The following is a 71,744-nucleotide window of genomic DNA, read 5'->3' on the forward strand; positions in this document are numbered from 1 at the left end:
GGCAGAGGGTATTGGTGTAATAAAACATAAATGACTTTAATCAGCTTAATGGTGTCAAACGCCATGCCTTGGGAATTGTATTTCAAAGAGGAGAGAGAGAAGTGAAGCAGGAATTTTTAAAGTTTATTAAGTTCCAAATTACCCAAAATTTCTGAACTCTCCATCAATTGCTTCCTTGTGTATTTAAGTACAGCCAGTGGCTTCCTACATTCAGACAGGAGAAATCTCCTTAGGAGACCTGGTTTGTGTCTAGTCATCAGCTCTGTCCTACGAGGGCTCTGACCTGTGCTGAGTCTCAATAAGCTCAACAAGGTAGACTTTGCCTTCTTCACCTCCCCACTTCAGGACATGTGTGCGAGAAGCAGAAAAGGTAATTGAAGCCAGACTCCTATGTCACACCATCTAAACCTCCACTTCTTCCAGGCCCTAATCGGAAACAAACTTCCTGCTCCAAGCCTTAGCTGTTTTCCTATAACACAGTGGTGACAATGTTTCCTTCAGTGAATTGTTATTTTAAGCTATAGATAATAGAGGAATTGGTACAATTTACCCAATAAATGTTTGTTGTTTTTATAATTGTAAAGGTGAGGAAGTCACCCATATAGCCACACTCTATCTGAGATAATTCTTTCTTAGATGTTTGGGGTTTCAGCTAACACAATAGTAACAGAATGTTTGTCCAAGTTGTTCAGTGTCAAAATTGGTATCCACCCCATTCAAGGTTCTTCATATTGCAACTGGTCAGTGAACAAGAAATTCAGGTTGTATCCCTCCTGGGTTACGGGTGGCAGTGTTCCAGGCTGATCTGGGGGTGTATGTGGTCACAGTGTGGGCAACACAGTACAGGTGGTGGTCCCCCCTCCGTGATGAGAAGCTAGGACTGTACCTCACGATGTGACAGAAGCAGAGACAAGCACGATTCCAAGAGCACTTGTGTGGGGATTTCTGTGCAGATGGAGAAGATGTGGAGGAGACAGATGTCCACTGAGTCTTATTCGTAACAGGGCAACAGGTTAGGAATGACCTGTTCATCCAACTCACATCACTGGGCTTGGGAGCTCTCTAAAGGGCCCAGACAGATCCAGAGTAATATTTCCCCACCTTCTGCACCAATCCCCACTATAGCAGTCACATGAGGATACTAAGAGGCAGGGAGAGGATGGAGCAGCTGACAAGACTGTAGGTAGAAATGATGAGTTTCTGGCCTGAATGATAGCCTTCAGCCTTATCAGGTGGCTGAATGGCCATGTGAGATGATGGGATCAGGGAAATGAAGACTAAGGAGCTCTTGAAGTCTCTTTGATATTTCTTCCCTGGCCCAGGAAGAAATCTCTGCATTCTCCTTTGTACTGGTGATTGGCGCTTTCCTCTTTGCCCATTTCAATATGCCATTTTGATAGTGGTTTGCAATCCCTCTTGTGTATCCCTTGTGGGTCATTTCATAGACATGCAGAAGCATGTGTGTGGAAATCCTGTTCATAACAGACTTCTGGATAATGCACTCTGTGTTCAGTTGCAGGGAATGCGCACCTGATGCAACATATATTGAAAGGATCTTTTGAGTTTACCTTTCTCCCATTGGTTCCAGCTGCTCTCATCACCAGAAGCATATTTTATTGTAGTCATTTTGGTAGGTCTGTGTTGTATCATCTTTGGCAGACTGGCTCTGCCTTAATCTACTGCTACTTAAGCCAGCAATTTCAACTCCACAGTTACTGGCTTGGTTCTCTGGCAGCTGCTCAGCTGCTCAGGTGAAGCCCTGGCGGGAATCCTGTTCCTTCAGGCACGGGTTCTGCTGCTGCTGCTGCTGCTGCTGCTGCTGCTGCTGCTGCTGCTGCTGCTGCTGCTGCTGCTGCTGCTGCTGCTGCTGCTATTCTATTTATAAATAAGACTCGAGATTCAAAGGCTGGGGTGAAAACTTGCTGCATAGAGACATTAAATAATATCGAGCTCACCCTCTCTCCTTGATCTCTGAAAGAAAGCATCTTACCCTTGCCAAACAACAACAACAAAACCTCACCATCCTAAATTCCTCACTACTTCTATGTGTCTCTCTATCTCTTCCAGGTGTTCTTGATACTCTAAGATTACTTTTGCCAACTATTTGCTAACTCAGTCTCATGACCGAGAGTTATTTTTGTTTTAATTAACTCAAATGCACAATTTAGGTTCACAGTGTGACCGAATATTCCCCAACTTCCCCTGCACCCATTGTCTAATTCAAAAGGAAATGTTTTAACTCTAACATAAAACTATCAACTAAGGATTACATTCACAATGTCTAGTCCATTTGTTTTTGGTAAATTCAGAGAAACTACTTTACTACCTAGCCTATCCTGATGAGTCCAAATTTTGTACTTAATTTGTTTTCTTTTTTTAATTTTGAAGTTTGTTTATTTTTAATATAAGCTCATATTTATAAAAGCTTATGGTTCACTTAAAATTTAAAAATTATGAGGTGTCTCTTGTTCAAATCAAATGTTTATCAATTTTGATGGTATTCTTAGCTTTTCTTCTCCCATGGAAACAGAGAAAAGCACCTTGCCAATCATAATACATGTCCTGGTTTCCATTTTGAGTTCAGTACATCTTTAAAGTATAGCAGCTGATTTAATTCCATAGTTTTTCTACTCTCCAATGTTTCTCTGCAGCTGTTGTTCCTTTCTCATTAGCATTTAGAAAATTCAAAAGTAATAAAGCATTCTGAAATCTATTTCTTGGGGGGGTATTTTTATCCCTTTCTGTTTATTTAACATATCCTTTAGAGTTTGATTTGATCTTTATAACTACCTGTCCTATAGGATTTTGTCATATACCTGCAATATAAGTTATATTATAATAAAAAAAAGTTTCATTTTCCTAGAGACATATACTGGAGCATTGTCTGTCTTTATTTGTGCATGTATACCCATGATGGTCATAACTTCTATCAAATGTATAATTACTGAATCAGCCTTTTCTGAACCCAAAAGGTTGCCCATTGAAAACCTGAGTAAGTATTAATGATATTGTGTGCATATTTTAATTTTCCACATTCTATAAAATAGAACACATCCATTTGCCAGATTTTGTTTCTTTGAGTAGTCATTGGGTTACTTCCTGCAGATAGTGGTGTTTGGCAAAGAATAAGTAGCACATCTTACAATTTCATTGGCTTGTTGCCATGTGATAGAAAAGTCCTTTTTTAAATCTTTGCTATTGACATGATATTTTTTATGAAATTCTGAGGCCTTCAGCACATTTTCAATCAATATTTGATCAATTTCTGTATTACCTTGTGCTATTGGACCTGGAAGCTCTATATGGGGTCAGATATGTGCTATAAATATGGGATGATGCCTATTCCTGATTATATCGTGTACCTAAATATATAATAAATTAATTCTGTATCATCTGGTATATATTCAGCAGTTTCAATATGCAAAACAGCTCTTTCTATACAGTGCAAATCAGTAACTTTGTTGAGATCTTCTTTAAAATTCCCTAGTACCATATGAATAGCATATAATTACTACTTTTAGATGGAATCATAAGGCTTTTATTCCACTTTACTTAAATTTTTGGATTCACAACCTGACTTTCCTTATTTATTTACATCAGTATAAAATGTAGGGGGTCCAATTATTGGTGTGTCCCATAAAATGCCAGCAGGAATCCAATTAGCTCTCTTTATAAGTCAAGTTTTTTCACTTTTGGGATAGTTGCTGTTAATCTCTCCCCAAAAATTACTACAAATTCTTTGCCATGGCTCACCCTTTTCCAATAATTTGTCAATTTTGTCATTGTTAAAAGGTATTTTAATTTCTTCTGGGTCTATTCCTACTAAGTGAACAAGCCTAAATTTTCCTCAGAAACATTTTCTACATAAGTTTTAATTTTTTGCTCAGTTCATGCGGTAAAAAGATCCATTCAAAGACAGTATCATACCTCTGCATTGAAAGTTCTCTAGGGGAATGTTTGGTGAGTAATATCACCAGAATGCAGTTAATATTAGGATCCACATAATGCACATGTGTCGTGTAATTTCTCTTTGATCAAAGTAAATTATCTCTCAGATTCTTCTGATAATCCCTGAGACTATTTAACTGCTTGTCATCATCTAAGGTTTTGTTTAAATCAATCAGTTTATCAAGTTTAATTCCAAGAGTGGGCCATAAATGGGGAATGTCTCCTAGGAATCTTTGGAAGTCATCAAGAGTCTGCAGTCAATCCCTTCTCATTTGTACCTTTTGACATCAAATTTTTTTATAAACCTATTTTATAGCCTATGTTGGAAGGAGGCTGCTTTGTTGGTTCCTGGCTGCTCAGAAGCTCAGACCTGAAATAATCACACAGAAACTATATTATTTAAATCACTGTTTGGCCCATTAACAATAGATTTTTATTGGCTAACTCTTACATATAAATTTAATCCATCTCCATTAATCTGTGTATTGCCACATGGCAGTGGCTTACTGGGTCTGGTATCTGTCTCCTGTGGGGTTACATGGCTTCTCTCTGACTCCACCATCTTTTCTCCCAGCATCTTCCTAGTTCTGTTCTGTCCTGCCATAGGCTCAAAGCAGTTCTTTACTAACCACTGTTATTCACAGCATACAGAGGGGGATCCCACATCAAGCCTAAATAATTAATAGAATTAATTTCCTCTTTGTCTTTTTCTCAGGAGCAATTTGTAATCTCCAACAAGGCAAAATTTTCTTTACTTCTTCAAACATTCTTTCTAAAATATCTACTTTGAGTCAGATAACAAAATATCATCCATGCAATGGTCAGCTATAGATTCAGGAAATTGCTTTTGTATCATTTCCAATGGCTGACTTACAAAATATTGCCCCGGTATGAGGCTATTTAACATTCTCTGTGGGATAATTTTCCATTGATATATTTTAGCAGGCTGAGAATTTTTATAAGTAGGCACTGTGAAGGAAACTTTTACTGTCTTTTTTCGTAAAGGTATAGTGAAGAAACAATCTTTTTTTTAACATTTTTTTATTGATAAAAGAAGAATAAAGAAAAAAAAACAAATTTCCACCTCCTCCCAGCCTCCCCTTTCCCTCCCCCTCCTCCCACTCTTCTCCCTCTCCTCCCACTCTTCTCCCCCTCCTCCCACCCCTTTCCCCTTCCCCCCACTCCTCTCCCCCTCTCTCTCCAGTCCAAAGAGCAGTCAGGGTTCCCTGCCCTGTGGTAAGTCCTAGGTCCTCCCCCCTCCGTCCATATCTAGGAAGGTGAACATCCAGACTGGCTAGGCTCCCACCAAGCCAGCAGATTGCGTAGGATCAAAACTGCGTGCCATTGTCCTTGGCGTCTCATCAGCCCTCATTGTTCGTCATGATCAGAGAGTTCAGTTTTATCCCATGCTTTTTTTGGTAATAGTCCAGCTGGCCTTGGTGAGCTCCCAGTAGATCAGCTCCACTGTCTCAGTGGGTGGGTGCACCCCTCGTGGTCCCGACTTCTTTGCTCATGTTCTCCCTCCTTCTGCTCCTCATTGGGACCTTGGGAGCTCAGTCCAGTGCTCCAGTGTGGGTCTCTGTCTCTATCTCCATCCCTCGCCAGATGAAAGTTCTAAGATGATATGCAAGATATTCGTCAGTATTGCGCTAGGATGGGGTCATTTCAGGTTCCCTATCCTCAGCTGCCCAAGGAACTAACTGGGGACCTCAGCTTGGGCTCCTGGGAGCCCCTCTAGGGTCAATTCTCCTGCCCACCCTAAAGTGGGTCCCTTAACTAAGGATTGTGGTTCCGTGCTCCCCTATCCAACCTTCCTTTATCCCGATCCTCCTATTTCCCCAAGTCCCCCCTCCTTCCCTTCTACCTTTTCTGTCCCCATCTCCCCTTACCCCCTTCCCACCCCACCCCCAAGATCCCACTTTTCTCCCCGGCAATTTTGTCTACTTCCCTTATCCAAGAGGATAACGATAAGTTTTTCCTTGTGTTCACCTTCTTACTTAGCTTCTTTAGGTTCGCCAATTGTAGATTCTGTGACCCCTATTTATGGCTAGAAACCAATTATGAGTGAGTACATCCCATGTTCTTCTTTTTGGGTCTGGGATACCTCACTCAGGATAGTGTTTTCTATTTCCATCCATTTGCATGCAAAATTCGAGAAGTCAGAGGCCATCCTTAGTCAATAGAGAAGGCAACGGAGTTCTAAATTGTTTAACAGCTTGAAATCTGTGACCTTTCTTCATTTTCCAGATTTCTGTTTATCAACAAATACAAATGAATTCCAAGGGCTGGTGATTCTTCACTATGCTGAGCATCTACTTGCTTGTATACCAGCTGTTCTATATGGTTTGACTTAAAAAATCTGGTTGTTTTACACTTAGTAGTTATTTCTATGGTACACTTTGAATTGATTTTGTGTGGGTGCAGCAGAAGGTAGGGGTTTAAAGACAGATCTTTATCACATGAATAGCAGTTCATCTGCATTTCTTGGAAAGGCTATCAAGTCCCAGGTGCCTTGTAGTGTGAACTTATGTCGTCAGTCATAAGGCAATGTGTGCGTGGGTCTGTGTCTGCTGTGTTCTGTTACCGTCACCAATTTGTTTACTCTCTCTTTTGCATATATCTGTGTGCACGCATGTCTGTGTGTGTATGGGGGTCAGAGACTAGTATGGGGTTTCCCCTCAGTTTCCCTCCATCATATTCATTGAGGCAGGGTCTCTCAGTTGAACCCAGCCTTCATCATTTCAATTGGTGTCGGTAGCTTCTCACTGTGGGGATCCCTGGTATGAGAGAATAAATGTTCATACAGCATGTAATGTGTTACATGATGTTTCTAGGAGCTTTGTGAGTCACTTTAGATATTCACAATAATGCCAGACATGAGTGTCATCATCCTCATTTTATAGATGAAGAGATTGAGGCATGAGGAGATCACATAACTTGGGAAACTTGGGAAGAGTGCAGAAACTGAGCAGTGTGCTCAGAACCAATACTCCAGCCTTCCTACCTCTGTAGATGCCATCTTGCTGGCCTGCCATCTATCCAGTAACATGTTGTTAAATGTGATTCTCTTACAGGCCCAGTGATTGGGATGATTCCAAGACAGAACCAAAGCTGGGTTTCTGAGTTTATTCTGCTTGGCTTCTCCAGGGACTCTGTGACAAACAACACACTCTTCATTGTGTTCCTTCTCATCTACTTGAGCTCAGTCCTGGGCAATGGGCTCATCATCCTGCTGATCTGCCTGGACACACATCTGCACACTCCCATGTACTTCTTCCTCTGTAATCTTGCCCTGTTGGATATGGGCTATGTCACCACCACTATTCCCCAGATGTTGGTGCATCTTTTTGCTAAATCCAAGACCATCTCCTTTGCTGGATGTTGGCTTCAGATGTATATGTTTGGTGCACTGGCAATCACAGAGTGTATCCTTTTTGTGGTCATGGCTTATGACCGGTATGTGGCAATTTGCCACCCATTGAATTATACTGTCATCCTCACCTGGGACTTATGCATACGGTTGGCAGCTGGAACCTGGGTCTGTGGTTTCTTCTTCTCTCTGATACACACCTTCCTTACCATGAGGCTTCCATACTGTGGCCCTAACATAGTCAACCATTATTTCTGTGAAGGACCCTCAGTACGTAGTTTGGCCTGCATGGACACTCATCTTATTGAAATAGTGGATTTAGTCATGAGTGTCTTCATAAATGTTGTCCCAATCTCCCTCATTGTGGCCTCTTATATTCATATTGCCATGGCTATTCTCAAGATCAAATCCACCCAGGGCCGCTGCAAGGCTTTCTCTACCTGTGCCTCCCACCTGACTGTGGTTACACTCTTCTACGGTCCATGCACTTACATCTACCTAAGGCCCAACTCCAGCTACTCCCCTGAGCATGACAAACAGATCTCACTCTTTTATAATGTCTTTACTGCCTTGCTCAACCCAATGGTCTACAGCCTGAGGAACAAAGACATCAAGAGAGCATTTCTCAAGATGATGGATATGGGAGGTGGAATGTTGAATCTTAGGTGAACATTGGATAATTGTTTAATGTTGAAGACAAAGACAGTGTCTTTGTGGTATGTAAACAACATTGAGCATTTGATCCAACATAACTACTTAATAACTGAGGGCAATATTTTTGAAACAAAGATGACAGTCTTAATGAATAGATTACAATACAGTTTAACTAAAAACATCTCAGTAATCTTTGTGGTTGTGGTTATAAATAGAAAGACTTGATTATTGCTCACATTTGTTAGTTATAGATTGGGAGTGATCTTGTGTGGCTAAATCCATCCTGAAGGAGGATTCCTGGTATCCAGTGCATTCTATAACAGAAAGAAAAGAATCGTAGATAAGTCTCATGATGTGTCAGCTTCCCAGGAATGACCAGTGCCTTTGCATATATTCTTTTGCCAATGAAAGCATCATGGTCCAGCCTGACATCAAGAGGATGGAAATATTTTACTACCACAGAGAAACAACGTAAGTCATTTGACTGTAGACTGGTATCTATAGTTCTAGTACAGAGAAGTGAGTGAGTAACAGGAGGGATGTAACCTGATGTATACTCACAGATGGCAACAGCATGCCTGTAAACCATCAGGAAACAAACTGTTAGAGACATTATAATGGAAACATTAGAAGCTGAGGTGCTATATGCTAAGTAGTACATCAAGGCTGCCATTATTAAAATTAAAAACACATCAACAGTGTGTAGAATAGAATTGGTACAGGCCAGAGACTAAACTTCATATACAAATTCAATGTGGTCTATAGATAAACATGTTGAACTCTGCAGTGTGTGTCACATGATGCAAAATTAGAAATTAAGGACTCTGGATTTCATCATAACAGATCCAAGTCCTGCTGTAAGTGGCGGTAGCATCCGAGGGCCTGTATCACCTTTGCCTGCTTTCTGCTGCCTCATTTCCTACACTTTGGTGGTGGGCATCATTTTCCTATCATCTACCCAGTAGCAAATTAGAAAACCCCTCTGTGATTCAGGGTGTGGGTGTTTACACTTTATATATCATGTGATGTTCTGTTGAGCAGTCTGTTTTCTTGTAGGAGTCGAAAAACAATTCTTTGTAAGAATCTTTTGAGTACTTCTCCATCTTCTCTTCACTCTTCTCCTTCTTTTTGTTTCTTTCTTTTTCTTTTTTGGTTTTTCAAGACAAGGTTTCTCTGTAGCTTTTGGAGCCTGTCCTGGAACTGATGATGTAAAGCAGGCTGCCCTTGAACTCACAGATATAAATCTTGAGGTACAGATTTTCATATAAACTAAATCTAATATATTGGATATTCTGCTTTGCTTTCTTTCCCTTGTCATTTTGCCAGGTGGGTCAACTGACACCAGATATAGCAAAAGCTTTTAAATATGCCTGGGTCTCATGAAGTAAGAGCCATGATTTAACTCTAGAGCTGTAACTTAACATCTGCTCTGCAATCTACGGTATGGTTTGTGAGCCGGGCAAGGTGCTGGAGACAGGAACATACACACACAGAGACAGAGACATGGGTTATCCTTGAATTTCCCAAGAATACCAACTTTATTGTGCTCCAGGGAGGCTTATATAGTGCCTTCCCTGACCAACCACCATGTCCTAGCTTTCGGGATTTCAGCTGCAAACCCACCAGAAACCACTCCCCTGTTTCATGATCAGAGCAGCTGCAAACATAGGAAAAAGCAAGGTATTTACAGGAAATTCAGGGTCTGGGGGTCTATAGTCCCCAACATAGAGCCAGCTTTCTTTAACATTATCTACACCAGAAAGACATCTGACGTCCCGCTAACCAGAATCCAGTGACCAGCAAGCTCAGAGAAAAATTCTGAGCCCTGGTCATAAAGCAGCCTTGTGACTGTTGCACAGATAGAGCAAAAACGTCTTACCTATTTGTGTCTCAGCGCCATGGTTGTAACCAAACTTAAGGGACACACCAGAAAACACAGACAGACAAACTTCCCAATGAAACGGGGGAAACAACCTTTGTAATGAGCAGACGGGCAAAACTTTCCAACATGACAAGCAATGCAGCAAAATATATGGACACACCAGAAAGTACAGGTAAACGTTTCCAATAAAACAAACAAAACTTTTCATGGGAAATAAACCAAATTTTGCAAACAGAACCAGAACCAGATGGGCATCCAACATTTTGCTGTTTGCCTTGCTTGAGAGAATGCTGGTGTCCGACTGAACCCCCTCCACATTCCACATAATGATCCCATAAAATAGAACTGGATTATAACTCCCAAGGATGAAAGATTTATGGCAGCAGAAACCTGGCAGGTCTGCCAGTGGGTGGGAGACTGTGGCGGGTGTGAGACAGACAGATATGCATTGTGGAGTGAGCTTGGGTACAGGATTTATTTAATGGGTATTGAGAAGGCTATAAGGGTAAGGGGATTATGGATGGAAGAGAGAAATATATCTCTATGTCTATATCTATCTATCGAGAGAGAGAGAGTTGAGGGTGGGAGGAAGGGGGATAATCTTCAGAAGAAGGAAGGACAGAAAGAGAGAGAGGAGAGGAAGAGCCATATCAGTGGAAAGGGGGAGATTGGGGGTGGGCAGAACTTACTCTTAAAGGGACAGAGTACCCAGAGGACAGGGAAGGCCAGCAGAATTATAACATTCTCATCTTTCTCTTATAATAAAAAGGCAAGGAGTTAGGCATAACAGGTTAAGGGGGTTAGGGCATCGAGTACTGAAGACTACTTCCTGCTGATCTGTGAATGTCAGAGTCTTGGGAAACCCTGAGAAAGCTGGGTGCTGGTCATGTCCTGGGGTATCTGGTTGCTTCAATCCTGTCCAGGATTTGTGGTGTGAAACTGTTTGGTGACTTTTGGACCTGGCAGGGTATTGGCAGAGCAGAGGACATGGTTAAGTATAGAAAGAAGAAATTTTTCTTTGGGTTTTGGTAACTGAGGAAGAGTGTATCAGGAACAGGAAATTGAGAGAGGGGAGTATCTGACTTCTTTAAGGTGAATCATTCAATTTGACTCCCTGGAACTCATAAGAATTCTTTAAGTTTGTAAAAAATAAGTTTTAGACAACAACATATTTATGCCAAAATGACTGTGATAGATGTTTTTGCATGATGAAAAGTATCTTTAGAAAATGACCAAAGAGGGGCTGGAGAAATGGCTCAGCGGTTAAGAGCACTGACTGCTCTTCCAGAGAACCCTGGTTCAATTCCCAGCACCCACATGGCAGCTCACAACTGTCTGAAGATCCAGTTGCAGGGGATCTGACACCGTCACACCAATGCACATAAAATAAAGTTAAATAAACCATAAAAAAATATTTTAAAAAACAAAGAAAGAAAATGACCAAAGAGAATTTATAGTGTTGACTTTGCAGTATGGTAGTCTTTAAGAGTTAGTTTAATAGCTTATTAGCAATTTATTGAAAATGTCGCAACTGTAAATGGCAGCACCATGAGGGAGAAAAATTGATAACTTGTGTTTGTCCTCAGATCTTTATAACTTGGAGGTACACACATTAATAACTCGCATTTATATGTCTTAAAACATGTTTTATTTAAAACGTGGTAAAAAGTTACACTGAGGAGTGAATAGCTACATGGCAGGACACCCCACTCTCTAGGACCTCCACAGTGCGACAAAACCCCAGGCCCCTCCTACAACCCTCTTGGCTTTTCTAGCAAGGCAGCAGGAGGGTTTCTTGCAGGTAAGCTCCCCCATTAGCCAACCCCATCCTCCCGACCCTCCAACTTACATCCCTACCCCAGCCCCAAACTCACCTATTCTCCTGCAACCTGGGTGGAACTCTGAAACACAGCTTGCTTCAATACTGAGGGAACTTAAGAAGTGAGTGAACAGCAATGTGGTGGTACACCTCACTCCCTAGGACCTCCACAGTGGGACAAAAACCCAGGCCTCTCCTCCAACACCCTTGGCTTTTCTAACTAGCCAGCAGGAAAGTTCCCTGCAGATAGGCTCCCCCAGTTACCCAGCCCTATCCACCACACCCTGCAAATTACTAGCACCATTCCACCTCCAAACTCGCCTATGCTCCTGTGACCTCGGCAGAACTCTGAAACACAGCTTGCTATGATACCGAAAAAAAGTAAGAACTTGCTACAATACTGAGGGAACCAAGAGTTTACTATAATACTCAGAGGACCAAGAGCTGACTACAACACTGTAGGGACCAAGAGAGAGGAACAATAGAGTGAACCAGGAGAGAAGACCAATGGAGCAGGCTTAGAGAGACCTCAGAGGCTTCTTGAGACAGACATTGACAGTACATAGCAGACCAAGAAAAGTTCCCAAACATTCAGACAGCCACTGCAAGGATTGGACCAAAATACAAAGACATTGCCGGCCTCATTTGAAGGAAGAGATGGGTAGGTGTCAATGCAAGAAATCATGCAAAAATCTAAAAAGCAACATGGTAACAGCAGAACCATGAGCTGATCCTGAAACACAGTCAATATTAAAAGTTACTTAAAACTATAATTAAAGCTATTGTGTTGAGATTAAAGACAGTGTGGCTGGGAACGCAGCTCAGATACACAGCACCTGACTAGATAATATGTGTGAGGCATAGAATTTGATTCATAGCATTGAAAATGACCCCCAAAGGAATAACAATGAATGTTCAAGTCTCTTCAAATCCTGACGGTCTACCCACATTTTACTGTAGTCTGGAGCCTAAAAGCTACCACCTACTACACTGGATTCATTTGGGGATAGATGTAGAACAATGTGCAAGCTTGGACCCTTTTGGTGACACATGTCATGACAGATCTTGAAAATGAGGTTCAGAGACATGAAGTGACCTTCCTGAGAACAGGTCACAACAACAGCCACTCACAGAAGAGCTAACCAGATCCTGTCAATCATGATCCTAACTCACTGCTTCATAGATAAATACAGAGTGACCACAGAGAGAGGAGGAATTTGGCAAAGGTCATACAGGTGACAATGGCACAGCCAGCACCAGAACTTCACCATGTCTCTTGGGTGGAGGCTGGCTCTGCCATGTATGTCACATGCTTTTAATCATCTGAGCTCATAGCTGAACCTCACCTCTAACCAAGTTCTCTGCTGATGCTGATAGCTGCTCCTGACCTATAGGTCAAGGGACCTTCCCAGAGGTCAGCCAGATGTATACAGAAAAATCTACAGTTTCCCTTTGACTCAGGTGGGCTCCTAGGACTCAAAGAGAATATGGTGAGGTTTGAATCAGGGGAAGCAGGCAGCTTTCCTAGTCCTAACAAACCAGGGACTCTTTAATTGGCCTTCAGCTGACTATGCCTCATTGAGGTGCCTTGTGGGAATTGACTCATTTACTAAGAAGTGTACTACAGAAAGTTTTCTGGGTTACTGTCTGGAGAAGGAAGCTGAGGGGAAGAGCATAGGATTGTGCTATTACAAAACACTGAGGACTGTGAAATGGTCCCTTGGGATGTCACAACAGTGGGGGATGCAGAGTTAGACCTGAGGAAACAGTGCTTGCTGGGCTTACAGAAGACCCAGTTTGGTTCCCAGCACTAACATAGAAGTTCACAGCCATCTGTATCTTCAGCTCTAGAAGATCTAGTACTCTCTTCTCATCTCCTCAGGAACCAGACATGCATGTGGAAGAGACACCTAAGTGTGGCAAAACACTCATGCACATAAACAAAAGGGCAAACAAAAATAAAAGTCAACCTTGACATTGCAGACAGAATTTTTCTTTGGGACAAGAACTCACAAGAAACAACATGAGGAATTATTAATGACAACAGCTCAGTCTTTGCTCAGGCTTGTCCCACTAGCTCTTACAACTTGAATTAATCTCCACATCTCTGTGGTGTCTCCTGAGTGCCTCAATTATTCCTTTCGTCTATCTGCCCAGAAGACCTACCTATAGCTCTTGCATAGCTATTGGCCCTTCAGGTTTTTCTTATACAGATCACATCAATACCCCTTCACAGTGTACAAACATCCCACAGCCTGACATACCAACATGGAGTCAGCAGTGACATCTCCATGCCTCTGGAGTGAGAAAACATTCACAAGGCTCATATATCTTAGATGCAAATAAGAATTTAAGTCCAAATATGTCAAACTCTGGAGCAGTTTTGAATTGTTGTTTTTCTGCCTTGGTTGCTTCCAATTGTAGCTTCTTTTCTTCTAGGCTGGCTAGAGGAATAAAATGTCATGATGTCTGCACACTGCCACAAGTTCTGGCCAGTGCTCATGAACTTGAATCTCCATCCCTGCCTTCTGCCTGTGTTGTGGTTCCCCAAGGATTCAATAGGAGGAGAACTTCCTGCTGAGAGTGATGATTGATAAGGGGTTAGAATTCGTGCGAGCTGCTCCTTAAACACAGCCAATAGAAAAAGTGAATTATGAAATGATAATTAAATAAGTTGTACTGGAAACAAAGCCAGAGTGCCTAGGAATGCGCCTCAGCTGTATAGCACCTGAGTAAATAGAATGCTTGAGGCTAGAGTGCAGATCATAGCATTTAAAAAAATTGAAGGCCACACAAGCTATGAACTCTACACATCCTGATGACCAACCCCATTTTCCTGTGAACTTTATTCTAGCAGTTGTTTAGTGTAATGCATTTGCTGGTTGAAATACTATATAATAACATGTAATCTCAACTGCTGTTCAATAGCCTGTGTTGCAATCATTGCTTTGGTCACGACTGGTGTATTTACACCTTTCTAATTGGCAATTGGCACTAATCAGAAGCACCTTGGGCCCTGCAGTGCTGTTGCTAAGCCTTGTTCCACAGCTCTGACCCCAGCTCTCCTCGCTCCTCTTGCTGGTCCTCATCAGCTCTGGAGAAGCAGTGGTGTCCAGGCAGAGAGTTTTCTCCACCAGGATTAATAAAGAAATAGAGGTTCACAGAGAAGTAGGCAGTTCTGTGATTGAGCCTCACATATAGAATGATACAGCCTCCCTGACACTGTTGGTTTTGGTCATGGAAATTTTATTATAGATGTATAAAAACGGGTTCAACAGGTAAAGACACACACACACACACCAATTGAGTTAGACATAAGAGAGCCACACCAGAGCACATTACAGATGGTTGTGAGCCACCATGTGAGTAGCTGGGAATTGAACTCAAGACCTTTGGAAGAACAGGCAATGCTCTTAACCTCTGAGCCATCTCTCCAGCCCTTTGCTTTGCTTTTCAAGTCAGGGTTTCTCTGTGTAGCCTTGGAGCCTGTCCTTGAACTTTCTCTTCCTCTGTAGATCAGGCTGGCCTCTAACTCACAGATATCCACCATCCTCTGCTTTCTGAGTGCAGGGATTAAAGGCCTGTGCCACCACCATCCAGCTGAGACTTTTTAAAGTTGAGATTCCCTCCTCTTTAGTTTGTTAACATAAAACACCGAGCACGGTTGCCTTAAGCCGACTTTCTCCAGAATCTTTCTGCCTAGACCTCCCAAATGCTAGGATTAGCAGCAGGGGGCACCATATCCAGTGAGCTGGGAATTATTCTAAGACTTTAAGAACACGGACTGAGGTAACTCCACCAAGAATTTGATCTTGGGAACTCTCAATGCCTTTTGCATTTCCCTGTTGTTCCAAAAATTTTGCCTTTTCCCTGAAATAACATTTAACATCAACTGGGGCCCATCATCCAGAACTGCTAAAAGCAACTGAATCTAGTCTTGTGATGTTGCCTTGATGCTAGAAGCCCAAGTCTTTATTATTTCCCTAACAAATGCGGGATGCAAGCTGTAAATTACAACAGCTTGCTTAATTTCTTTTAGATCATTTATTCCTATAGGTATCCATCTACTTTCTTTGGATCCTTTTAGGCCATTAGAACTTGTTGCTTTGTCTGGGCAGATTACAGGGTAGTAAGTTAAAATTCTGGGTAAGTCATCTCTGACAGCTATTGGCCATTTTGAATCCTGTCCTTGTGCCTTCTTTCCCTGTTCATCAGCTCCAATAATTTCAAATCTTTTTATCATTGTCTTCTGTAAAGCCTGAATCTTCTAACATGTAAATATTTCTAGTGATTTCATTGAGGCACCTAGCCTCTGGTCCTCATTCTGCACATGTGATTCCAGGGTCTGAAGTTTCTCCTTTAAATATAACATCTCATCCTTGGCCATTACTTGAATAGTGTGCAGATTGCCATCCTGGAGAGATACTCTATCTACTAACATGTCATAATCTTTTAACTAATTTTGATTGTCAAATTCAACAGTATGAATTCTTTCAGATAATTTCTCAGTACCCTTAGATATGGATTCAATTTTGTCTGTCAAATTAATTTTACCCTTTTTAATAGTATCAATTTTTTTCAGATAACTTTTGATTTATGATGGTATTAATCCTGTCAACTAGCTGTTCATTATTAGTCTGTAGAGAGACTGTATCATTCCTAAAAGTGCCACATTCTTTCTTAAGGATAGAATATAAAGAACAAAGCTGAGTCCCAATATCCAATAAGTTAAAGTATACCATAACCATATAAGCTTTGCAGAATACAACCCAGACTATTAGCAAAAATGTTACTAAAAGTTTCCAGATTAATATCGTCTGCCATATTGATTTATTAATTACCTGTTATGAGATCCAGCAAATTGTTTTAGGTGTAATAATCTTTATTGTCCAGCAGATGTCATGGTTGCAGATTCGCAACTAGCAGCAATGCAACCTGTGGCAAAAGGAACAGTCCTGAGCTGCTTTAGTTTCCCGCCTTGGATCTGGTTAAATACTGAGAAATATGCTTTGTTTGACAAATTAAAAGCAATTAAATCAATTCCATATATGGAGCAAGAAACCCAGAACTCACAGGCAGAGAACACAAACCGGAAACTGCAGAAGTTATCATGCGGCAAGGAACCACACCAGGGAACCACACCAAGGAACATGGCAGTTGTGCGTGCACTTGGGAAATTTCCAAGTTGTCACACGCAGTAACTCCGCTGTGGTGGGGGTTCTACAAAAAAAAACACTTAGGTAAAAGCAAGCTAAGTGAGCAAGGTTGGGAGACTTTCTGGACAGTGAACTGGCTAGGCCTTTAGGCCGTCCACCTGATAGGTGTGGAGTCTGAATTCACGTGGGCGCCAGATGAAGAAGGACACTTAAAAGAAATTCCATATTAGCTCAGAATTGAGAATAATAGGCGGTTATTTATTTAGGGGTAGACTCACAAATCAGAATTCTCTGCTGGAATGGAGAACAAAAACCAATCCCGCAACCGGAAAAGAGACTGATGCATGCTTTACATTGGTGTAAATAGTATAAGAGGCCATGCCAAATGGGCAGTTAATTTAAAGGATATTGGCTGTATGATTTCCTACAGCAATTGGGGCTTGTTTGCAGTGTCTGAGGTTTAATCCATCATTGATCATCAGTGGCAGGCGTATGGTGACACTGATGTCACTAGGCCAGTATCTAAGAGCTACATCCTGATCCACTGGCAGAGAGACACTAGATTTGGCACGGGCTTTTGAAACCTCCAATCCCAACTTCAATGACATAATTCCTACAATAAAGCCACACATCCTAACCCTCTAATCTTTCCAAAGTGTTTCTCTCCCTGGGGACTAAATATTCAAATATATGAGCCTATGGAATCATTCTTATGACAATCTTATAACAATCACAGGCCTCTTCTGAGAGCCTAGCATTTTCCATTGAACTTTAGGAATCATTTGGCAATTTCAAAAGAGTGATTGCTAGGATTATGATGGAGGCACATTGCATTTAGGATGTTCTGACATCTTAACAATACATGGACCATAGACTTCAAGTGAGCATGTGAACTCAATCCCTCCGTACACATACAGACACACAGACACAAACACACATGCACACACACTAAAGATATTCTATATTTGTATACCTACATAAAATATATTTTATGAATAAAAATGCTTTTGTTTTGTTTTATCATTCTTTTTTCCATTGATGTCCATAATTAGATGAGTGCCCATGTAGCGGATCAAAAAAATGGCATCATCAAATATCAGAGTGCACCCACAGAACCTTTAGTAGTCCATGAAGGCAAAATATTACACAAGCAAGTGGCCTGAGTGGTTTACTCCTGTTACATCCCTTACACAGTCTGAGCCTGTGGTCCCCATGGTCAGTTCCCCAGGGAGAATCGAGGAAGAGGAACAAACTCATGTTGATTTTACACATGGTTCTGTATGACATGCCTACCCCACCTGAAAGTGGCCAGCATAGCACCTTGTCCTGTTTCCAGACATCACTGAAGACAGTGGTCAGGAGAAACTCTCTCAGGAAACAAAACACTGTCCATGGAATTTGGTTTGGAATAAGAAATAGCTTCCAGGTGAGGGTCTGTATTTATGAGTGCATTGTGGTCCATGGGCTGTTTACATGGTCATGAACAGCCATGGAATATAAATTGTATAAAATGAGTGTGGAGAGATCTGTGGGTACTTTGTAGTAATAGGAGCGGCGGGGCTGCATTCCCAGCACCCCGGCCGCCTCCTCGGCTAGCTTATGCCCCCGAAATAACAACACACAAACTGTATTCATTTAATCACTGCTTGGCCCATTTCTATCTAGCCTCTTCTAGGCTAATTCTCACATATTAATTTAGCCCATTTCTAATCATCTGTGTAGCGCCCCTCAGTGCGCTTACCGGGAAGATTCTAGCCTATGTCCATCCTGGGTCGGAGCTGCATCGCGTGCGTCTGCCTGGGAGCTGGGAGCATGGCATCTTTCTGAGGTGTCTGCTCCCGAGAGGAGAGCTGTGGAGTCTGAGCTCACTTCCTCTTCCTCCCAGCGTTCTGTTCTGTTTACTCCTCCCACCTATCTTCTAACCGATGAGGGCCAAGCAGTTTCTTTTTATTTAACCAATGACCTTCCTCCATCAGTACTTAGAAACGGAAAGAATGGTAAGATGTTTCTGTCTCATGTGGATCCCATCAAAGGTGTTCTCAAGAGGAAAGGGTATGAAGAATTAAGTGGATGGGATGGCATTCTCTGCAGACACCTGTGTGCCCCTTTCCCAGGCCATCCTCCCACTGCTTGTCATGGTCCTCATCACTGCTTCTCTAGGCGTCAAAACAGAAAATATTTTGACATCCTCATTTACTCAAATGAGCCGACTCTCACATGGTCCATTAATGAGACATTGTCATCTGGGGGCCAATTAAGGCGTCCCTGTTGTGAGAGCTGTGGATCTGCTGTCTTCTCTTCTTTAAACTTACCCTCCTCTCCTTAGGTCTGTGAGTGCAGAATGAACTCTCTAGAATTTGACTTTTACTTCATGCTGTCCTCTGTGGTGGCCCTGCGACCATAGTGAAGTAAACCCAGTTCTACAAAGCAGGAGCATTTTTGACTAGAGCAGAGGTACAGCCATTAGCTTGAACTCACACAATTAAGCATGTTAGACATGGCAGATTCATCCTAACCCAAGAGGCAAGTGGCCAGGTCCTGGAGTTGTTTCTACCACTCAATAAATGGGTGAATTTTGTCAAATTGCTCATGTCGTTTTGGTCATTGTTCTGTATCTGTGCAATGGGCATTTAGGACCATGCTTGGAAATCTCCTAGAGCTGCAATCATTAAGAAAAAAAAAAGGCTAGGGTATGCGGGTGCTTGAGACAGTCATAAGGCTTGGATATGTCTGCCCACTTTTTTGAGTCTTCACCCAGAAAGGTATATGATCCACCCCCAACATTTTTTCACTTTATATTATTTTCCTCTGGCCAGTCTTTTCCTTTGCCTGATCTCAAATATACTTTCTATTGGACTTCAGGCTTTCTCAGCCTTGCAAAGTTCTGTCCCCATCATGTGACTGTTTTTCAGCCAGGTTGCTGAAACCCATTCCTAACTCAAATGGTGTATGTGTCTCACTCCCTCTTGAGCGCCTCCCTATAAATCTATAATAAAATACCCAAGACTAAAAGCAACAGAGCCAGGGTTGTTGTTTCTATATGTGACACTCAATGGATTCTGGCTGCTTCTCTCTGAACCTGCTTCCTTATCTATCCTGAGGGAGAAGAATCTCTGCCTGGACTCATCTGCCTCTCAGAGCTGATGAGGATCAAAAACAGGAGTGAAAGAGTTAGGATCAGAACCGTGGAACAAAGTTTAGCAACGGCACTGCAGGCCTCCGTCAAGGTGCTTCTGAATGGTGCTGATTGCCAATTACGAAGGTGTAAATACAGCCATCATGGCCAATGTCAAGATTGCAACACACACCACTGAAAAGTAGTTGAGATTTCATGTTTCAACCAGCAAATGCATTGCAGTAAACTACTGCTATAACACAGAGCACAGGAAAATGGGGTTGCTCATCAGGATGTGCAGAGTCCAGAGCTTCTGTTGTCTTCCATTTTTTTAATGCTATGATTCAAACTCTGGCCTCAGGCATTCTGTTTACTCAGGTGCTATACAGCTGAGCACATTCCTAGGCACTCTGGCTTTGGGTCCAATACATTTTATTTCATTGTCATTTTATAATTCACTTTGACTATTGACTGTGTTTAAGGAGCAGCTCACAGGAATTCTAACCCCTTAACAATCAATCACTCTCAGCAGGAAGACTTTCTAATCCAGTCTTCTTCTTCTGAATTCTTAGGAAATCAAGACACAAACAGAAGGCAGGGACACAGGTTCCAGGTCAGGGAACACTGGCCAGAACTTGTGGCAAGGTGCTGACATCATCACATTTATCTTCTGGTCAACAAGGAAGGGAAGAGGTTATTATTAGAATTCTATAGAAGAGGCAACTTAGGCAGAATAGGAGAAAGTTCAAGAGAACATGCTCCAAGTCTTGATACATTTGGACCCAAATTCATCTTTGCATCCAAGAGACCTGAGTCTCTCAAAGAGATTTCTCACACCACTCCCATGGAGATGTCACCACTGACTTCCATGTTGCTATGTCATGGTTGACTCTGTTTGTTTGTTTGTTTATGTTTGTCACATTTTGCATACATATAGCACATGCCTGCCTGGTCCCTGGCTAGGGCAGAAGAGGGGACTAGATCCTCTAGAACTGGAGATATAAATGGTTGTGAGCTACCGTGTATGTACTGGGAATCCAACTTAATATACTGCACAAGCAATAAATCTTCTTTTTCTCACAGCCATCCTCCAGCTCCCGTCATTATCTCTTCATTAGCACCAGAGGTTCTGGGTAACTTGCTCAGATATTACAAAGCAGAGAAGGGAGAATTATGATTGCCCCAAGGTAGTTGAGGAAGGAAGAAGACTGTGACTCAAACATGGTCTCACTGAGTGTCAGGGCTCAGGGTTTGGGCAGTAAAAGAGGAGTCATAATAAGAACTTAAGTCCTTGATCTGTTTATCAGGTGAACAGATCCCATCTTCTCTTCTCTGAGCTGCTCTTCTTCTCCAATTAGTCTAGAAAAAGGAACAGGTCACCATTCTCCACCTAAGGGCTGTTTCTCCCACTCTGCCCCCAAGGGTCTCCTGGTAGTGCTCTTGTTGACAGCATCCAGAGATCATCTTAGCATCCCTATTGGAAACAGAAATGGCTCTTTCCCAGATCTCTGGGGAATCTCAGAGATGAAGCAGAGTCATAAAACCTCAGGAGCTGGCCCCACTGGGAAGAAGTGAAGATGTCTGAGTTTGCCTTTGTTAAATGGGATTTTATAAGTGCCATCTTCCGGATCTGGGGCTGGCCTACTTATAGAGGAAGTGAGAAAGTCAGCCCTCAGATTCTATAGCACCTTGGAATTTTCTGGAGACTGAATTGCCTAGAATCCCAACTCTCTGCTCAGTTGCTTTATGGGGCTTTCTCATACGAGTAAGAAACTGCCACAAAGTGACACATTCCCTGGACTTTCAAGAGGTAAGATGGTCACTGGTGTGTGTTGCTTGTGGATGCAGTTCAGGCATCTGTGAGTCAAGAGATAATAATTAGTCTAGCCATCTGTCTCCAGGTCCTCTGTGCATACATCTCAAACTCTCAAGATCTCTGCCATCATTGCCTGCTCTTCTTCTTACTCTTCTGAATGTTGTGTTTTTATTCCCTTCTTCCTTTCTCCTTTAATTAATTTAGGAAATATTTACAGAGCTTTTTTGTTTCAAATCATGTTGACACATAAAGAATAAGGAATCCTGAGCTAAAAGACCCCAGGTGAAGCAGGAAAAGCCATAGTGCTGAGACAACCGTGATGATCAATGTCTCTGAAGGAGTCCTCCCACACCAGTCACAACTTGATCCACTTTGATAGAAAGAAATCATGATTTTTTGTTTTGTTTTATATTGGTTAGTCTGCTATAGCTTAGATTGGCCTTAACCTTGCTATATAGTCGAATATACCTAGAATCGCTGATCCTAAACCTTCCAGATTCAGGCATTTTAGGTTGAGGATAACAATTTAGCTTTTTCTAGTCTGGAACTCCATTCTGATAGCTTTATCTCTGACTGCAGAGTTCATGGAACTGGATCACTGTCCTGTAAGTGACATCATAGGCACCTGGGCCGGGAAAACATAACAGGCCATGGATTACTAAATGGTGGCCCTGTGCCATACAAATCATGCCTCAAATAGTCTTTCTTTGAATCCTTCTACTTTCAGTACATCTCAGGGCTTCCCACATTCAGACAGGAGGAGAAAGCTCATCAGAAAAGCTGGTGTGTAGCTAGTAATCAGCTCTGTCCTAGGAGGGCTCTGACCTGTGCTGAGTCTCAATAAGCTCAGATAGATAGACAACGTGAAGACTTTGCCTTCCTCACCTCCCCACTTCAAAGCCTGTGTGCCAGAAACAGAGAAGATGACTGAGAGGCAGGCTCTGATGGCACACCCCTAAACTCATATTTCCCCCATACTGAGCTTGCAATCTTGAACAAACCACCCTCTCCAGGCCTTAGGTCTTCACATTTAACACACGATAAAAAACGTTTCCTTCAGTCAACTGTTGTAATGTTAAAATAAAGTTAGTAGAACATTGCCTGAAATATATAAATTATCCAAAATAAATATTAGTTGATTTTATTCTTAGAAAGGTTAGGGAATCACCCATACAGCCACACTCCATCAGAGATAATTTCTCCTTAGTTGTCTGGGGTTTCAGTTAACAAGAGAGAAACAAAGAGTTTGTCCAAGTGTTTTCATTCTCAAAATTGATATCAGACCCCCACTAGGATTCTTCAGATTGCAATCAGCCAGTAAACAGAAAATGCAGGATATGTTCTTCCTGTGTTGGGGTGGGAGGTTGTAGCATGACAGCGACGGCTTCCTGACCTACCTGAGCCCTGCTGTGGCCACCATTTGGGTAATACAGTGGGCTTGGTGGTCCTCCTCATCTCCATGATGAGAAGCTAGAAACTTCTTGATGTATAAGAGAGGCAGAGGCACCTGGCAGTGGTCGTGCATGCCTTTAATCCCAGCACCTGGGAGACAGAGGCAGGTGGATCTCTGTGAGTTCAAGGCCAGCCTAGTCTACAAGAGCTAGTGCCAGAACAGGCTCAAAGCTACAGTGAAACCTTGTCTCAAAAAAAAAGGGGGAACACTTGCATGGGAATTTGTGTGTGTAGAGAGGAGATGGAAGAGACCGTTGTGTGATGACTCAAATGACAGGCATGGGAGATCATAAAAGGCTTTCAGAAGAGGCCAGATAGGAATGATGTGAAAACTTTGAAAAACCACTGCAGCAGTTACATGAAGAACATGCTGAGGAAGAAAAATGCCCAGCACTGAGAAAGGAAAGTGGAGACAAGGTTCTGCCCCTAAACAAGAATACAATTGCAATTGGTTCCTAACAGGAAAGAGAAATTCAGTTTCCTTTGACAGAGTGTCACAGTGCATGTCAGTGACAGGACCCATGCTCTGGAGTAGTTGGTCAGCAGGAGACTGACTCCATGGATTTGGTTTGGTTTTGGTATTCTTTTGTTTTGAACTTCTTACTTTTAGTTTTTTTTTTTTAATTTCTGTGGTTTGTTTAGTTTTGTTTTGTCTTGAAAGAACATGTGGGAAGAAAAAGTACATGAAGTTGAGTGGAGAGGGTCTGGGAGAAGTTGGGGGAGGGAAAGGGTATGATCAAAGTATATTATATAAAATAAATTTTAAAAATTAAAGGAAAAGAAAAGAATATATTGAGAAGAAAAATCAAGAGGTAAGGGACACATGGAGACACTGATGCAGAAATGCCAGGAGAGATGATGGGCTCCTGCCCTGGGTGCAAAGGAAAGACAGCTGTGAGGGTTATGAGCAGTAGACTGGTCAGGAGAGGGGATGGGGGCAGGGAAAGAGAAGACTGAGGATGTCTAGGAGTCTCTTTCATGTTTCTACTCCCATCAGAGCAATTCCTGCCTTAACCATTGTCTTGCTGGTTAGCAAGAGTAGTGCCCTAGTTCAGACTATTTTGAGCAGTGTTAGGAAATTTCCTTTACATGTCTTTCCTTGAGCATATGTTTATATGTGCCTGCCACATGTTTACATATAGTTTCAGAAATATAATTGTATTGCTGGACAATGCATTAAATGTGTTCAACTTTAGGGAACACAGCCAAGCACACACTAAAGGGACCATTTATATTTACTCTCCCATTAGATTAACTTGCTCTTGTGAACACTAGATTCTGTTATTGTAGCCAGGCTGGCAAGGGTGTGGTGATGTGAGACTGAGAAGAGGAGGTGGGCGTTGGTGCTGTGTTGTTCTTTTGTAGTTTCCAGATATAACGGTGCTGAGAACCTCAGCCTCCTCAGTGCTCACTGGACAGCTGCCTGTGAAATGCCCTTGAGATGTGGTTCACTGTTCTATGGGAGCCTCTGCTCTTATGTCTGTGCTTTTCTAACTCTCTGTGTAAGTATTTTGAGTCCTCTCTGTGCTTATTCGAGATTACCATTATTTTTCCTTCAAGGAAAGTGCTCTTTTAAGGAAATCTTGCCTTTGTTTCCCATAAAATGATAGACAGATGTATCAGGTTTGAATCTTAAAAAACTAAGTTGCTTTAGATTTGCCTCTTAAAGCTATAGTACATCTGGAATTGATTGGTTGTGTACAGAGGGAGGTGGGGTAAAAAAGGAAGAAATAAAAAATGTTCCTGCTCACATATCCACATGATCCATCATTATTCTCCGGGAAGACTACAGTGTCTCCAGTGCATTGCACACCTGACCTTCTTTCATTACTCATAGGACTACATGTGTGAGGGCCTGTGTGTGACTGATGTTTGTTCTGTCTTCTTCATCTATTGGTTTACGCTCTGTTGCATATGTCTGTGGTGTGTGCGTGTGTGTGTGTGTGTGTGTGTGTGTGTGTGTGTGTGTGTGTGTGTGGTGTGTGGTCAGAGACAGATATGGGGTTTTTACTCCACTGCTGCTCTCCCCTTATCCCATTAGGCAGGGTCTCCTGCTGAACCCAGTGCCCATCACTTCATCTAGCGTAACCAGCCTTCGTATTCTGTGACTCTCCTCTCTCTGCATTCTCAGGGATGGAACAAGAGTGTGAGACAGCATACGACATGTCACGTATTATGTGCTGTTTCTGGGATTTAGGTGAGATGCATGGGTGTTATCAGGGGACTGACACATTGGGGGGTTCAGTATCTCGAGAAGAGTGCACAGAAACCGAGCAGTGTGCTCAGAACCCACAACCTAGCCTTTGTTTTCTTAATTAAAAGTCTTATTTTTATTTTATGTATTTGGTGTTTTGCCTACCTGAATGTCTGTGCATCATGTTTATTCCTGACCTATGGAGGCAGAAGGAGTCAGATCCCCTGGAACTATAGTCACAGACAGCTCTGAGCAGTCTGGGTTCCTGGAGCAGCAGTCCGTGCTCTCAATCTTTTAGCCATCTCTCCAGCCTGGATCTCCCCTTTCTGCCTCTACAGCTCTGTGTCCAGTGACACATAGATGAATGTGATTCTCTTACAGCCTCCACCACGTGGATGATTCCAGGGCAAAACCAAAGCTGGGTTTCTGAGTTTATCCTGCTTGGCTTCTCCAGTGACCCCACGACCAACAGCATCCTCTTCATTGTGTTCCTTCTCATCTACCTGAGCTCAGTCATGGGCAATGGGCTCATCATCCTGCTGATCTGCCTGGACACACATCTGCACACTCCCATGTACTTCTTCCTCTGTATACTCGCCATGTTGGATATGGGCTGTGTCACCACCACTATGCCCCAGATGTTGGTGCATCTTCTTGCTAAATCTCAGAGCATCTCCTTTGCGGGATGCTGGCTCCAGATGTATGTCTTTGGTAGTCTTGTTACTACTGAGTGTACCTTGTTTGTTGTCATGGCTTATGACAGATATGTGGCCATTTGCTACCCACTGCATTATACTGTCATCCTCAACTGGGGACTGTGCATACGGTTGACAGCTGGGTCTTTGGTCTGTGGTTTCCTCTCTGCTTTGTTACATACTTTCTTCACCATGAGTCTACCATATTGTGGGCCTAATAGGATCAATCACTACTTCTGTGAAGGTCCTGCAGTGCGTAACCTGGCTTGCATGGATACTCACCTCATTGAGATGGTGGATCTGGTCTTGAGTGTTTTTATGAGTCTTATTCCAATTTCCCTCATTGTGACCTCCTACATTCATATTGCCAAGGCGATTCTGAAGATCAATTCCACCCAAGCCCGCTGCAAGGCTTTCTCTACCTGTACTTCCCACCTGACTGTGGTTTCATTCTTCTATGGTCCAGCCAGTTACATCTACATGAGACCCAACTCCAGCTACTCTCCTGAGCGAGACAAGCAGATCTCACTCTTTTACAATGCCTTTACCGCCTTGCTCAACCCTGTAGTCTACAGTCTGAGGAACAAGGACATCAAGAGGGCATTTCTCAAGGCAATGGGGCATGGTAGGATGGACTAGTTAGCCAGCATTCAGAAGAAGTTGGAATAGATTATTACTTTTTGGTAAAGGGGCAGTGTCTTTATTTTATTTAGCTGTTCTTTACATTTGACCAACATAGTACTTAGAAACTGGAACAAACAACTATGAAACCAATTGGCTGTCTGGATGGACAGGTTACACTAAGGTATAATTACAAACACCTCAGTACTCTTACTGGGTCATAGCTGCAAAGATCCATTTTTTGGTTTGTTTTTTGTTTGTTTGGGTTTTTAACTATAGGTTGGGAGTGACCTTCTGTCCTCTCACATCCCTCCTGATCCTGAATAAGGAACCTTATGTCCAACATATCATCCTAGAACGGAAAGAAAGGAACAGTGGACAAACTCACAACAACTCAGCTTCTCAAGAGTGACCTACTTCTCTGTCCACACATTGTTTTGGCCAAAGCAAGTAGTATGATCCAGCCTGAGAGTAAAAGGTGGGAAGGTTTGTGTCTAGAGAGAAGTAATACATGTTCTGTTGCCATGGTTTAATATGTTGGTTACCCTACTTTGAAGCCAGAAAGTAAGGTGCATTATGTAACCTATACCTATAAACCACCACTAAACATGGTAACTGTGCATGGTATGATAGTAGAGACAGCAGAAGGCTGAAGCACTGTACACTAAGTAGCACAGCGTGTGTTGTCAGGGCCAAAGTAAGGTGATGGATTGTGGAACAGAACCAATACAGCTCAGAGAACTAACTTCACACATAAATTCAGAGTGGTCTATGGGGAGACATCATAACCTCTTATGTCGAATGATGCACTGTTAGAAGTGAAGAGAGCTGGGTCTCATCCAACTGTTCTCCTCATAGGCAGCATCCAAGAACACGTCCAACCATTGACTGTGACCACTGGCTCTCATTCTACTGTTTTCTGGTAGTGGGTATCTATTGTCTCTCATCTTCAGAGTAACTCTTAACTGACCAATCAGCATATTTCTTTCTGATTTAGTTCCTGTACTATTCTTTTCTAAGAAGGCCTCAGGCCTCCAGTTTTATTTTATAGTCACAAAATTTTTGACAATGAGTACCTTCATTACTATTATTACTATTACTACTATTTACTTATATATTTATTTGTTGAGAATTCTCACATATTATTGGTTAGCCTTGAACCTTCCACATTCTTGAAGAAAACCCTGAGGTTTTGATCTTCCTGCCCCCACCTCCCCAGTGCTGGGATTATAGAATAAGATACTTTACCTGGGAGAATTTTTGCTTCTTTGATGATGTCCTTTGTATTATTAAAGTTTTTGCTTTGGCAAAATATGATTCATTTACTTTTTAAAAAGATAAAAGACAGATTCTCCTTATGTGGCTCTGTCTCTTCTAGAACTTGCTATGTAGACAAGGCTAGGATCAAACTGAGAGATCCTCCAAACTCTGTCCTAAGAGTGCTGGAATTAAAGCAATACTCCACTTTTATCTCTTGTTATTTTTCAGTAGATCTAAGAAATTGTTTCTTGTTCCAATGTCATGAAAATTACTCCTGTTTTATTTATAAAGCTTCTTTTAAATTTTGATCTTTCTGAATTAATTGTTTTATATGATATATGGTAACTCATTTTGTTCCATGTGGATATCCTTGTGTGTAGCTGGGCTTTCTCTACAAACTTTTTTGAAACACCAGCCACCAAACAATGACATCGAACTTATTATCAATTATAAATCATTTGCCTTTATCTTAGACTTGTTCCCAACTAGCTCTTATAACTTAAATCAACCTGATTCTATTAATCTAAATTTTGCCATGTGACCTTTTACTGCTCTTCCATTTTGTATGTCTGACTTCCTCCAAAATATTCTGGCATCTCCTTTGTGAGCCTAGATTCATCCTGAGTTCCTCTTTTTCCCAGGAAGCCCTGCCTATTCTCCTCTGCCTAGCTATTACCCATTTGACTCTTTGTTAAACCAATCAGAAGGTCCTTTCACACATGGTGATCAAATATCCCACAACATTTCTCCATTTTTGTCTAAATAAAAAGGAAAGGGCTTAGCTGTAACACAATAAAACTATGTACAATAAGAACAACTATCAGGTAAGAATTATATTTGAGCACGGAAGCACAATTCTTAGTTAAGGGAGCCACCTTAGGGTCGGCAAGAGACTTGAACCTAGAGTGGCTCCCAGGAGCCCAAGCCAAGGTCCCCAGTTAGTTCCTTGGGCAGCTGAGGGTAGGGAACCTGAAATGACCCTAGCCTATAGCAATACTGACGAATATCTTGCATATCATCATAGAACCTTCATCTGGTGATGGATGGAGATAGAGACAGAGACCCACACTGGAGCACTGGACTGAGCTCCCAAGGTCCCAATGAGGAGCAGAAGGAGGGAGAACATGAGCAAAAAAGTCGGGACCACGAGGGGTGCACCCACCCACTGAGACAGTGGAGCTGATCTATTGGGAGCTCACCAAGGCCAGCTGGACTGTGACTGAAAAAGCATGGGTTAAAACTGGACTCTCTGAACATGGCGAACAATGAGGGCTGATGAGAAGCCAAGGACAATGGCACGGGGTTTTGATCCTATGCAATGTGCTGGCTTTGTGGGAGCCTAGCCAGTTTGGATGTTCACCTTCCTAGATATGGACAGAGGGGGGAGGACCTAGGACTTACCACAGGGCAGGGAACCCTGACTGCTCTTTGGACTGGAGAGGGAGGGGGAGAGGAGTGGGAGGAGGGGGAGAAGGGTGGGAGGAGGGGGAGGGAAATGGGAGGCTGGGAGGAGGTGGAAACTTGTTTTTTTTCTTCCTTTTCTCAATAAAAAAAATAAATAAATAAAATTAAAAAGTAAAAAAATAATAAAATAAATAAAATTTGGTATTGGCTAATTTAAAAAAAAGAATTATATTTACAATGTCCAGTATATTAGTATTTGGCAAATTTGTAGAAATTATTATCTATCCTATCTTGAAGAGGCCAAAGTATTATACCTAAACCATTTTCTGTTCTTTTCTTTTAGAAATCCTCAATTCTTTTTAATTTAAAAAGTTTTTTAATTTTATATACCAACCCAAGTTCACCCTCCCTCCCATTCTCCTGTCCCCCACATCCCCACATCCCACCACCCATCCACTCCTCAAAGAGAGTAAGGCTTCTCTTGGGGAGTCAACAAAGTCTGGCATACCTCCCCACTGCATCAAGGCTGAGCAAGGTATCCCACCATAGGGAAAAGAGTCAGTTCATGTACCCAGGTGACTCCTGGTGCCACTGCCAGCCCCCCCCCCAAACAGATCAAGCTACATAACTGTCACCCACATTTAAAGGGTCTAGTTCCATCCCATGCAGGTTCCCCACCTGTCAGTCCAAAGTCTGTGAGCTCCCATTAGCTCAAATTAGCTGTCTCTGTGGTTTTCTCCATTGTGATCTTGACCTCCCTTTGCTTATATGATCCTCCAAGATTCCTAGCAATAGTGGAGATGGTGCCTATGCTCCTGAACCACTTTCTTTCATAACTTTTATTACCAAACCTAAAGATAATTTCTTAGACCTTAACTCTCAACCTCATAAACTTTTCATCTCTTTTGTAAGTTTCTTTTCTAAATTTGGTAATAAAAAAAGAAAGGAAGGAAGGAAGAAAAGAAAAGAAAAGATAGGAAAAAGAAAAGAGAAAAGAAAACATAAGTATGATGATCTAGTTATATAAATGTGTAACTATCTAGTCTTCAACCCCCATCAGAGACCCAAGGGGGATAAAAATTTTACCTGAGTAAACAGGAAGTGCAGGGCATGCAACTTCCAAAACTATAAAAATGACAAGGATAACTGACTGTTTGGATAGTCACCCAAGTTTCCTCTATAACCTTGGGTCATCCATCTTTGGCCTACAGGTTTGGAATATCTAACAGACTTTTCTGTGCAATAGGAATTTTTGAAAGACTTCCTATCCTATCTTGGAAAAGTTTGGTTGACACCGTCTTTTGTGTACTGCTTGTCCAATTTGGACAGCATACTGTGAGCAGTTGAGGCAAGGGCAGTTACTTGCCAAGTGGTTAAATTTGCCACAATGTTAGCAAACTCCATATGGAGGTTCTTCAGTGCCCATTATCCTTTTTTGAAGTAAATTGCTGCTACCAGAAGCAGAAATGCCTCATTGTCATGAAAACCTTACGTTATAAACATCTTAAATGTCTAATTCTGTAGATCTCTGAAGTGTTTGAAAACTATCTAAAATATATCTGTTTGACATTGAAAACACAAATTTGATAGTTATAAATGACTAACTACTAACCTGCATTTCATAATTACCCTAAATGGTTTATAATAGTAACTTTCAAGGACTCTCTGAGTATACATTACATTTTTATTTTTATTTATTTATTTTTTTTTTTTTTTTTGGTTTTTCGAGACAGGGTTTCTCTGTGGCTTTGGAGCCTGTCCTGGAACTAGCTCTGTAGTCCAGGCTGGTCTCAAACTCACAGAGAGCCGCCTGCCTCTGCCTCCCGAGTGCTGGGATTAAAGGCGTGCGCCACCATCACCCGGCTTACATTACATTTTTAATGAGCTGCATAGGTACAATACTCTAAACAAGAGTAGAAACATATATGTCAAAACAAAAATAACCTCATATGTTGTATAAATATACCAAACTTCTTTAACCAAGTGTATAAACATATATAGTATGTTCTAGCAAAAATAACCTCAAGTTTATATCAATATACAAAAATCCATACCAATGGAAAATATTTGAGATTAATAGTTGCTTTTTGGATTAAAGTAAATTCAGTAATATACTCTTTTGTCTCATCATTTCTTTATTATATGCCCTTTTATCATTTAGAAAAAAAAGATCTTTGAATTTAACTCTTTTGTTTAGCATTTTTACCTCACTATGACCAATAACAACTTGTAACCAAACTCCCTTAAATGATGATAAACATCCATAACCTATCTTTTGGGAATGTGAGCATTGCTGTCTCCTTTTTCAAGCCATTCGTTCTGGGAGTCCTGTATAGGACCACGGGCACACCCTGGAGCCTTGGATCAGCAAACCAAACTGCACAAGCCCTGGGCCAGCTCAGCCTTATGGACATCCTGGAACCAAGGATCCGGCTCGGAATTTGGGTGACTGGTCCTATCTCACTGGGGAACTCTAGATGTTAACCTGAGAACTGTGAGGAGAAAAATATCAAATTCACAACTGTTCAAGTAAAGCAAGCTGTATTTTGGGATGTACCTCAGACTGGGCAGCTGCCTGTCTCGCCTTACATTGGAATTGGAAAGAGCGGCCCCTGCTGGTCACTTGGAGTCCTGTTTACAGGAGAAAGTGTTCCGAAGGGTGTTAGAAAAATCCAGTGGAAGGGAAGAACAAGGGTGTGGGATATGTATCATGTGGGTGACTTTGCAAGTTCAGTGCAGGTTGAAAAACATGTTTTACAGTTTCCATCAGATCTAAGAAACAGCAACTTATTCTCTAATACAAACAGAAACCTTAGAAACTTTAACTTGCAAGGACTTAGCATGGGACAGAAGGAACCTGCCGCTTAACTACAAATAGAAAACTTAACCTGAAAAGGACAAATAGGAACATATTCTTAACTGTCTTAACTGCAAACAGAGCCCTTAGCCTACAAGGTGTATTATTCCTGTTTTGGTCTCACATTCTCCATGGCAATAGAATGAGAAAACTCTCCGAGAAGCTCGTGTCTCTTGGGTGCAAATAAGAAGTGGGGTCCAAATATATCAACCTCTGGATCACGTTCTCTTGAACTTGGTGTTAGTCTGCTTCGGCTGCCTCTTCTATAGAATTCCAATAGTATCCTCTTCCCTTCTAGGATGGCTAGAGGAATAAAATGTCATAATGTCAGCCCCATACCACAAGTTCTGGCCAGTGTTCCTGACTTGGAATCTCCATCTCTGCCTTCTGTGTCCTGATTTCCTAAGGATTCAGGAGAAGAGAGAACAAAAAAGTCTTCCTGCTGAGAGTGATGATTTAGATAAGGGGTTAGAATTCCTGTGAGCTGCTAATTAAACACAGTTAATACTAAAGGTTATTTATAAAATGACAAATAAATTGTATTGGAAACAAGACAGAGTGCCTAGAATGTGGCTCAGCTGCATAGCACCTGAGTAAATAGAATGCTTGAGGCTAGAGTTTGCATCATAGCATTTAAAACAAATGTAAAGGCAACACAAGCTCTGAACTCTGTACACCATGATGATTTTTTCCTGTGCTCTGTGTTCTGGCAGTTGTTTAGTGTGGTGCATTTGCAGGTTGAAACCCTGTATACTGACATGTATCTCAACTGCTGCTCAGTGGCATGTGTTGCTACCATGACATTGGCCATGATGGGTGTATTTTCATTTTAGTCATTAGCAATCAGCATTAATCAGAAGCACCTTGGGCCCTGCAGTGCTGTTGCTAAGCCTTGACCCACAGCTCTGACCCCAACTCTCCTCACTCCTGTTGCTGATTTTCATCAGCTCTGAGAAGCAGTCGAGTCCAGACAGCGAGTCTTCTCCACCAGGATAATAAGGAAACAGGTTCAGAGAGAAGCAGACAAAATCCATTGAGTGTCACATGTAGAAACAACAATCCTGGATTTTTTTGTTTTTAGTCATGGAGATTTTATTATGGATTCATACAGAGGATCTCAAGAGGATAGAGAGAGGCACACACATTTGAGTTAGGCATGTATTGTTAGAAGTTTTCTGTCCTGCCTAGTTCCCACAATTATTAAGTCCCAAAGAAATCACACAGAGGTCTACATTAGTTATAAACTGATTGGCCCATTAGCTCAGGCTAAAAAATAAAAATAAAAACCGGAGTAGAGGATTGTTACACTTTTCTGGGTGAGGATTCAGAAAAGTAGGCAGACATAATAGAACCTCATTGTTGCCCTAAGGGACTGTATACCCTGGGTTTTGGGGGGCGGGGTGTTTTTGGTTTTGTTTTCTTTTTTTTTAGTGACTGCAGCCCCAAGAGATAGTCAAACATGGTTCTACCTGCCCATTGCACAGATAAATAAACAATGACCCAGAAGACATGAGTGATTTGGCAAAGATCTCCCATCTAGGGAATGGTAGAACCAATGGCAGGGCCTGGCCATTTGCCACTTAGGTGATGTTGACTCTGCCGTGTTTATCACATGCTTCATTGTGTAAGTTCAAGATAATGGCTGTATCTCTGCTCTAACCAAAACTCCTGCTGCTCAGAGCTGGGCCAATTCCACAATGGTCATGAGACCACCCCAGAGGTCAACATGAAGAAAAGTCAAACTCTAGAGATTCCATTCTGACTCAGGTGAACCCAAAGACCTGAAGGAGAAGATGGTGAGCTTGAAGAAAGGAGAAGGCAACAGATCCACAGCTCTCACAACAGGGACGCATTAATTGGCCCCCAGGTGGCAGTGCCCCATTAATGGACCATGTGAGAACTGGCTCATTTGGTAAATGAGTACCTCAAAAAGTTTTCAGGTTTTGTATCTGGAGAAGGAAGTTAAGGTGACCATGACAAGCCGTGAAATGACGTGGCCACAGGAAGAGGCTGGCAGGTGTCTGCAGAGAATGTCACCCCATCCACTTTGTTCTATATTCCTGAAAACTACTATAATTAAATTTTCTGTCCTTGCAATAAGACGAGTTAATGAGTGCTGTTTTTTAATGATTTTTATTGAGCTCTACATTTTTCTCTGCTCCCCTCCCTGTCTCTCCCTTCCCCTCAACCCTCTCTCAAGGTCCTCATGCTCCCAATTTACTCAGGAGATCTTGTCTTTTTCTACTTTCCATGTAGAGTAGATCTATGTATGTCTCTCTTAGGGTTCTCATTGTTGTCTAGGTTCTCTGGGATTGTGATTGGTGGGCTGGTTTTCTTTGCTTTATGTTTTAAAACCACTTATAAGTGAGCACATGTGATCATTGTCTTAGTGCGTGCTTTAATTGCTTTATTGCAGTGTTTTGTTTAAAAGGAGCAGGATTTATTAATGTAGTTAAAAGAAAATCTAGTGAAGAATAATGCTAAAAAGAAATCCCACACTAGCTCAGAAATGAGTATAATAAAGGGTTATTTATTTAGGGGTAGGCTCACAGATCTCAGTCCTCTGCTGGAACAGGGAACAGGAACCAAATCCAGCAGCCAGAAGCTTTACCTAGGCATTTTTAGTATGAGACCACGCTCAAGTGGGCTGATAACTTAAAGGCTACTGGCTGAAGGAGTTCCTACAGCATCTCTCCGTTTTGTTTAAATAAGAGAGCTCTAACCCTAATACAAAATTATATACAATAAGAACAAATATCAAGTATAAAAATTAGAATTACAACCAGCATAAACAATATCAAGCAAGAAACATGTGATAAATGTTTCAATAATTATCCTATCCTAAGGAGTCTAAGTCTTGTATTAAAAATAAGTTGGCCAACTCATGAGAGGAAAGTTACTACAACTATCTAGTCTTCAACCCCATCAAAAACCTGAGAAGGGAGATAATATTACTTGAGTAAATAGGAAGTGCAATCAAGCAACTTCCAAAATGTGTAATAGATGACAGAGACAACTGGCTACCCGGGCAATCTCCCAAAGTCTCATTTGCAACGTTGGAGCAACCAACTTTGGCTAAGATCTAGCGTAACTGACAGACCATTTTCAGAGGCAGGAAATTTTTCAAAACCATCTTACCTTCTTGGCAAGATTTGACAGTCTTTTTTCTTGTATCCTGCTTGTCCTGTCCCAACATGGTGCATTTTGTCAGTAGGGGGTCGATGCATGGGCAGTTTCTTGACCAAAAGCCCATTTGCCAAGAAGAAAACAAGCTTTAAGCAGAGTACTCAACTGAAGGGTGTTCAATTCAAAGTTGTATTCAAAGGTCTTGTGTATCTTGAGTTTTGTTGTGTTTTTGAGATAAGAGTCCCACTATGTTTCCCAGATAGCCTTCAAGTTCAGAATACTCCTACCTCAGGCTCCCAAGTTTGGTATCACAAGCGCACACCATTATACCTGGCTAGCCTCTTTAGTCACTTCTAGCTTTAGCATGTGTCCTGTGTCTCTTTTTATACCCATGTTCATGTAAATCATGTCATGTCTCTTTTTGAGTTCTAAAGTCAAATATTTTTACCTATGAATATTTCATATTCATTTTTATGTCCTGTAATTCAAAATTATAAACAATTTTTCATGATTTTAAATGTTTCTAAGTGCTTCTTTGAAATAGTCAACAAATACCAACCAAAAAAGTAAATTAAACTTGCCAACATCAAGGATGAAAAATGAAACAATACCACAGATCTTGCAGTCATTTAAAAGATTAATTAAATGGGCAGGAGACTTGACCCTAGAGGGGATCCCAGGTGCCCAAGCTGAGGCCCCCAGTTAGTTCCTTGGGCAGCTGAGGATAGGGAACCTGAAATGACCCTATCCTAGAGCAATACTGACGAATATCATGCTTATCATCCTAGAACTTTCATCTGGCGATGGATGGAGATAGAGACAGAGACCCACACTGGAACACTGGATAGAGCTCCCGAGGTCCCAAGGAGGAGCAGAAGGAGGGAGAACATGAGCAAAGAAGCCGGGACCACGAGGGGTGCACCCACCCACTGAGACAATGGAGCTGATCTACTGGGAGCTCACCAAGGCCAGCTGGACTGTTACCAAAAAAAAGCATGGGATAAAACTGGACTCTCTGAACATGACGAACAATGAGGGCTGATGAGACGCCAAGGACAATGGCGGTTTTGATCCAACGCAATGTGCTGGCTTGGTGGGAGCCTACCCAGTTTGGATGTTCACCTTCCTAGATATGGACGGAGGGGGGAGGACCTAGGACTTACCACAGGGCAGGGAACCCTGACTGCTCTTTGAATTGGAGAGGGAGGGGGAGAAAAGTGGGGGGAAGGGGAGAGGGGTGGGAGGAGGGGGAGAAGAATGGGAGGAGGGGGAGGGAAATGGGAGGCTGGGAGGAGGTGGAAATTTGGTTTTTTTTCTTGCTTTTCTTTATTCTCCTTTTAACAATAAAAAAAAGTATAAAAAAAAAAAAGATTAATTAAATGCCACAAAAAGCTTAAGGTAGGGACTGGAAAGATGACTCCGCAATTAAAAGCACCAACTGCTCTTCCAGAAGACCAAGGTTCAATACTCAGCATTCACACGGCAGCTCACAACTCTCTGGTCCCAGGGCATCAAACGCCTTCACACAGGCATACATACAGGCAAAACACCAACGCACATAAAATAACAATAAATAAAGTTTTTTTTTAAAAAAAGAAAAAGCTTTCTTCTGGTGAGCTGGACAGTGTAAATGAAAGAGAAAGGTGTCCTCACAAAACACACATTGCCAAAACTGACACAGAGAAAGAGAAGTCAGAAGATCCTAGAGCTGCATTTAAAATAAGACTGTAAGTTTAAACTTTCATAAAAGAAAACTCATTGGTAGTTTAGTAAATTCTTCCCATGCTTAAAGAAAAAAAACTGTTCATTATAACACATTTCCCAAAGAATAGGAAAAATATTGAAAACAATTCCATGTGATAAAATAAATTTGATATCAGAAAATGACAAGAACATTACAAAAACCATACACAATTATTCATATAAGCGTGTTGGAAAACTAGAAAATACAGTATTAGTTGAACTCAGAACTAGAGAGATGGTTCCATGGTTAAGAGCACTAACTGCTCTTCCAGAGGACCTGGGTTCAATTCCCAGCACCCACATGACAGATGACAACCATCTGTATCTTTGTTTGCAGGGCATCTGATGCTCTCTTGATGTGATCACAATTGTCTCTCATCAAAAAAGATGACGATAAATGTTGAAATGAATGCTGAAACATGAATTCCCTTTCCATAAGAGTTCTTACCCAGTGAAATAAATTAATAGAAAGAAATAAAATGTTAAATGTTAGAAATGAAAAAAGAAAGAATCTGTAGATTCTGTGATGGTGTAGGTGGAAAAAATGAACACAAAGAATTGAAATTAATAAGCAAGTGTCTATAAGTAAAAAGAATTCACCATTAAATTTTAAAAAATAAAATAATAAAAATGGGCTAATGTGATGATCCAGCAGGCAAGGGAACTTACCATGTAATACTGACCTCTAAATTCAGTCTTCAAAACCCACATAAATAAGGAAGGAGAAATCTATCTCCACGGAAGTTGTCTTCTGACCGCCTCATTTTCACAGCAGCACCTACTCTCACTCTCTCTCTCTCTCTCTCTCCCTCTCTCTCTCTCTCTCTCCCTCTCCGTCTCCCTCTCTGTCTCTCTCTCTCTCACACACACACACACCACATACACACAGCAATAACAAATGAAATTAATTAATTAAATATATAGAAATAAATCCAATAAAAGACTTGTAGAGAAAAAAGCTTTAGATAAATTATTGAAGACCTCTACAAATGATGGAACATGTCATAAACAAGATAATGATGAAAAAGTGATTGATAACTTTGGTATACTTTCAATCAAATCCAAAAGCTTCTATTTAGGGAGTTTGTTTGTTTTGGAAAAAAATCAACACCCTGATTAGAAAACGTATATGGAAAACTGGAGAATCTTAAAGGAAAGAAAAAGTTCTGGAGGCCTATTGCACCTCAAGTCTGAAGCCAGGGAGGCTGAGTAACAAGGAGAGCTCAGGAGAGGATGCATGGATTTCCCTGGGAAGGGAAAATAGAATAAATTTTGTGGATGGACTGGACACAGGTGGGGATGGATAGAGCAGGGATCAAATGTGGGACAGATGAGGGGAATGGAGGGGAAAGCACTGGGAGAGACAACTGGAATTGGAGGACTTTGGGGAGGGGCGATGTGGAAACCCCAGCACATGGAAGCTTCCTGGAATCCATGAGGGTGGCCCTAGGGGAGATTCCTAGTGCTTCATATCCAATAGAGGATATGTGACCAGGCAAGTCTTCCAGTAGTGGGACTGGGACACCAACCCAGCCACAAAACACTTGACCTACAGTTCGTCCTGTCTGCAAAATGCAAGAATTGTAGGAGTGGCTGACCAACTTGAGACCTCTGCCATGAAGGTAAGTCCATGCCTGACACTGCCTGGATGGGCAGGGACCAGAGGCTAGAAAACCCAGAGATCTCTGAGGTCACATGGAACACTATGGAATCACAGCCTGAGTAGACTTGGAAGCAGAACCACAAACCTGGACCAAGACCTTCCTAGGTGAGAGGCCCAAAGTACATCTCATCCTAAGATGACCTCCATCTGCTCGCATACTTGAATGTGCTAGCCCATGCAGCTGGGTTGGAAAGGCAGGTGAAATCAGTGGAAATTGAGTCTGGGAATTATGACTAATCTCGCAACACACTGGAATTCTCAGTAAATAATTAGAAGGAAGGAGGAAGCAATGGGAGCAGGCTGTCATGATGGCCAGCTGGGAAGGAGCAGGAAATGAACAAAGGGACTGTGGGGAGTGGTTATCGTGTAGATACAAAAAATCCCGGGTGTAGTGTCCTAGCTACTGCTGACCCCCAGTCTCACAGACACCTGGGTCTTGCCAACAGCCTAAAGATGAGACGTCACCTCACCTAGCGGGGCCACAGCACTGTTACTGGGTGGCTCTTAACTGGAAAGGATCAGATCAGGAAGCCCCATGGGCAACCAAGGATCTAATCAGGAAGCCCCGTGGGCAGCCAAGTCCAGAGAGTCAGGATTTCAGGCAGCTTTTTCTCCAGAACAGCCACAAGTTTTGTGAGAATTCAGGGCCTGAGGCCTCTGACTTCTTCGAGAGAGTAAGCCAGCGCTGCCCCTGAAGGCCTTACCCAAAGGGATGTGACAAAGTAGATAGCCATCTCAGCCTCCTCCAGTGGGCCAGGCAACTGAGGTTCTACAAGTCCTGCCTCCACCCACCCATCTCGCCCCTGTGCCAAGATGGAGTTCCACAAATACTATCAACAAGAACACTAAAAAAAAAAAAAAGAGGCCTCTGGGGAGAGAGACAAAATCAAGCCACAGAGGGAGGGTTGGTGACCTATTTCCTTTTCCAGCCTGCTTGTGGGATATGAGCCGCTCAGAGCAAAGGAGAGGGAACCTGAACACTGGTGGACATACCGACGACTTAAATCTTTGTTCTGATTTCTCCTTGAGTACCCAAGCTCTATGGTGCCCGTTAGATCATGTTTGACTCACACTGCCATTCCTTCCTGAACTGCCCTAAGCAAATCAGAGCCCTTCATTCTCCATCTATAAAATACCTACTTACACAGTCTCTCTTGTGATAATTAAGAGTCTGCCAACCTTATGCCAGGCCCTGAATCAGGTTCTGGCAAGAAACGTCTAGAGTTTATCGGTATCACCCCATAATGTGATCCTCCAGAGACTCACATCTCACAGATGCAAAGGCAGAATTTGGATCTAGAAAGTTCTGTTGCATATTCTCTTAAACTCCCTGTTATTCTGACTCAGTTGTTTCGTCTTTGAAGTGTTGATAGCAACCTCAACCCTCCGTGGTTGCTGGGAGAGTTAAATGTGACAACCGAATACCCTGGCATACATGCGGGCCAACATTCTACGACTATGAACGGCCAGCCCAGATCTGCCTGTGCTCTATTTTCAACTATTTAGTAAGAGGTTGAACCGTAAGGCCCTTCCAAGTCAGACCACCAGAACAACTGATAACAATTTAGAAATTATAAAACAATATTTCAATAAACTACACTAGAAACAAAGGTTATGTGCCCGGAAATGTGACTCAGAGACAAAGCACTCAACTAAAATGCTGGAGCCCTAGCTTTGATCCCTAGAACTAACAACCAACTAACAAAAATAAACAATGCAAAAAAATCATGAAACTCCCAGCACTCAGGAGGCAGAGAGGCAGAAGGATCTCGATGAGTTCAAGGTCTACAGGATGAAATGTTAACCACCTTGATTTTTAAATATCAGAAATACTTCAGAATAGTCCAGCGCGGTTCCACCTGCCTGTTTTTCAGACAAATTAATCCAGAAGAGAGGAGCAATCTGGCAAAGATCATGCAACTAGACAATGGGAACATCAAGGAAACCTGGCTACTTGCCTCCTGAGTCAAGGGTGGCTCTACAAAGTGCATATTAAACTTAATTACTAAGTTTATAATAATGGCTGTACAGGAACTTGAACCAAAATGTCTCCTGCTCCTGAGAGTCATTCCCACTCCACCTTGGGCCTTGGGCATGGGGCTGCCAGCCAGAGGTCAGCCTGAGGAATAAGGGAGACTCTAGAGCTTTCTTTCTCAATAAGACAAGCCCACAGACTCCAGAGAGGTGCTAAGCCTTGAGAAAGGCAAAGCTAAAAGCTAACTGCAATTCTAACAACCAGGGATGCCCTACTGGACTCAGCTGACAAGGCCTCATTGAGAGTCAGCCGACTTTGGTAAGATGAACACTTCAGAAGGCTTTTCTGGGTTAGTGTCTAGAGAAAGACAAAGGGGGTAGCAGGAAACTATGAGGATCCTAGAGTTGTGAACATTCATTTGAGACACATTGTTTTTTAATTTTCTTCAGTTCAAGGATGGTTATCCACAGATCTCTCCCCATACTCACGCTCACAAAATATCTAATCGAATTCTATCCAAGTCCCGGACTATCTGGCCACACATCCAGCCAACTCATGGCCAGTGGGCATTAGTCAATATAGACTTTTCCCTGTACACTGCTTATTCTTCTAAGTCAAAGGAACAAGCGAATACCCTGCTCAGTGACCTGTCCCCCAGAGGGTTTCTCTTCACCATTGTCCTCAGGCATGTTCCAGAAAGACACATGGTGTTCTAGCTATCAACTTGCAAGTAGGGCAGGCACATCACATAGAACCATCTGTCACCAGCATGCATGTGTTCCTACTCAGCCAATCACAGAGAACTCACCAGGGAGACTAAGTTCAGACTGTGGAGGAGAAAGTAGCACTTGGACCACTTCCTCATGCAACCTGCTCTGGCTTTCAGGGACTACTTGTGGTCATCTAGAACGTACACTGACGTCTGATGATGTGTACTTGCTGTGCATGCCAGCTCTGTGACCTAAAAAGGCAGATACCACTGAGTTTACGATGTGTATGTAGCCACTTTAGGAATTTTAAAGTTCATGTGTCAGACTTTAAGTTGTTTTTCTAAAGGTTTGTTTTATTTTTAATTATGTGTATATAAGAGATAGCATGTGAGCTTGTGGTTGCTGGTGCTCACAGAGTCCAGAAGAGGGCTTCAGATCTCCTGGAGTTGGAGTTACAAGCAGTTGTAAGCCACCCAACATGGATGCTTCAAACTGAACTCGGCAAGAGCAGTATATACTATTTTTTGTTTGTTCGTTCTTTGAGACAGGGTTTCTCTGTATAGCCTTGGCTGCCCCCGTACTAACTCTGTAGAGCAGACTGGCCTCAAACTCACAGAGGTCCGCCTGCCTGTGCCTCCCAAGTGCTGGGATTAAAGGTGTGCGCCATCACCTCCCGGTCAGTACATACTCTAAATGGCTAACCATCTCTCCAGCCCTGGCTTCACGTTGTTAAGATGTCAATACGTCTTAAACTGATTAATCAGCAGACTCAATCAATGCACTTCCGTCATAATCCTAGCTGCCAGTTTTCTTTAGAATAGTCAAGGAACTCAGAATGTGTCAAACAACCTTGAGAGGTAAGAATATAGCTGGAACCCTCTTGTTTCCCAATTTTAAAACCTATCGCTAGTGTAATGTGACAGATTAGAAACGACAGTCCAGGCCGAGCCTTAAAATTTATTGTCAAGCCCTCTTTCCTTTCTGCCACCGCCATGCCTTCCAGACTGAGGAAGACCCGGAAACTCCGGGGCCACGTGAGCCACGGCCATGGCCGCATCGGTAAACACCGCAAGCATCTGGGGGGACGCGGGAACGCTGGAAGCATGCATCATCACAGGATCAACTTTGACAAATATCATCCAGGTTACTTCGGGAAAGTTGGGCTGAGGCATTACCACTTAAAGAGGAACCAGAGCTTCTGCCTGACTGTCAACCTGGATAAACTGTGGACGCTGGTCAGTGAGCAGACCCGGGTCAACGCTGCCAAGAACAAGACTGGAGTTGCTCCCATCATTGATGTCGTGCGATGGGGCTACTACAAGTTCTGGGGAAGAGAAAGCTCCCTAAGCAGCCTGTCATCATGAAAGCCAAATTTTTCAGCAGAAGAGCTGAAGAGAAGATAAAGGGTGTTGGAGGTAGGTGCCTGTGTTCTGGTGGCTTGAAGCCACTCAGGGAGGCCAATTAAATGCTAACACTTTCCAAAAAAAAAAAATTATTGTCAATTAGTTTTCAGCAGGGACACAGAGATTGTTCAATGAAGAAAGAATAGTGTTTTCAAAAATAGCACTGAGATGAATGGATACCCATGTGCTAGAAGAAAACTGGGCCCTGCCAAATATAATACAGAAAATTACTTCAGAATGAAATCAAAGACCTAAATGACACTTTTAGGACAAAACATAGGATTAAATTTTCATGTTCTTGGGTCAGGCAATCGTTTCTTAGATCTACTCCAAAAGTAACACGAGAAAAAAATTAATTGAACTTTATCAAAGTAGAAACCTTTATAAGACAAAGAATACCATCAAGAAAATTCAACCAGGTGTGGCATCACAAGCCTGTAATCCCAGCCCCTGGGAGATGGAGACAGGAAAATCAGGAGCTCGGTTTCAAGCGCATCTACAAAGCCAGGCTGGACCTGGCAGCTTGATCGCACTTCAGGGGATGGTCTGTTACCTACAAGTATAATAACAGTTTGCTGTGGAGTTAATGGGTATTAAATAAAATGTTTTAAGAGAGGACACAAAGTTGGGGAGTTAGAGAGGTGGGGATGGATCTGGGAAAAGCTCAAAGGGGGAGGCGAGGGTGAATATGATCAAAATACATTGTATGAAATTGTCAAAGAACTGGTGAAAAATAAAATATCGGAAAAGAAAAAAGAAAGTGATAGTACAAATGCACGTAAAAACATTTTCACATAAAATATCTGACTAAGATTGTATCTACAATATAGCTTTCAAAGCCTTAAAGCCCAGGGTTGAGAATTAAGTGATTAAGAGCACTGCTGCTCTTCCAGGGATCCAGGTTCAGTTTCCGGCATCTACATGGGCACTCATAGACATCTGCAGTCCCAAGGGATCAGACCCTCTTCTGATCTCCACGCTGCACACATGTGGTGCACAGACAGGCAAAATATAAAACAAATATTCAAGAACAAAAGTTTAACGCTCAAGATATTGAGAGAGAGAGAGCACTCATTGGCAAGATGGATAAATGACCTGAATAAACATTTCTTTGAAGAGCATATATGACTGACCAATAAGCATGTAAAAGAAAGGTGTGGCGGCTTGAAAGAAAATGGCCCCCGTGGGGAGTGTCACTATTAGGAGCTATGGCTTTGTTGGAGTTGGTGTGGCCTTGTGTCACTTTGAAGGTGGGCTCTGAGGCCTCCTTTGCTAACACTATCTATGTCTAGTGTGAAATACAGCTGCTCATGCTGCCTGTAGAACAGGATGTAGAACTCTCAACTCCCTCTCCAGCACCATGTCTGCCTGCATACCGCCATGTCTGCCCATGAAGATAGTGGACTAAACCTCTGAAATTGTAAGCCACCCCCAATTAAATATTTTCCTTTGTAAGAGTTGCCATGATCCAGCCAACATTGGGTCAAGTTCAGGGAGTCCTGCTGAGGAGAAGGAGGAGGGGTTGTAGGAGTCATAGGGGTCAGGGACTTCAGAGGAAAACCCACAGAAATGGCTAGCCCAATACAGAGGAGGAGTGGATAGGGGCATGGGGAGGGGAGAGAGGAAGAGAGGCTGTGGTTGGGATGTAAAATAAATTAATTAACTAATCTTTCAAAGAATTAAAATAAGAAATAATAATAGTGAATTTTTTTTTTAAAAAGTGTTGCCGTGATCATGGTGTTTCTTTACAGCAATAGAAACCCTAAGACAATACTCCTCATCAGTAGCCACTGGGAAAATGGAAATCAAAACCATAGAAAGATACCATTTCACGCTCCCAAGATGCTATGCTAGATTCTTCATTCACTGCTGAAATAATGATTTACTTCCAGGAACATGGGTGACTCATGGGTTGCTCTACCACGAAAGTCCCACCCCAACTCAACCTTCTGCCTCTTATAAATCCTACCATCCCCAAAATCCTGTGCAGCTGGGTCAGGAGGGAATAGTGACCGGACTCTCAAATGAAAGACTAGAGAAACCCACACACACAACCTCCTTCCACAGAAAGTGTTAGCAGCCTCATTATCCTGGACTTAGCTACTAGCTGCATAATAGTTACAACAGGATAATGCAGTTATAATAGGGTAATTAGGTTATCCTAGACTTAACATTGTCTGATTACTCTATGGACTTGCCTGTGGGCAAGGTCTTCCCAAATCACCATACCTGCTCTGCTTCAAGATGGCGATACTCATGACAAACCTAAAGAAGACAGTTACAGCCCCACACATCCTCTCAGGTCAGCCTAGAAACGGTATGAGGCATATGGTGACATAATCCAAGCAATCAGAAAGCTGAGGCAGAAGGACTTGGAGTTCAAGGTCATCCTAATCTATACAACAAAACACTTCTTTAAAAAAAAAAAACGCTGGGTGGTAGTGACATACACCTTCAATCCCAACACTTGTGGAACAGAGGCAGATCTCTGAGTTCGAGGCTAGCCTGGTCTATAGAGTGAATTCCAAAACAGCCAAGACTATACAAAGAAGCTCTGTCTTGAAAAACAAGGCAAAAATAATAATAATAAACCTCAAATCAAATTCTTAGGAAGAAAGTATTGTTGGCCTGTGTCTCAAATAAGAAAACCCAAGCTCAGAAAAGTATCAGTTCTGTATCCCAAGTCACATAAACTCTGCCAGGACAAATCAGGACTCAAACCCAGTTCTGTCGATTCTATTGCAACTGCCCTTCCCCCGTGCTACTCCTGGTGCCAGGATCCCAGTCTTGGGCCCTGGATACTGTGTGCCCTATCTACCCCCACTCCTGCCCTTTCCCAAGCTCCATGCTGCTGGTTGGGTTCAGACTTTCTGTTCATTTCCCTTGCCAGCCAGTCTGTGAACAAAAGCTAATCTTGGCAGAACAGCTACCTGGCTCCATTCCCTATGGGAAGGAAGTCCATTGCCAGAGAAGTACACTGTGTCTAAGGAAGCCCTGGAGGTTCTAGGAGAAGAGACAGAAAATGTTCTTCTCTGCAAATGGGTCAGGCCAGAGACTCCTGCCTACCTGTCTACCTACCAGGGACCCTTAGAGGGAGGAGGGGACAAGAAAAGCATGATCCTTGCACAGGAGCTCACGGCCAGATCCCTATGGCAAACAAACATCAGAACAAAGGGTCCAAGTGGAGCAGCAGTGGGAATTCAGGCACTCCGTAGTGGGGGTAGTCAGAGCTCTGGTTTGTGCTGTAAGTTCATAGACCGATGTCTAACCCAGTCCTCACCCCTTCCCAGGGTAATACAGCAAGTTTAGAATGGTCTACTTACTCTCGTTCCCCTTCTGATCCTTAGCAACAGGAGGGATGGGCTGAGAGATGGGGCTTTTCCTAGGAGAGAAGATTGTGAAAGGTGGGATGAAGAAGACGAGGGGAGGGTGGCGTCAGTTATCATTGACATCTCACCTGACAGGTCAGGCCTTAGTGCAGGGCCACCTTCCTTGGCTGAGTCAGTCAGGCCAGAGGCGGGCTGGCGGGATACGGGCCAAATATTGCCAGAGTGGTGCTGTTCCTTCATAAAGAGAGGATGAGCTGCTCAGAGCTCAGCAAGAGTTTCAGGACCATGGTCAAGATGAGTGGTAAGTGGGGACCTCCTTCAGGTCTGGAAAAGACTGAGCAAAGAACTGTTAGACACTGAGATAGGCATAGGTGCTGGAGGGGAGAGGGATGTGGGTCAACGGGTGGGGCATAGGTCTCAGCCGATGGGTCATTTAAGAATAAAGAGAGTAAGAACTGTGACAGGGATTCAGCTTCAGCAGGACCTGGGGATGGATCAGGAGCATGAAAATGAGTTTAATGGAGAAGGATGTGGAGGATGGGTCTAAGGGTTGGGTCCGTTCAAATGAAAGGACAGAGGGGCCAAGAAACAAGTCCTCAGGGGAAACTGTAGGGGCTGGAGACTGGAGAAGAAGGTTGAGGAAGATCTGTGGGGTAGGAGGGGGATGGAGGCTTAGGGGTTCTCTCCCTTGGGCTTGGTGATGTCGCTCCTCTTTTCTAGTGAGCTGTCTGGGTGTTGGGAAGGGTCTAATGGACCTCCTTAGCTAGTAGTCCCTAAAAATTCTCGTCTTTTGAGGAGCTTCAGTTGCCTTGACATTGCAAAGATCAAACACAGGGGGCTCTCAAAACTCAGCTTCTGGGGGAAGCTCAGAGTTACAGTCCTTGCCTGGTCCACGTCAGAAAAGACTAGGTAACTGTGAAAGAGGAAATCAAGTCACTCAAGGCTCACTACAAGGTGGTCACCAACTATCTGAGCAATGAGTTCTAACCTTGATATCACACTAAATACCTGGGAGGCCTGGAGAAACCAAAGATGAGGCTGGAGAAAACATAGGGACCGCATGTTTCCCGTAGGTCACTTCTCACTCCCCACTCAGGGACCTGCGCCTTCCTCCCCCTCACACTCGCCTTCTCACATGTACACACACCCCTCCCTCCCTCTCACTTGCTCACTCTCTTCCCCACACAGCTTCACCTCCAGACCCCACACAAGCCTCCACCTTCTTGAACATCTCATCCTCCTCCCTCACTCTCAAATCCAGCCCAACTCCCACTCCAGCTCAGTGCGTCTCACTTTCCCGTGGATTCGTACACACTCAGAACAATCACACCGTTCCACAAACGCATCCCTCACGTACAGCCATGTACTCTGCAGTCATACAAAGTAAAAACAAACTACAACCACCCTCCTACCCACAAACTTGACAGTTATACACGATGCCAGTCCTTTACACACTCATAGGTAAGCACAACATCACACTCCCCATCAGGAGCAAATACACGTATAGTCAGCTGTGAACCTCCCACACCCACGAGCTTCCAGCATGCAAGCTGTGTTCACAATCACACATTAATCAGACAAATAACACTACGGTTCACAATGCCCTGCACAACACAATCACCTTCATATAGACGTAATGCCATATATCCGGATCTCCAGCCACACACTTGCCAGGCTCTGCCCTCACCTTACTGCCCTTCGCCCGCTCCCACAGTAAACTTATCCTGGATAAACAGGTCCCAGAGCCTGGGCACCAGAAAGGCCACACTCTTGTTTTCTCTGCCCCCAGGGATCTTTATTTTGGGGATCCTGTTATCCATCTCCAACTGCCTTGCCTTCTACGAGGACCTTTTCAGGTGCTTCCAGGGCCCTGATTATGAGACCTTCCTCCTCATAGCCCAGAATGGGCTCCATGCCTCCCCACTGCCCAAGAGTGTGGTGGTAATAGGAGCTGGCTTAGCAGGCCTAACGGCAGCGAAAACCCTCCAAGATGCTGGTCACAAGGTAAGAAGATCTTGAAAGGCCTTGATCATAAGCCTCCAATTTGCCTCCTTGGGGAGAAAAGGAGTGAGAGGCCTGACAGGGAATGAGGCACAACTGCAGGTGTCTACCAGTCTCTGCCCCCCTGGCCCTTAATCGTTGTCAACTGCCATCCATGTCCTTATGGAGCAACAAGTGAAGACTATGCAAGGAACTCACTCAGGACCCTTGGAGCATACAGTCCCAGTGAGGTTATCCTGCGTGTTCATGGCCTTCAAGTCAGAGCCTACAGCTATTTGGAGGTGATAAGTGGGATAGGAAGAAAGAATGACAGCAGCTTCTCTGAACTCCAGGTCACCATCTTGGAGGCCAGTAACCACATCGGAGGTCGGGTGGTCACAGTCAGAAACAAGACGGAAGGCTGGTACTTCGAATTAGGACCAATGCGAATTCCAGAAAGCCACAGGTAAGTCCTTTACAAAAGAAGGAACAAAGGGGGTATAGTGGGAATGAGGGGGAAGGCAGAGGGACCCTGCTGCCATCGTGTCTAGGATCTTTCAGACTCACTGTGGCATGCGATCCAACCCAATAAGTCAGGGCTGATACTCAACTCCCACGTCAGAGAGAAAACTGGGGTCACAGAAAGCCGTGGTCACAGAAAGTGGTAGATCCCAAACAGATAATTACAATCATTGCTGCCAACTCATTAAACTGTAGCGTGTAAATATGGGCAGTTTCATGTTTGTCAGTTATATCAAAGCAAGCTGAGAAATTATAACGTTACTATTAATATCTACCATTTGTTGAGCACTAACTTTCTCTAGACCCTGTCTCCACAGACATTTCTCTTTTTCTTTTCCTGTTTGCATTTAATATAAATTGAACCCATGCTCACCCTCCAAACCACCGAAAACACAAACAACTGCATCAGCCCAAAATAGGACTCATTAAATACGGCCTCCAATTTACCTAGAATTGCATGGTGGGATCTCAAATGCTGTCTGAAACAAAAGACATCTGTCTATAGTTTTGAGTACTATTAGCTGAGATTTCCAAAAGGGCCTTAATTCAATGAACTTCCCACCCTCCATAGCCCTGGGAGGTGGGAGCTAATGCCCACAACATTAAATGAGATTACAATTGAACAAGTAGTTAGTTTGAGCTTCCTAGGCACCAGGTTACCCTAATTAGACTGGAATAGTTTCTAATAAAGGACCAGAAGGAACAAGGATGTTATTATGCCTGTCTCTGTCTCAAGGCTAACCCACACCTATGTCAAGAAGTTTGGCCTGAAGCTGAATAAGTTCATCCAGTATGACAACAACACCTGGTACCTATTCAATGGACAGCGTTATCGTGCCTGGGAAGTCGAAACTAACCCGGAGATCTTGGGCTATCCCACGGACCCCACAGAGAAGAACCAAACTGCCGAAAACCTCTTCTACCAAGCAGTTATTAAGGTACCTGCTGCCTTTCCCAGCTGGGATCAAGAAGGAAAGGGGTGGTGCCTAAGGTTCCACAGCAAATCAGTACCTGCACTCAGATCACCCGACCCCACCCAACACTCTTATGATTGGTCCTCCTGCCTTATCACATCTGTTAATGATGTCACCACCCTCAACTCCACCCTCAACCCTTCTCTTCTGTCTCTGAGAAATCTAGGACACAGGACTTGGTCAGCAGCAGTGTAAAGAAAGGGACAACTAGATTAGGCAGCCCTCGGTAGTGAATCAGCAGTCTTCCTAGATGACAGTGAAAGTCTTTACCTTAAAGCGTCTGTGCCTGTGTGTCTGTGTCTGTGCGTATGTATACGTATGTACATGTTTAGGTAAACATGGGTGCGTGTGCAGATTTGTGTCGGAGCCAGTGGTCATCATCAGCTGTCTTCTTCAATTGCTTCCCACCTTATTTTATTTTATTTTATTTTATTTTTGGCAGAGTTTTTCACTGAACTGAGCTTACTAATTCTGCTAGAATTGCTGACCAGCAAGCCCCAGGGATCTTGCTGTTTCTACCTTCACAATACTGGTGTTACAGTCATGTGACACCACACCATGACTTTTTAAATTTTTGATGTGCATTGGTGTTTGGCCCGGATGTATGTCTGTGTGAGGGTGTCAGGTCCCCTGGAACTGAAGTTACAGACAGATGTAAGCTGCTATGTATATGCTGGGATTTGAACCCAAGTCCTCTGAAAGAACACTCAGTACTCTTAACCACTGAGCCATTGCCCCAGCTCTAACACACCCTACTTTTACATGGATACTGGGGAATAGGGTTCAAGTCCTCAGTCTTGCACAGCAAGTGTTCTACCAACTGAATATTCACCTTAAATTTTCATCTTGAAAAGGTCTTTTGTTTCAAGTCAGGTGTGGTAGTACAAGCTTTTAATCCCAGTACTTGGGAGATAGAAGCAGGAGGATCTAGAATTGAAGAACAGCCTCAGGTATACAGTGAGTTTGAAGCCAGCCTAGGCTGTGTAAGACCCTGTCTCAACAAAAGCAAGCGTGTCTTTAAATGAAGGGACGGAGCAGTGTCCAGGAGCTCTAGGAACGGCCCCTTCCCAGCTTTTTCCAGCCTCTCCAGGGGACATCCCAAGAACCTGGTCTCTAATCTCAAAGCGTGTAAAGCATCTGTCGCCCTGTGACCTTGTCAACAGCAGCCTAGATGCCCTGGTCACCTGGAAGCCCAGCTTGATGAATATCTCTCCTCCTTTCTGCAGCTCAAACAAGATGTGAAGACATCCAACTGCAGCCAACTGATGTCCCTTTATGACTCTTATTCCACCAAGGTAAGTGAAACAAGAGGCCGCAGGAGATGGAGATGGAGTGACAGCCTCTGTGCTCAGCCAAGGCCCTGGGGCAGCATCCTGTCTATAGAATGCCTTCTTCCTACTGCCAAAACCTTTGTCTCCCTCAAGCCCCCATCTAACCCTGCTAAAGCTTCCCTACATGCTAGACCCTCTAACCCACCCTTGCATCTATGCTGCCCCTCCGCGCAGGCTTATCTGGTGAGGGAAGGAAAGCTGAGCAAAGGAGCAACCAAGATGATCGGGGATTTGTTGAACGAGGACCCTGGATACCACAAGTCCCTCCTGGAGTCCCTAATGAGTCTTAACATCTTCTCCAGAACTGATGAGTAAGGCTGATTTGGGGCCAGGAAGAACCCAGTCCCTAGCACTGGTTGATTGGGTATTTACCATATAGGGGGCACTCAAGTAACAATGCCCGCGTGACACAGGGCTGTATATTCATGAAGGTGATGTGTATAAAGTGTCTCACACGAGAGAGCAGGGGGATAGGTTCTTCCCTTTTCAGACCAGAGGAATGGCCAGTACTGGGATACACGACCTGGCAGTGTCTCCCGCCTCATCATCCCCTCTCCACCCCTGCAGATTTTCAGAGATCACCGGTGGCTTTGACCAACTCCCCAACGGCTTCAATGCTAGCCTGAAGGCTGGCACCATCCGTCTGAGATCCAGAGTAGAAGCAGTGGTGAGGAACGGGTCGAAGGTTGAAATTTTGTACCGCACCGACGAGCCCATCTTCCCACTGCGCAAACTCACTGCTGACTACGTCATCAACTCAGCCTCCGCCAAGGCCACACGCCTCATCACCTTCCAGCCACCCCTGTCCCCAGACAAAGCACATGCCCTGCGCTCCGTGCATTATACCAGTGCCACCAAGGTGGTTTTCGTGTGCAACGAATGCTTCTGGGAACAGGATGGCATCCGGGGAGGCAACTCCATCACAGACCGGCCCTCGCGTTATATTATCTATCCCAGCCACAGCCTGCCAGGTGGCAAGGGCATGCTGCTGGCCTCTTACACTGTGGGCGATGATTCTTTCTTCTTCGCTGCCATGAAGCCCGACCAGGTGGTGAATATTATCCTGGATGATCTGGCTGCCGTGCACCACATACCCAAGGAGGAGCTAAAGCGCATGTGCCCAAAAGCAACGGTCAAGCACTGGGGGTCTCTAGACCCCCTCACCATTGGCGCCTTTGCTGAGTTCACACCCTACCAATTTGTGGACTATTTAAAGCAGCTCTCCCAGCCAGAGGGTCGCATCCACTTTGCTGGAGAGCACACCAGCCTGCCCCACGGCTGGATAGACACTGCCATCAAGTCTGGCCTCCGGGCTGCCAAGGACATTCAAGCCATGGTGGACGAGGAGGTTTTTCAGGGACAGATGCCTCGCTAGAGGCCTTTTACCAACAATCGGGGTGTTTTTCCCCAAAAACAGTCTGCAGGGGAGTCTGGAAGAGGAGACTGGAAGATGAAAGGAGGCAGAAACCCAGGAGAGACGTCACCGCTGGTCTCTTGGTGCAAGAAGGAGCAGAGCTGGGAAGCTGGCAAGAGACATTGCCCCTTTCCTGTCTTGCTCTCTGCCTAGCTCTCTACAGGAAAGAACAGAGCTGGGGTGCAGGGGGGCTCGGGTGGGAGTCAAGGCTGGAGAATCCCAGAATCGGCCTTTAGCTTGAAGGAAATTGTCTCCTTCTGCAAAACAATAACAAACAAAGAAAAGAAAAGCTTCCGCCCCTGGCTTGTGTCACTTAAAACTAGAAGTTCCTAAACAAGCAGACAAACCCCGAGGTACTGGCACACTGACTGGCAGACTGACACACACGCTTACACCCACCACACACTGACTGGCAGACTGACACACACGCTTACACCCACCACACACACTGACTCCATCACTGTGTGCCTGAGTCCAGTGTGGGTGGAAAAGGAGGGGGCCTTCTTAACCGCTTCTTTTCTGCTGTGCGTTAGTGGGATCTCAGCTACCCTGAGAGACTCTCTCCCCCTCACCAGGCAGACCCCCTACCCATAGCAACCACAGTTGACACACAGTCCTGAGGGGACCCCATGCTCATTACAACTCCCTCTCCATCCATCCCCTCACCAAAACCCACCTGTCTTTACCAAACCAGCCTATGTTGCCAAACATTCCGTCCACCCCTCCCCAACTCAAAGGTCCTCTCTCCTCTGAGCCACAATTCTTCTCTTCTAGAATTCCAAATGAACCGAAGACCTTACTGAGATTGTGTCCCCCAGCCAGATCGGAAGACCCTCCTAAGGGCTGAGGTCACATATTTTATGGTGTGTGTGTGTGTGTGTGTGTGTGTGTGTGTGTGTGTGTGCCGTGCACACATGCTATTTCCTTTAGCCTGCCAATACTTACTAAATAAGTCGTACATCTGGCACCATATGGTACCTGGCTGAGAAGCAGAAACAGAGAGAGTATGAAAACTGAAAATCAACCCCCCTCTGCCTGCCTCGCTATGTGGTCAGAGATCAATTCCCAAAACCGACTCGATTTTTGTTGCAAAATTTTAGAAACCAAGAGTTATTCCTTAGTCTTGGGGGATCGACTAAGTTAAAAGGAAAGGTAAATTGAGTCACAAACACTCCTCATTTGACAGATTCCGGAGGACCCAGGAGGAAGCATGATGATGTGCTGGCTGGGGTTTTGTGGAGGACTGACATAAGATATGGGAGGGAAGAGGAGGGAAAGAAAATTCACGTTTTCTACTTCAACATGTCCCATTGTTAAATCTAGACGTCTCTTCTTGAATACCCAACTGTCACTGACAATCAGGACCTTTTTAGTTCCAAGTGACAGAAATCAAACTGGGGCATTTGGGGTATGTGTCCCTGGTCCAGAAGTCCAGGATGAAGCTGCTTTTATCAGAGTGACTAGGCTCCAGACTAGAAAAAATGGTGCTAAGGACCCATAGTCTAGATCATCGTGGACCCTGCCCTCTTCTCTGTTACAGACGCACACCTGTGCTATGAGATATACAAAGACTCAAAAGAATGGGCTCTCCGGCAGTGTAAACAATCAGAAGACACACACTTGGTTAAGTTGTTAATGCAAGCAAGTCAAGTACTCTTTGAGGCCTGGAAATACACTCGACCACCATTCCCAGGGTTAAGCTGCTGAACCTGGATATAGGGGTATCTTGGTGACATTAAACAGTCACCTTCCCTTGGAGGTTAGCCCAGGGTGAGCTTAGACTGACCCCTTTTACAACTGTTAGGGTTGGAGGTGGAACTTATTGTTTGATTAGTTCCAATCCCAACATAATATAGGGGTTTGGGAGTCTAGGCGTAGCCAGCAGTCTCTATCTATGTCTGGCTAAGAATGGTAAAGAAACAAATGCCCTCCATCTAGGATACCAAATTCCAAGGGACTGGCTTCTGCTGCTCCTTGGCTTTTAGTCTCAAGGTTACTGAGGGAGTTCCTAGGCAAATTTGAGGCTTAGGGCTTACATTTACCACCTTGGAGGGGTCGAATCTCCAGGTTGCCAAGTTGGGCTGGTTCAGGCCAATGGGCCCATGGAACCCAATGGGCCAGATGACCCTAGCAGCAAGTTTCTTTTCAATAGTAAATTGCTGTCTGGGTTTGGACCATTCATATATAACCTGACTCCCCAGGTTCTGCCAGTTTCCCAAAATGGGCTTCCTGTCAAGCCCTAACCTTTATGGAAATGGGATTGCATTATCTGTGGCCACAGGTAGGTGATAGATTTCTCTTTAGGACTACAAAGGGATCAGTGTACCCCCAGGAGAACTTAGTTTTGCAACTCCACTGAGCACAATAGTATTCTCCTGGCTTCTGGCAGCTGAGAGGCATAGGGCACCAGTCAGGCAAGCAGGGTACTAGATAGATGGGGGCTCCTTCTCTTCCCCAGTGGATCCACAGCCCTAAAAGTGAGTGAGCCATGCCCCAGGAGCCTCTGTTTGTAATAACTTACCTGGAAGGTGGGTTGGGTCTCTGTAGATAGATTGGCTATGAGGTCCCCGGTCCTAGTCCTTCTTAATTCCTATACCCACCGTCCTGGCTTATGGGGATTTGGAGCCTTTCCCATAGGGAAACAAAGAAGACGAAATAGGACAACCATAATTATAGGTTCCTTGTCAGTCGTCTCTTTAAGAGGTCAGCGAATGTAGTAGTAACCCATCTGTGGGTGTCTTCTGGAGCCTCCTTCAGCTGGGTATGCAGGATCCATGGGTGACCAGTGACCTTCACAGCTGTGGGGAAGGACCACAGGGCATGGGCCTTTCTATGCTGGATCCAGGCTCTGGGTCAGGATCCTCTTTACTCACACAAGGTCTCCAGACTAAAACTTGTGGGCAGGCTCAGACTTGGAAAAAGTCTCAGTCTCTTGAGTTGTCTGATGAATACTCCTCTGAGTCTGTTGCAGGGGCTGTAAGGACTTGAGGAGGGGGTGGTTAGTAATGTCTGTCTTACGACTAGCTTAAGGGGGAACGAGGCATCCTCCCAAATGATTTCAAATAGGGTGATGGGGACCCTTAGAAGAGTCTTTTTAAGGTCCTAGCCATCCTTTCTACCTGCCCTGAGCTTGGTTTCCAATCAACATTTAGGACTTTTGCCAGATTTGGGGAAAGTTTGACCATGAGGGCCAGGCCGTTGCTGGACCTCAGGGAGAAGGGCAACCCAAATCTAGAAACGAACTCTTGGAGGAGTTTCTTGTTGACCACTGAGGCTGTTTCCATTAGATGGGCTAGGCTTCCACCCATCCAGAGAAGGCAGCCAAGACAACCAAGAAGCATGCTTATATATAAGAACCATGGGTAAATTGCACTTCCCAAACCATGATTAATAAAGACTCAGAGAGAAATTGAAGTTCAACCTGAAGGTCAGAAAAGGAAACAGCCAGCTACTGGCTCTTACCTCTACTTCAGTCCGAAATGGCAATCCTGCCTCCAGGAATCTCAGAATGAGACTGAGGCTGAGCACTGTCTCCTCCTGTCTTATATTCCTCTCTAGGGTTGGGATTAAAGGCATGCACCACTGGGATTAAAGGCATGCACCGACCAGTTTCTATAGTGCGGCTACTGAGATTAAAGGTGTCATACTGCCTGGTCTGTAAGGCTGACCAGTGGGGCTGTTTCACTCTCTGATCTTGAGGCAAGCTTTATTTACTAAAATAAATATGAAATGCTATTTCCCAGTGTTCTCCAGAAGTGCTTTGTTGGGTGTAGATTTCTCCCAGCACTTTTTTTTCCTCCTTTGTGGTTCACTTGTGCACAAATGGTATATCAAAACACCATATCTTCAACAAGATTGTCTAGTTGAGGGATATAATATATGGGCCTAAGTAACTCAACAGTTTTTGATGCCCCCTAATGGGTGGCCTGGTAAAGTCTGACAACCACTTTTCTTCTGAGAGCAGCAGTGAACTGGGATCTCCCATTCTGTAAAAAAAAACCTCCACTCATTTGTGTCCTGTTTGACATCTCTTCCCGCCATCCGGCCTCTTCCTGGGTATAATCTGGGCATTGGAGCAATTCAGGTTCAGACAGGGCGACCATGATCTGGAGAGGCCCCATTGGTTCTAGAGCCGCCTTCTGGGTGCTAAGTCTGCTGCTCTGTGTCCTTGGGCCTCAGAGATTTCCCTTTTGGAGGACCTTAGCAATGAGCAACAGCTATCTCTCTTGGCAGCCATAGGGCCTCTAGTAGGGCCAGCATTTCTTCTTCGTTTTTAATTTCCTTCCCAACTAAGGTGAGGCGTGCCTACTCCCTGTAGAGGGCACTATGGACATGGGCTATGGCAAACGCATGCCGACTGTGTACCCAATGACGACTTTGCCCTCTCCCGGTGAAGCACATGGGATAATGCCAAGAGCTCGGTGCTTTGTGCTGATGTCCCTTGGCTGAGAGCCTGGGTCCATACTATCCTGTCCATGATGACAGCTGCAGCCTAGCATCCCTGATTCCATCTGGACTAAAGCTGTTCCCATCAGTATACCGTACCTCTTTGGCTTTTTGCAGGGGGACATCTGTTTGTTCAGGTCTGACTGACCGGATCACATGGGTCACCCCAATGCCATTGTAAAGGGGCCCCGCTGGGTTATCATCTGGCAGTAGGTTAGCTGGGTTGATGGCTGGAGTTTTAAAGAATTTGATAGCAGGCTGGTCTACAAGAAGCGCTTGGCCATTATTTGGTCATTGGACATCCACCTGTCTGGGGTCTCCCTCAAAGGTGCTTCTACAGAGTGTGGGGTGGTTAGGAACAGTTCCTAGCTAAAAGCTGGTCTGTCAGCTTCTTTTACTAGCATGGTCGTGGTAGCCAGTTGGCAGAAACAGAATCAAGTCTTTTGGATAAGTAGACCATGGCCTCTCCCATGGTCCCGGTGCCTGGGTAAGGACACCCTTTGCAGTCATTGACACAGGACAAGTGTCCTTCTCCCTCCTCTTTCGTGGTGTTCTGGGCTTCCCCCATGGGATCTCTTTCCTTAGTCTCCCTACTTAGTGTTTGCATCACTACTCGGGGCAATCTTTTGTCTGTTTCTTCTACTGAGTCACGGTTATTATGAGCCTCTGAGCAATCTCCAGCATTTGGGACCTATTCATACCCTCAACTCCTTCTAACTTCTGAAGTTTCTCCTTTTTCAATTTGTATTTCATGTGCATTGGTGTTTTGCCTGCATGTATGTCTGTGTGGCAGTGTTGGGTTCCCTAGAACTATACTTACAGACAGTTGTGAGTTGCCATGTAGGTACTGGGAGTTGAATCTGGGTCCTCTGGAAGAACAGCCAGTGCTCTTAATAGTTGAGCCATCTCTCCAGCTGAAGTTTCTTTCAAATATTTGGGTCTGACTGTACAACAAATACAATAGTGGTTGCTTGTTTGGTGTTTTGGTTTTGTTTGGTTCTGGTTTTGGTGTGTCTGGGTCTTCAGGGGTGAACACTGGGTAAGCCTCACAAAAGTGCTCCAGGAACCAGAGGTGATTTTCAAGGCTCTCGAATCACCTTGCTCATCTTAGAAACAAATCAGTGGGTTTTCAGTTCCCCTAAAAGGGCATGGTGAAAATTGTCCAAGATCTCCTTACCTTGGTCAGTGTTGGGGTCCCCTCCCAGTCAGGTTGGGCAAAGGGGAATATCCACTCTATCTGGGCTGCACTGTCAGGCAGAAATTCCTGCCTAGGCTCAGGACAGCTTTCCCACTCTCGAGCTGGATTCTGTCCCACTCTTTGGCCATAAAGAGATGTCCAAGAGAGTTTGGCAATCATCCCATTTAGCCTGGTGGGTATAAAAGACTGTCTCTGGCAATTAATGAGAGCCTGGAGTTTTTAGAGAATGACAAATTCTGAGTTTTCCAATTGTACCAATCACTGGTTGAGAAGGAGACAAAAAACCATGAAAGGGAATGGAGGGGAACCTCCAGGTCTTGGGCCCTCTGGAGGCACCTTCTTTAGGGAGAGGGTAGAGGTTGCCTCTGGCCCAAGGCCGTTCCTCCCAGAGCCACTCCGAGTGTATGGATGCGAAGAGGGGAGAGGGAGGCCAGGGTAGGAAAAACTACCTCCTCCTGCAACCCCAGAACAGCTGGAGGAACTGTTTCCCTCTTCCTGGTACCTCTGTCACCAGCGTGGGCACAGGAGGAAGCAAAGGGAGTGTGGGGTCTGGGAGCCCTTTCCCCTTCCCTGTGCATGCTCCACACCACACAGATAACAGACAACGGATGGAGAAGGGTCCTTGTGGATGCATTGAGGGGCCAGACTGTGAAGGGCCAGGTCCCTTCCCACCTCCACATGAGGACCTGGGCAGGGGACCATGAGCAGGGGTGCAGAGAAAGAAGCAGCAAGTGGGGCAAGGAGAGAGAATGGTGACTCACAGAGGCACTCTTAGGGTAAAGACAAGGGAGACAGGGACGTGAGGCAGGGAGCACTGCAAAGACAAGAACCTGGGCCGGGCCGTGGTGGCGCACGCCTTTAATCCCAGCACTCGGGAGGCAGAGGCAGGCAGATCTCTGTGAGTTCGAGACCAGCCTGGTCTACAAGAGCTAGTTCCAGGACAGGCTCCAAAACCACAGAGAAACCCTGTCTCGAAAAACCAAAAAAAAAGAACCTGGGCAGCAATGGAGAAGCAGTCAGAGCCAGGAACGAGCACAGAAGGAGTGGGAGCCGAAGAACGAGCTTCACACTGGTGGTGAAGGGAAGCTGCGGGGACCATTTAAACCAACCCTGGTCATGACCCAGGAATTGGGGAGTAAATTTTCTCCAGTGTGGAATTGGGGTTTCTCTGGTTGACCTGGATGAGCCAAAAGGATTCAGGTCCCCAGCAAGGGAACACAGGTCTTCAACCAGGGGTGTGGATCTCACACCAGAGAAAGTCACCCATCGATATATCGGTCCTAGACTGTAAAACCCTCCTTGAAGTGTTTTAACACACACGACAAGGGTGGCTTGAGACTGCTCACTCCCCCTCCCTCTTTAGATGTGTCTCTCGAACCAAAGAACTGGCAGAAACACATTGAGGCACACAGACATGCAACAATTAAGACAACTAGGGATGGCTACCACACAGACGGGAACCAGGGGATCCAGTGATGTCTCTCAGGATCCCAGACACTGGAATTAGGAGTGCATGTAGATTTTCCTAAATGTCTTATTCAGAAGATGCCATAATCAGACTCACCTCTGGAAGGGACAGATTCAGATGATTTTCTGTAGTTTCCCACATAGGGTGGAGGTGTCAGAAGTCTCTAGATTGACCGAAGAAGAGATAGCAGACATTCCTGGGGCCCTGGAACTTCTCAGGATGTTGTACCCCCTAAGAACTATCAGTTCTCCGTGCTCAGCCCAAGGAATTCAAGAGCCCTAGTGTCCTGACTGCTCAGTCTCTAGTAATCAAAGAAAGTCTGTGTTGCTACCTGGCAGCTGCAGGGGGACCTTGCCCAAATCATGCAGCCCCAAGCCTCGTTGTTCTTTGTATTTTATGCACAAAATCCACCTCCTGGCTGACACATTCCAGTTAGCAGGAACAGTTGGGGAAAACCAAAACTAAAGAAGCCAAAAAGCAAGGCTAGTACATTTAGGGACTTTTCTGAATATTGGCACTATGACTAGGTCTTTGATGGGTTATCCTGGATCTTGGCACTATGGCTAGGTCTTTTATGGTTTAGTTTTCTGTCCCCTTTTTGTCGGGTTTTGGGGTCTATGCTGAGTTCTAAGGTCAGACTGGTGCCACCAATATGGCGTCAGTCTGCTAAGACCTGAGGGTCTGTTACAGGCAGCCCCAGTGGTTACCAAAGACAAGGGATGAAACAGTTTTAAACATTGTGGGTAGATGAAAGCAACAGATATGCAACACAGACTGCATCTCCACTGGATTCCCAGGGCAGAGCCAAGGAAATCAGCTGAGCCACTCCAGGGCTTCAGGGAGCCAGCTCCCTTGGGTTTCCAAGGTCAGCCAGTTCACCATAGTCAGGGCCACAATGTCCCTGGAAAAACAGAAGCCAAATAAATGATACACTATGATCTGACCCACAGAGAAAGGAATGTAGGTGGACTTTTCTGCCCCACCAGCCAACTCACAAATAACCACACAGAGACTTATTATTAATTATAAATGCTTGGCTGATAGCTTAGGCTTGTTACTAACTAATTCTTTTAACTTAAATTAAATCATATTTCTTGCCTACGCTCTACCATGCGGCAGTACATTTTTTCAGCTTGGCATTTTCATCTCCTGCTTCCTCTGCATCTCCTAGAACCTCCTATCCTTCTTCCTCTCACTCTCTTTCTGTCTGCAAGTCCCACCTGACCTCTACCTGCCTAGCTATTGGCCATTTAGCCCTTTATTAAATCAATTGGAGTAATACATATTCACAGTATACAAAAGGATTATTCTACAGCAAAGGAATCTTTTCCAAATTATGTCTTGGGCTATTCAGATTTGGCAAGCCCTCACCTACAAGGTCATTCAAAGGCACTCTTTCCTTAAGATGTTCAAGCATGTGTCTGGTAGGAATTCTGATTCAGTAGAGTTCAGCACAAGAAAGGAGCAGAAGGCAGGACCAGGAGAGCGGAAGGACCCTGGGGAAGACCATGTATCACCCGAACTTCCTAATAATTCATAGTGTCCAGCAGAAATGGGTCAGGAAGAAGTACAGGTACAGACCTGAGCAGCAAGATGGTCAATTTTTCTCCACCCACTTGACATAAAAATGAGGGGCCCCCAAAAGCACAGAATCAGCTGTGCAAAGAAGAAGGAACAGGAGGCAGGGAGAACACTAATTCAGCCAACTACTTGGATGCAAATGACTCTGGCATTTGTATGAAAACTCGGTGGCAGCAGGGACTCTCACAGGGACACAGACCTGCCGTGTTATGGGGTCCTTGAGTACCAGCCTCCGCACCCCCACAGGGTCCAGCTTAGATAAAGTATGCCAGGAAAAAGCTGCCTGGGGAAAGGGGTCATAGGGTAAAACAAACTGACTGACTTGAGCACACTCCTCCTGCAGGTTCCTTTATTCCTTGAGGGGGAGGAAGGGAAGAAGGAAAAAGAGGGAAATAAAGGGGCCATTCTCCACAAAGCTTTCAGTTTATATAGTGATATAGAGGTGTTAGCAGTAACAATAATATCACACATGCATTTCACAGAGTCACAAAACACCTGTGGATCTGACACGCAGGCACCTCATGCTTCAGAGGGGGCTTGGCTGTAAAGCTCCCTGGTGGTGAGGAACACGTGCTGGTAGTTATACCAAGGGCCTGGGAGGGAGGCAAGGTGCCTGTAGTTGGCTGGGTTAAAAGCAATCTCTTTTGAGAACTTTGCTTTTTGACTCCAGCAGGGTGCCCAAGTGAGAATTTTTCTCTTTGAAGCTAGTTTTAGTGACTCAGGCCTTTTTCCTGTATAAACATCTAATTTCCTGGGCTGTGATCTTATGTTAATTGAAGCCAAGGTGAACTGTAAATACAGAATGTTAGTTATTTGTTAAGTTAGAGCGGAAGAGTAGGTTCCATCTTCCGGAGTCTGCTATTAGAGCAGACATGCGGCCTCCTGCTTGGGGCTCCTTTCTTATCAGTGATTACTGCCAATAAAGAAAGTTGTAGAAGACTAGTTATATCGATTTTGACTATGAGAACAAAGGTTAGGTTGAGGGAATGCTTTCACAACAGGGCTTCACAGTGTAGGGGGAGGAATCTGGTTGTCCTACAGGAACAGTCAGGTTTATACACTGCTGGGCCAGAAGGGAGAGGTGTCGTGATTTCACAAGGTTCCTTCAGAATTGACAGTGACTAATCCAAAAGTTCCCTCAGTTTCTCTGACACCACACACAAACTTCGGCCCTACCCCTCCAGACTCTTCCCTTAACTTGCTCCTTTCAAGGTTTTTCCTTTCCTCACTTCTTTCTCCTCATTCCTTCCTGTCCTATTCCCTTACTAGGAAAGGATGTTCTCTCCAAAACTAGCATGAATTTTGCCTTCTACCCTGATAACAGCTGCCAGACACCCCTCCATCCCTCCTCTTCTTTTCCTTGGCCTCTATTCGTACTCCCCCACTCTCCAGAATCCCATAGCCTTTCTTGCCCTCTGCCCACTTTTTTAGTCAACCCCACTGTACGGGGTACCACCTCTCCTCTTGATGCACACCATACTCAAAGATTCTTCTGCCTATGTCTCCAAAGCTCAATACCCCCACCTCTAACCAAGCTCTGCCTGGGACTCAAACCCATCATTTCTATACCCCACCTCCTCACCCTACGATACTCCCATACTGACAGTCAAAAACCTAAGAAAACCTGCCGCCTCGTCCTGGACCTTTGCTCCATAAACACCGCCGTTGTCCCTCCCCATCCTATGGTCCCCTTCCAGGCCCTGTAGACCTGGCCTGCCTCCCTGTTTCCCCTCCCATCTGCTTCAGTGTGTAGCGGCTCCTCCTCCTTTGCAGTCCTTCCCCCTCTAACAGCCAATTTGACACTGTCTCACTCCTCAATTTCCTCAGCTCCAGGGGTGACCAGATCCCTCCTTCTAAAGCTCAACTCTCCTCTCCCCAAGTTGCCTATCTTGACTTCTCTCTCACCCCAACTCATAAACACCCCACTTTAGACCACCTTGCCTATCTTCACTCTTTATTTCTGCCCCTATGACCCAACTTCCTTCATCCCTGGGTCCCTAAATACTCACTCACTTCTGATATATTCCCTGTGCCAAACCAGTCCTGTACCTTCTCATAACTGCCTTTCTCCCATCCTCAGTTTCTTAAATGTAAAACACTCTCCTTTCTACCCTAGTCCTCTGCCTCCCTAATCTACACAAACCTTCCCAGCTTTACACTTCCATAACACATAAACACTTGCCTGGACCAGCCTTTGCCCCTGTCACCTGCCTCCCCCAAACTAGACAATACAAACCCCAGCTGACCTCCTAGTCTACACACTCTTGCCTCTGTCTCTCTACACACCTCTAAATCTAACAAGCAAATTCTGGGATCCCCTCTCACAATCTATTCCCACCTCAGTCTCCCTCAACTCCTAACTTATAAAGGACTCCAATCTCTTCCACCACCTCAATTCTATCCCTCTCATACACAAGAGGGTTCTCTTATTTCTGCCTACACCTTTTATACAGATGGCAGCTCCTTCCTGCCAGGTGGCATCAAACAGGCTCCCCCATTATCAGTAAAGACAATAATCGTGCTGCCGTGACAGTCCGCTAGGCTGCCCTTTCATCCTTTACCACCGCCCCACTTCCCTCCAGGCCGCCCTACTACATGACCCAAATAAAAACATACCTAGCCCTCCTTCAACAAAGGATGCTCTCCTAACCCACTCCGTGTGTTCACCCTCACCCTCTGGCCCCTGTTCCTTCAAGATCACCCTTTCCCCACAAATCTCATCTCTCTTCTCACACGCCTATTTTCCCTCTGCCCCATGATTGCCCAACATCTACCAGAAACCAGCTCCCTAAGTTCATTAACTGTCTAGGTGTCCTCAGACATGAAACACTCTAAACAAATCCTACACTCCCAGTTACAAGACATAAATAAACCCAAGCCATATCATCTCAGACACACACACCTTGGCATTCAACCCCTCACTTGAATTGAGGTCACCCAACAAACTTTCACTCATCTCAGCTTCATTGATCCCCCCCTTTAATGCCTCTCACTACTTTCCCTGTGCCTCTCTTCGGTGCCCTGCATTAGCCACAGTTCCTCTCATTGTCAATACTCCAGTTGCCATTGTCCCATCCCCACTACTGACTGCTTGTCCCCTTGACCATCCAAGTTCCCCTTTAGGAAACAAAGTTCTCTCAACCTTTCCACATGAACCCAAAAAACCTGTACAGACTGCCTCTCTCACCATTTGCCAAGAGACTCCCCAGTCATCCATGTAACTAAAATATCTCAGTTTTAAAACCACCCAGACATCCCAGGGAAGGCTTCTGATGTAACATAAGTCTCTCAAATTATATTCTCCCCAATACAACCAGACCCTGCTTTCAGATGACAAATGTTCTCCCAATTAACCTTAGCGAGCCAATCTAAATTTTCCTGGATCCTCTCAAACAGACTCCAGATAAATACCCCTGCCAACCAGTAGCCTAAGTTTTCCTACCTACTGCCTATCCCTGTGGGTGGAACCTCTCCCCCTTTCTTGGAAGGACTTGGACTTGGGACTCCTCTTCCCAATTACCAAGACCATGAGCCAAAAAATTTTAAATGTGCAGCCAAGATAAACATAAATAAAATTCTGGGGCTGGAGAGATGGCTCAGCATTTAATAGCACTGACTGCTCTTCAGATGACCTGGATTCAATTCCCAGTGCCCAGATGACAGATCACAACTGTCTGTAACTCCAGGATTCAACACCCTTACACAGACATACATATAGGCAAACATTAGTAAAATATAAATAAATAAATAAATTGGAAAATAATAGTTTTTAAATTTTTTCTACACTGTTTAACTTTATCTCTGTCCCTAGTCTTTCTTTTTTTTAAATATTTATTTATTATGTATACAATATTCTGTCTGTGTGTATGCCTGAAGGCCAGAAGAGGGCGCCAGACCTCTTTACAGATGGTTGCTGGGAATTGAACTCAGGACCTTTGGAAGAGCAGGCAATGCTCTTAACCACTGAGCCATCTCTCCAGCCCACCCCCCACCCCCCCGCCAATCTATCTTTTCTAGTAGATTTCAAATCAACTGCAGTCTGCTCCAGCAACTTCAGCACCGATCCCAGCCTCAGGATCTACATCCTGCTCCAGCCTCAAGGACAACTTCCCTAGTCTCAGATGGTCCTGTAGAACCTAGACTGATCTTCCCAATCTTGACCAACATCCCAGCCTCCTTGTGTCCCTAATAACGATACCCCCATGTCAGCAGGAAGCATCCAGGGAGAAAGACACCCACTTACCAACACCCAGTGACCAAATAATAAAACAAAAGGGAGAGAATGAAGGGCTCTAGCCAGCCTGAACATGGCAAACATGGCTCTAGCAGGCCTTATCCTTCTCCCCATGCCCTCTACCTTACTAAACCATGAGATTGTATTCCTAAAGCTATCCGCTAAGATCTAGTTCCTTATTGCCCACTCCCTCTCCCTGAGGCTGACTACCAAGGTCCATCTATCAAAGTATTGAAGTCTAGCAATCATAAACCCCTTTTGGCTACGCTAATTAATGTGCCCAGTTAAAATTAACACAGGGTCTTCCTCTTTCCCTTTATAAACCGCCATTTGCCTATGGACTGCATCTGTCTCCTCTCTTTCCAGAGACAGTCCTTTACTCCTCAGAGACAAATATCCCTTCTCTGTCTCTCTTGTTCCTTTTCCTTTCTCTTTCATCCTCTGTCTTTTGTCTTTGTCTCTTATCCTGTCCTTTGTCCCTCTGGGGCAAATAACTTTCCTTTATTCTGAGAGGTTGGTCTTGGGGTGTCTTGTACCAACTTCGAAGTCCTTTCAGATGGATTTTAGCCATTTGTGCAATGGGAGCCCTCATGATATAATCATCCCTCAGTAGGATCACCATCGCAGGACAAGCCTTCAACACTTTAGCTTTCCTGGGGGCCTCTTCATGTACAAACTATAACAAGGAATTGGGGAGCAGGTTCCATAAATCCACATGCACAGAAAACAGGCATTGATGCTGAGGATAAGATATATATCAAAGTAGGACTTGAAAGGGTGGGTACAGGCTACTTTTGACCCATTAACCTTTTAAATATTCTGAGATTACGCATCATCTGAAAAATAAGGAAAACATTATGCCGTGTTCAAGAGAGTTTAGGATCCTGCAAAAACACATCCAGAGATTATATCGTAGAGCGTTTAGTAGATCCTCAGCCTCTACTGCTCTGAGAGATGGATTGTTCTCCTTTTAAGTGATTCCACAATGACATCAGGGCTGTCTGACTTGGAAGTCTAACTCACTTCACAGCATAATGCTACTTCTAGTTAGAGACAAAAAAAAGACTAGCCTAAGGGGAAAAAAAACAATTCCAGATTTGAAAAAAAATTCTTTATAATATTTCAGATTTTTTGATAGGAACACAGCTCACAGAGATCCGCCTGTCTGTGCCTCCCAAGTGCTGGGGCTAACGGTGTGTGTGATCATATGTGGCAAATGTTCCAGAAAATTTTAATGTTAACTGGACACACAAAAAAGAAGAAGAATTCCTTCCCAAAATTAAGTCAGCTCTCCAAGCTGCTCCTAGGCCCTGACTCCTAAATTTAATCCCAGACTCTGGTTCATATTTTAGCAAAATTCTCAGGGAACTGAGTACAGACGGCCCATTTTAGGTTCTGGGAAATGCTACACAAAACAATTAGCCTTGCCCCCAGGAAACACATAAACAGGGAAGACTCGGGAAGTTTCTATAAACAAGCTAATGATTAGATCAATAAAAAACATGCAAGAGAAACACTGTGTATTCAAACAGGCACCATGGTACAAATAAGGAAATGGGAGTGAAAGGAAACCCATGGTTCTAGAACACAGAGAAGCCCACTGTCCAAACTTGGCCTGCTTCCTCAGCTCTCGGAGCTCTCTCCTTCGGCTAAGCAATACAGTTAACCCATTAAGACTTTCTCAGTCTTAATCAGCTCAGTCCCCTGTGAGTCTCCAGGGTACAAATCGTCACTAGATCAAAAAGATGCAAGTGTCCATAGCAAGTACACTTGCCAACAGCACACACAGTTGTCCAGCCATGTTTCTCCATCCTTTACATTCACATGAACGACCTTCACACACTCCTCTCAGAATGGTGCTTGCTTGTCCTTCCTTTGGGTGATGAAGGAAACTGAGGCACAGAGAAAAATTAGCAATTATCACTGTCTTAGTCATGGCTCTCTTGCCATGATGAGACACCATGACCAAGGCAACTCTTACAGAAGAAAGTATTTAATGGAGGCCTTGCTTACAGTTTCAGAAGTTAAATCCACTATCATTATGGTGTCATGCATGGTGCGGGAGCAGTAGCTGAGAGCTACATCATAATTCTCTGACTGAAACAGAGAAAGTGAGAGAGAGAGAGAGAGAGAGAGAGAGAGAAGACCTAGCTTTTGACATCTCAAAGTCTATCCCCACTGACACATTTTCTCCAACAAGGCCACACTTCCTAATTTTCTTATCCTTTCAAAGAGTTCCACTCCCTGGTGACTAAGCATTCAAATACATGTTCTTTGGGGACCGTTCTCATTAAAACCACTACATTCACCAAGTTATATAGTAAGAATATGGTAGCATTATAGATCAAATCAGACAGTTGTCTATAAAATCTAATCCAAATCACAGTCGTGATATACAAAAAGATAAAGCTTAGAATAATAAAAATAATAGCAACAAGTTGGGCATAGTGGCACATGCCCTTAATCCCAGCACTCGAGAGACAGAGGCAGGTGGATCTCTGAGTTTGAAGCCAGTCAGATCTAAAGAGCAAGTTCCAGAACAGCCAGGGCTACACAGAGAAACAATGTCTCAACAAACCAAAATATAAAAAAAGAAAGAAAAAAACAAAATAATAATAATTAATAAATAACAAAAACTTCTAGAACTTTCTGACAGTGGCATCAACAAGATTGGACAAAAATACCAGGTCATCATTTCCCCCTAGAAAAGTAAACAACAGATTGACTGGAAATAGAATTGTGGGGGGTTCTAGAAATCAGCAAAGACTTAAAGAAACCAAACTAATAATCAAGAAAAGGCAACAGCTTTTTATTCTTCTATTTTACATATTTTTTCTATTTGTTTTTGGTTGGGTTCTTTTTTTTTTCTTTAAACAGGGTCTCTCCTTATACCTCTGGCTGTTCTGGAACTCACTCTGTAGACCAGGCTGGCCTCAAACTCACAAAGATCACCCTGTCTCTGCCTCCTGAGCTCTGGGATTAAAGTGTGAACCATCACACCCAGTTATATCTGTTTATTTTTACTTGATGTGTATGAATATTTTGTGTGCACACCTGTATTCATACTACATGAGCACCTATTGGATACCCTTGGGTTACAGATGGTTGTAAGCCACCACGTGGGTGCTGGGAATCAAACCAGTCCTCTGCCAGAGCAGCAAGTGTTCTTAACCTCTGAACCATATCTCCATCTCCGTAGCAACAGCTTTTTAAGTAGAAGAGTTCATGACTTTTTTATACATCTTTGTCTAAGCCCTTTCCAGCATAGCATAATAAGAAAGCAGTCAAATCCTCCATTTCCCTTGAGAAAGAAGGGGGTGACTACTATCTTCAGCATTCTGGCTTGTCTGAATCTCACAGAAAGAACTGATTTTGTCCTGTGTGACCCAAAGGTCAGCCAGTAGCAGCTGTATAATGTTGACTATTAGATGGAAGTGACCGAAAGCAGTGACAGGTGCATTTCGTGTCCATGGTGGGTGGCAGCCTGAGGCCACAGATGGACGAAACAACAGGGAGAGGCACTTAGGGAAAGCGAGACGGTCCGGAAGCTCCACAGTTTTGAGCATTTGTGCAATCATGGGAAATAGAGTTCAGATCCCACCATCCATGTAGCAAGTCAGCTATCCTGTGTATACCTGTGATACCAGCTCCGGAGGATAGCAACTGCCATCTTCTGTCCTATACACACCTACACACATACACACATACACACACACACACACACACACACACACAAATAAATTAAGCAATAAATAAACCAACTCTAATAAGGTATGAAGGATCCACAGAAAACATCACATTCCATGGTGAAAGACTCTTCCTTTAACATTAAGAAGAAGGCAAGGATGCCTGCTTCCAACACTTTAGCATAGTGCTAGAAGTCCTAGCCAAAACAATTAGGCAAGAAAACCAAAGGTATCTGTCTTAGTCACTGCTCTATTGCTGTGAAGAGACACCATGGCCATGACAGAGCATTTAATCAGGACTTGCTTACAGTTTCAGAGATTTAGTCAATTATCACCATGGCAGGTAGCATGGTGGTGCACAGGCAGAAATGGTGCTGGAGAAGTAGTTGAGAGTTCTGTATCTGGACCCCCATGCAGATGGAAGAAGAGACACTGGGCCTGATTTGGGCTTTTGAAACCTCAGCGCCCACCCCAAGTGACACACTTTCTCTACCAAGCCACTCCTACTCCAATAAGACCACACCTCCTAATCCTTCTCAAGTAGTACTACTCCCTGATGACTAAGCACTCGAAAATATGATCATTTGGGGGCCATTCTTATTCTAACTACCATAATATCCTTATTTAATAGGAAGAAGCAACATTGCCTCTATTAACAAGCAACATGAGCAGCTGGAGAGACTGCTTAGCAGGTAAGAACATAGGCTGTTTGTAGAGAGACTCACAAATACTGCAACTCCAGCTTCAGGAGATCTGATGCCCTCTGCAGGCCTGTGAGCACACCTACATTTATGTACACATTCTCGCACATACACATAGACACACATGCATACACATACTTAAAAATAATAAAAACAAATCTTTTTTCAAAAATCAAACAATATAATCATATACATAAAATTATAAAGATTCTACAAAAAATGCTAATAATAGTAAGTGAATTCAGCAAAGCTGCAGGATCCAAAATCAACATACACCAATCAGTTAGCTGTGTTCCTATGCACTAACAATGAACAATCCGAAGGGGAAGTTAAGGGGAAACGCCCCTTTACAATAGAATCTCAAAGAAAGAAAATGCTTAGGAGTGAAAGGCTGGCATACTGAAACTACAAGACTGCAGAACTCAGTAACATTCATCCGCAGAAGCACTCTGTGTTCATGGGAGAGAAACCATATGTTAAGATATCAATACTAAACCTTAAAATCAAAAGGGGTTGGAGCTGGAAATATGGTTCTATGGTTAAGAACTCTGGCTGTTCTTGCAAAGGACTCGGGTTCAACTCCCAGCATCCACGTGGTGGCTCACAGCAGCCACTTCTGACCTCAGCAGGCACTGCATACACAGGGTATACACAAGGCAGACAAAACCTCAGACACATATAAATAAACACATCTTTTTTTTTAAAGATGTCAACACTATAGAAAGCAATATACAGATTGTGTATCATTTTTATCCAAAACCCACTAATTCTACAGAAATAGAAAAATCAGTCTAGAATATGGATAAATTCTCAAGGGACCCTGCATAACCTTGACACTGAAAGTCAAAATCCAGGGTGCCCCTCTTTATGACTTTAAAACCTATACAGAGCTACAGTTATCATCTCAGTGCTGTGTTGCTATGAAGACAGACATACGGACTGTAGAATAGACCAGAACTAACAAAAATAAATCCCTGAGTATGTGAGTAAATGATCGCATGAATTCAACAAGAGAACAAAGACTTTTTAACAGTGGTGATAACAGAGATGCAAAGAATGAAATTAAACTTTGTGTTACAAGAGTCAACTTACAATGGATCAGACACCCAAACATAAGACCTGGAACTGTGCAACTCTTAGGGGAAACCTGGGAGGTGGGGGAGCATCATGGCACCAGACTTTGTAGATGGCACTGACAAGCAGTCAACAAAGAAAGAAATAGATACATCAGACCACCCCCAAATTTTACAATAGCTGAGAGTCAGATGATACAAATGACAGAGAGGACAGGGGAGCAACCACTGAGGGAGTGGGCCAGAGTCAGAGACCTCTGCGGGTCTGGGCATGAGTCTAGGACCTCCCAGGGAATAGGCCTGAGCCAGGACCTCTGTGGGTCCAGGCATCAGTCTGGAGAGACCTCCAAGGGAGTAGGCAGGAATCAGAGACCTTTGCAGGTCAGGTCTCCAAAATATACAAAGAACTCAAGAAATTGGTCATCAAAAGAAAAAATAATCCAATAAAAAAAATGGGGTATAGACCTAAACAGAGAACTCTCAACAGAGGAATCTAAAATGGCTGAAAGACACTTAAGGAAATGCTCAACATCCTTAGCCATCGGAGAAATGCAAATCAAAACAACTCTGAGATTCCATCTTACACCTATAAGAAGGGCCAAGATCAAAAACACTGATGACAACTTATACTGGAGAGGTTGTGGGGTAAAGGGAACACTCCTGCATTGCTGGTGGGAGTGCAAGCTGGTACAGTCCTTTGAATATCAGTATGGCGATTTCTCAGAAAATTAGGAAACAAGCTTCCTCAAGACCCAGAAATGCCACTTTTGGGTATATACCCAAAGGATGCTCAATCATACCACAATAACATGTGCTCAACTATGTTCATAGCAACTTTGTTTATCATAGCCAGAACCTGGAAACAACCTAAATGCCTCTCGACTGAAGAATGGATAAGGGAAATGTGATACACTTATACAATGGAGTACTACACAGCAGAAAAA

At 43.8% G+C, this 71,744-nt stretch overlaps 3 protein-coding genes, 1 long non-coding RNA gene and 1 pseudogene across 7 annotated transcripts; 4 read left to right on the forward strand and 1 right to left on the reverse strand.

The window, feature by feature from the left end:
• Positions 1-7,036: 7,036 nt before the first annotated feature.
• LOC142833322 (olfactory receptor 2A12-like) lies at positions 7,037-7,987 on the forward strand. Its single transcript, XM_075944615.1, has one exon. It carries the CDS (start codon positions 7,037-7,039, stop codon positions 7,985-7,987), a length of 951 nt encoding a protein of 316 aa, XP_075800730.1.
• Positions 7,988-25,752: 17,765 nt separating this feature from the next.
• On the forward strand, positions 25,753-26,740 carry LOC142833770 (olfactory receptor 2A12-like). Its single transcript, XM_075945500.1, has one exon. It carries the CDS (start codon positions 25,802-25,804, stop codon positions 26,738-26,740), a length of 939 nt encoding a protein of 312 aa, XP_075801615.1. The 5' UTR covers positions 25,753-25,801.
• A 4,365-nt stretch (positions 26,741-31,105) lies between these two features.
• Positions 31,106-58,998, reverse strand: LOC142833916 (uncharacterized). 4 transcript variants are annotated; one of them, XR_012907469.1, is made up of 4 exons: positions 57,680-58,998; positions 46,321-46,526; positions 46,187-46,245; positions 31,106-32,546 (listed from the first exon to the last, which is right to left on the reverse strand). It is a non-coding gene; the product is annotated as an uncharacterized LOC142833916 (long non-coding RNA). The 4 variants fall into 4 exon arrangements; XR_012907470.1 differs by lacking the exon at positions 31,106-32,546 and adding an exon at positions 43,292-43,416; XR_012907467.1 differs by having other exon boundaries at positions 46,187-46,526.
• LOC142834247 (large ribosomal subunit protein uL15 pseudogene) lies at positions 42,434-42,925 on the forward strand (annotated as a pseudogene).
• On the forward strand, positions 46,369-52,703 carry LOC142833914 (L-amino-acid oxidase-like). The gene is made up of 7 exons (XM_075945792.1): positions 46,369-46,493; positions 47,982-48,196; positions 48,526-48,638; positions 49,431-49,632; positions 50,895-50,963; positions 51,174-51,310; positions 51,567-52,703. Exons 1-7 carry the CDS (start codon positions 46,442-46,444, stop codon positions 52,372-52,374), a joined length of 1,596 nt encoding a protein of 531 aa, XP_075801907.1. The 5' UTR covers positions 46,369-46,441; the 3' UTR covers positions 52,375-52,703.
• Positions 58,999-71,744: the final 12,746 nt, after the last annotated feature.

This window comes from Microtus pennsylvanicus, chromosome 13 (assembly GCF_037038515.1).
Source record: "Microtus pennsylvanicus isolate mMicPen1 chromosome 13, mMicPen1.hap1, whole genome shotgun sequence".
NCBI lineage: Eukaryota > Metazoa > Chordata > Mammalia > Rodentia > Cricetidae > Microtus > Microtus pennsylvanicus.

Coding starts and splice junctions, on each gene's coding strand:
- LOC142833914 (XM_075945792.1), top strand. CDS start 46,442: ATGAGCTGCTCAGAGCTCAGCAAGAGTTTCAGGACCATGGTCAAGATG. Junction 48,197..48,525: donor TCCAAGATGCTGGTCACAAG/GTAAGAAGATCT, acceptor TCTGAACTCCAG/GTCACCATCTTGGAGGCCAG. Junction 50,964..51,173: donor ATGACTCTTATTCCACCAAG/GTAAGTGAAACA, acceptor CCCTCCGCGCAG/GCTTATCTGGTGAGGGAAGG.
- LOC142833322 (XM_075944615.1), top strand. CDS start 7,037: ATGATTCCAAGACAGAACCAAAGCTGGGTTTCTGAGTTTATTCTGCTT.
- LOC142833770 (XM_075945500.1), top strand. CDS start 25,802: ATGATTCCAGGGCAAAACCAAAGCTGGGTTTCTGAGTTTATCCTGCTT.